Source organism: Beta vulgaris, chromosome 4 (assembly GCF_026745355.1).
Source record: "Beta vulgaris subsp. vulgaris cultivar EL10 chromosome 4, EL10.2, whole genome shotgun sequence".
NCBI classification, from domain to species: Eukaryota; Viridiplantae; Streptophyta; class Magnoliopsida; order Caryophyllales; family Amaranthaceae; genus Beta; species Beta vulgaris.
In genome coordinates, this window is record NC_079205.1 from 53,460,769 (window position 1) to 53,532,857 (window position 72,089).

The 72,089-nt window shown below is 34.3% G+C and overlaps 2 protein-coding genes and 1 pseudogene across 3 annotated transcripts; all 3 read right to left on the minus strand.

The window, feature by feature from the left end:
• Nucleotides 1-3,319: 3,319 nt before the first annotated feature.
• Nucleotides 3,320-6,038, minus strand: LOC104890803 (putative pentatricopeptide repeat-containing protein At1g12700, mitochondrial). 2 transcript variants are annotated; one of them, XM_057394364.1, is made up of 3 exons: nucleotides 5,590-6,038; nucleotides 5,431-5,493; nucleotides 3,320-5,226 (listed from the first exon to the last, which is right to left on the minus strand). In XM_057394364.1, the coding sequence occupies exons 1-3, from the start codon at nucleotides 5,663-5,665 to the stop codon at nucleotides 3,641-3,643; spliced, it is 1,725 nt and encodes a 574-aa protein (XP_057250347.1). In that variant the 5' UTR covers nucleotides 5,666-6,038; the 3' UTR covers nucleotides 3,320-3,640. The 2 variants fall into 2 exon arrangements, with proteins under 2 accessions (XP_057250347.1, XP_048497700.1); XM_048641743.1 differs by having other exon boundaries at nucleotides 3,320-5,493.
• Nucleotides 6,039-6,186: 148 nt separating this feature from the next.
• LOC104890802 (probable aspartyl aminopeptidase) lies at nucleotides 6,187-14,406 on the minus strand. The gene is made up of 12 exons (XM_010676394.4): nucleotides 14,179-14,406; nucleotides 13,530-13,687; nucleotides 13,310-13,445; nucleotides 12,480-12,558; nucleotides 12,191-12,393; nucleotides 11,985-12,054; nucleotides 10,095-10,217; nucleotides 9,830-9,985; nucleotides 8,675-8,848; nucleotides 8,343-8,417; nucleotides 8,100-8,240; nucleotides 6,187-6,944 (listed from the first exon to the last, which is right to left on the minus strand). The coding sequence occupies exons 2-12, from the start codon at nucleotides 13,612-13,614 to the stop codon at nucleotides 6,723-6,725; spliced, it is 1,464 nt and encodes a 487-aa protein (XP_010674696.2). The 5' UTR covers nucleotides 13,615-13,687; nucleotides 14,179-14,406; the 3' UTR covers nucleotides 6,187-6,722.
• A 19,795-nt stretch (nucleotides 14,407-34,201) lies between these two features.
• LOC104890801 (putative pentatricopeptide repeat-containing protein At1g12700, mitochondrial) lies at nucleotides 34,202-39,745 on the minus strand (annotated as a pseudogene).
• Between the last annotated feature and the right edge of the window lie 32,344 nt (nucleotides 39,746-72,089).

Consider the following 72,089-nt stretch of genomic DNA (forward strand, 5'->3'; position numbering starts at 1 on the left):
CAACTTTTAAGGACATTTTTTTAGACTGCAAAATGTGGATGGCGGACAAGAGACCACCTTCCTCTACGTGGTCCTACTCCAAAACGCATGACCTTGAATATCAAACGCAATTTGAAGAAAGGGAAATAAATTTTTAAAAAAGGAAATAATTTTTTTTAAAAAAACAATGAAACTCCCCAAAAAAATCCGGGTGAAATTCCCCAAGAATTGTGATGATCAACTGATAGCGTGGAATTTATAAGAAAAGGAGATAAACAAAAACAAAAAAAAAAAATGGTTAAATTGTGCTGAGAACTACCCACGCAAGAATTGCGGATTGTTCCTGTAAACTTTTTTTTTAAAAGAAAAAAATAAACTACTATTATTTATTAGTTTTTGTTTTTGCAAACATTGATATCTTTTATGGTAAAAAGAACATGTAGTTCATAATTAAATAGCATGTAGATAGTAGAATCTCCGTTCCTAAAAAAAATATGGGTCATATTGAAAAAAAATATATAATGAAAGAATGCACAGTTTGAATTAAAAGAATATACCAATTTCGAACGGTGAGTTATTTCTTGTTAAACAAATTCATGTTCTTTTGCATTTTGGGTTATGTTCTTTTTAATATTAAGTTATGTTATTTTTATATATATATATATGAAAAGAATATATCTTTGAAAATAGAACAACATACCTTTTAAATTAGAACATACCTTTTGAATTAAAAAGAACATACCTTTTGAATTAAAAAGAACATACCTTTTGAATTATTATTAAATGGTAGGCGGTTTGCTGCTACACAAACTAAGTTCATAATTATTTTAAAAAAAACCAAGGTAATAATGCATTAAATGATAATTAGATATTTCTTTTGCACTTTACGTGCTATGTAGCTTAATGTGGGATATGAAGATAGAACTTTTTTTTGTTAACTGTCACATATGACATCTCCATAAATGTCGCTGAGAAGATTTTTTTAGCTTTCTTAATGTAGGATTTTACAGAAATCTCTCCAACAAATTTATTTAACTTAATGCCCATGCGTTTTGTTTCATTTGTTATACGTTTTGAACATGGAGCATGATGCTCTTGGTGTCTCGAGACCACCTACAAAATTACGTTTTGCAAACCCGTGCTAAGATGAATTTCTTCTGGATTGTCTCGCACATAGTCACTGACCCAGAGGCCCAAAAATATTGAAATTTTTGCTTTCACCAAGATTTGAACCTTGATATCTCATGTGGGAGATAGGAAGGCACACCATTAGACTCAAGGGTCCTTGGTACTTTTAAGAGCATCTGACATCAACTTGAAAGCATATGTATCAATTTTAAAAAATTAAATACGAGTCTCAAGTCTTACAATAGAGACGACGACTTTCTCCCTTGAGATAAGGAAAGTTTCTTTTTTCCTTCTTTATATTAAATAGGGATTGTTTGAAAAAAAATTCACATAATATCGACTACTGATTTTGAGTTGTACCACCTTTTAAATTTTACCATATTTTACATTATAGATGGCTAGAGTTACCACCAAATGTACCATTTCCGTTCAAATGGGCCTCAATGATGGTTTTTTAATATACTATCCCTCTTCCACCTTATTGTTTTATGATTTCCTAATTACAAGTTCAATAATCACTCAGATTTGAGGCATAAATCCTAAGTCTAAGAATAGAAATCTAATTCAGGTAAATGGAATTCTATAGAAAAGTATTTGCATTGGAGGAGGGGAAACCACAAGAGTGAATATGAAGATGCCAGAGCAAAAAAGAAAAATAAAACATCCCAAATTGGATTCATATGTCACTCTGATAGGAAACAGAACATGAAGTCATGAATAAAGTCATTACAAATTTACAATCACGGCTAGACGTGTAAAAACACTGACCTGTTTAAAAATAAACACTGATGTCCAAAGGTAATAAAGGATCTAAATCACCCAAATGAGGACTCTGTCATAGTAGACCTATAATGAAATAGTACTTGCAAGTTACAAACTAAGTTTTTCAAACCTGGTAATTAGAACACTGCCGACCTTTAGTTACCACATATGCGAAAAGTTGAACAATCCTGTGTTTTTACTACAAAGGCAGTGTTCCAATTTTTTGTAGTTACCACAAGTGTCAAACTTATTGGAACAATACATATCTGCAGTTACTACATATTTTGCAATACCACATATGTCAAACATAACATTTTTACTAAATATTAGTAAAAGAAATGGTCGGAAGAGGGGTATATAGATAGTGCAAAAGTCAAAGCGGAATAACTATAAAGAAAAATGGAAGGGAGTAACATATAAGATCATTCAGAACTACGGCTCCGTTTGGTAGGGCGTAAAACATTTTCAGTGAAAATGATTTTCATGGAAAACAATTTACAATGGAAAACGCAATTCCAAAATTAGTTTTCCGTTGTTTGGTTCGATGTAAGAAAAATGATGAAATGAAAGGAAAATGAAAGGGAACGTAAAGAGGTAGTGAGAGGAGTGTACAAGAGAGATAAGGAAAATAGTTTTCCCTTCATTTTGAAAGGAAAATGATTTTCCATCATTGGGAGAGTAATTTTATCCCAAGGGAAAATGATTTTACACTCTTTAGCCAACCAAACAATGTAAAACTGAAAATAGAGGAAAACAGTTTTTCGAAAAAACGTTTTACGCCCTACCAAACGGAGCCTACATGAAAAGATTGAAAGCTTTTCCTTCCTGGTTAGATGAACTTTCAGTGATACAACAATATAGTTTTTCTTCAAAAAAAAAAATTCGAATTCAGAAAACACACAAGCATTTGGGTAAAAATAATAACGGAATATGCTGGAAAAGATTCACAGCCTGTTTGAAAAATCTAAACATCAAACAATATGGTGGTAATTAATTTCTCTAGAACTATAAAGAACTACAAATCAATTATAAAAGTACCTGAATTTAGTGTTTAATATTCATTTCGACTTCTTAAACATTTCTATGAGCTTACATATCTCTTAGAATAGTTTGCTTCCAGGTAGGAGTCCATAGGATTTGCATATTTTCACCAATAAGAGTGCTATAGATAACAATATTTGGTGTCATCTGTTTCTGAAAGAAACCTTGGGATGTGCTTATTGTATCTGTCAAAAGCATTACTGGATATTACAGAAATCGAACATTGGTGTCTAGTAAGTAACAAATAGTAACTACCCTAAAATTGTTTAAGTAATCTTTTCACAGTTAACCAACGATATTGCAGCCAATTCATGATTCAATCAGAAGCATTTTTTGGAATTTCCAGCTACGAAATTGAAGGATAAAGATCACAGAACAGCATTCACCCTACTTTCTTCACAAAGTGGTCTACTAATAAAAGTTTGTACATATAGCAAAGGACAATATCAGAAGCCACTTCCATCTCCAAAAACACTGTCATTGCTTCCCCAAGCTGTGCACTTTTGCATAGGACCCAAGCAATGAAGTGAGAGTGAAGATGTCCAAAGTAAATCCTTAAGATGGAGTTTCCTTGAAGTTCTTATTGGGAGACAATTGTTAAACGTGCATATAAAGTGGCAATATATAAAGCAAAGGCATCCTAGTAAAACAAGGAAACTAAAAGGTACAGCAAGATACCACTCCAATGTAATACTAGATTTAATTAGGCCATCAATAAGAGAATTACACGTTACAACTTAGCATCTATTCGATTGATGAACTTCCGCACTTGGTCCTTTGATGAGTCACTTAAGTTATTAGAAGACAAAAGGTGAATAAGTAATGAGAAAGTGTCAGTATCACCTTTGAATCCCTTGCTAACCATAAGATCACAATAATACGATGCATTTGATAAGTCATTTTTGAGAATATATCCTCTGATAATTGTATTATAAGTACGATCATCGGGTGAGCAACTGTCTTCCTCCATTTTCCTCAACACTTGGATAGCCTCATCCATGAGCCCTTTCTTGCATAAACCTTTTATCATAATTGTGTATATTTTAACATCAGGTTCCAGCCTTTTCAATACAAGATCCAAGAAGAATTTTGCAGCATCTTCAAGTTTCCCAGCCTCACACAAGCTGTCCATTAGGATACCGTATATGACAACAGTAGGCTTAACACCATTATTCTCCATTTCTTCAAGTAATGTCACTGCCTCATCAAGTAAAGCATTTTTGCATAAGCTATGAAGCAATGAAGCATATGTGACAACATTAGGAGTAATTCCATGACCTTGCATATCCTTGAACAATTCACGCACATGTGGGAGTCTATTGGCTTTGCATAGTCCATCAATAAGAGTGGTATAGGTAACAACATTAGGTGTCACCCCATTCTGAAGTATTTCTTGGAACAAGTTGAGGGCCTTGTCAATGGTTCTTGCCTTGCAGTATCCATTAATGATAGTGTTGAAACTTACGATATTAGGCTCACAACCATTCTTGGCCATCAAATCAAGTAGTTTTTCCGCATCCTCCATCTGACCACGCAAACAATAACCATCAAGTAGAGCATTGTAAGTTATGACATTTGGAATCTCACCTCTCTCAATCATGTAGTCTAGAATAGCTTGTGCTTCATCAACATTCCCATCTTTGCAAAACATGTCAACAAGCATGTTGAAGGTGGCAACATCTGGCGCTATGTCACACTCCAACATCTGAGCTAGCATATCTTTAGCCTCTACCTTGGAGCCGGAGTTGTAGAGACCTCTAATTAAGGAGGTATAAGTGATAACGTTGGGTATAATGCCCTCACTTTTCATGGTGGTGAACAGGTCAAGGGCTTCTTTCAACAGCCTATCCTTACAAAGACTATCAATAATGGTGTTATATATGACAAGATCAGGCTCACAAGTTCCCGATTGCATTTTCCTAAGCAAGTGAAGGGCTGCAGCATTGTCACCAATCCGACAAAGGCCTTTGAAAATAGCACCATATGTAACAATATCGGGTTGGAAACCTAGCTTAACAATTTGATCTAGCAATTGAAGAGCTTGAGGAAGCTTATCACAGTGGATAAAGCCATTGATTAAGGTAGTAAAAATAACACAATCACGATCAAAGGGGTAACCAAGCTTAAGTCTTTTGGCGAGAAGAGAGAGGCCGAAATCGACACGGCCCAAATGACAGTAAGAATTGGCGAGAATACCAATAGAGTGCATATTGGGTCGAATACCTGACAATTCAAGGTTTCTGAGTAGAGAGATAATGGTAGAGTGAGGTTGAAGGCGTTTCAATTTGGACATGGCAGTGAAGAGCTGATTGAAATCTATAACAGAAGGAAGAGGGCGCAATGAAGTCATTTGATGAAAGAGAGAAAGGGGGAAATTGAGATTTGAAAACCCTAATTTGCAGTGTTCTCTAACTGATTTGAGAAACAATTGACGATCTTGAATAAAAACATCAGATGCAGTGGAATAATAATAGCGTGAATGAAAATGAAAAGAAGGAAAAGGAGTAATAAGAGTAGTACCACCATTAAAGAAGGCAGCAAAAGCTTTAGAAGTAAACTTGAGCTTCATCGTCATCTTCATTCCTGCAAATCCCCAAGTTAAATTCGTGTGTTTGTTTAGTAGAGATTATTGAGGGAAGAAGTGATTTTGTTATTTGGAAAGTGGAGTTATTCACTCACCATCGCAGTGATCGCTTATCATCAAATGGTTTTCGGCTTTAGCCATTTTTGGACACCGATGCTTAATATTAACCATTTTTTTTAAGGGAAATGCTTAACAATCTAGTTGTTACTTGTTAGGAGTCTTTAGGACCTTTAATCTCAATCCAAAACTTATACTCCTCCGTTTTCTTTTAAATGCAACAAAGGGTATTATTTGTGAGATATAAAATATTCATTTATTGTATTTAAAACGAAATGGAGAAAGTATTATATATAAATATATATTTTTCCTTAAGCTTTCCTATTTCCTTATGCTTATAATTAATTTTTTGTAAACTCTTTTTTTATACAACTTTTAAGGACTTTTTTTTGAACCCCCTTTTGAAAACCGTGGTAAGATGATTTTTCTCTGGATTGTCTCGCATAGAATCACTCACCCATAAGCCCAACAATATTGAAATTTTTACTTCCACCAAAATTTGTTTAATACGGAGGAAGTATATAAATTCACTATTTTCATATTTGTTTAGACGACGATGTCATTTCAACTTAGTATTTTTTTTTTTTTGGCGACACCATTCAGTGCCCTTTGGACTTGACACCTACAAACTTCAATTAAAGAGAGAAAAAAAGACGGCTAGACTTCAAATTTCAAGCGCAAGGAGTAACTGTTGGAGGAGCTCCAACCATAACAAGCACACATGACACAACCCAGCCACACAAACTGTTGAAACCCCACATTTGAATCGTCTTACAACGGTGACGACATCGGAAATTTAGTAATAGTTTGTACTCTATGCACTCTAGCTACAGTTCACATGTATTTCTTACTTTCCGATCTGCTAACTTCAGAAGAATGCAATTGATACTAAATTCTGCTGCAATTTTGAGCTTTCTTTGTATCTACTCAGTAGAGGTGTTTTGTAACTTCAGTTCTATCATTTTCAAGCACAAGTTGAGAAAAAGCACACAATGGCAGATTATTTGACAACATCAACTGGTGCTCTCATTGATTCAGAGAGGAAAAGGAAAAACTATAATGATCGTGAAGCAATGACTGTGCTTGCTACCCCATGACAGTGTCGAGGCAACCAAAATTTGACATCCTGGAAGTGGCTGGAGGCTGGAGCAGCATGTTACTAATGTAGACTTTAAGCATCCACTGCTAGCTTTGAGTCCAGATCAGAGAACTCCATATAGAAGACTTTGAAATGCATATATGAATGCATTACATCATCAACTGCACACATTTCCCTTATGCTATGCATTGATAGTTGCGGAGCACCCACATCGACTGTGCGAATTCCTACACCACTAGCCAGAATGGGACCGATTGTGGAGCCACAAGGCATGTCATTTCGCACCACAAATTCCTACAGATACCCAAAAAATAAATCACATTACTTGAAGACTTCAGAACATCAGAATGAACTAGTTGATGTAAGGCAGAAAACTATAAACCTATAAAAGAACGATAGGGACTGTAGGATATGGTAATAACCACATTCAAGACCCAAACAGTTTTTTTTTTTTGCAAATTTTCCAGAAATTGTTTTTTCTTGTCATGTAAAGATTTGCATTTCCAAGACGACTATAGGGAATTGTTTCGTGTACTATTGCAATCCTAAGCTGTGTTTGATTTAACAGAAAACATTTTGAACTCAACTTATTTTTGTTGGATACTTGGATTAACGGCAGATACATGTCGATGGATATAAGGTTTCAAACTTTATTCTCCTTTCTTTAGTTCTTGGATACAGAAATTAGGGTGAAGCAGAAGATAGAAAAGGAAAGACTGGATGGATTGGAAGAGAGACAGAGGAATACAAGAAAATGGGAAAGAACATGTGGCATACATTCCTTACAGAAGGGAGAAGATTTCCGCCTTCGGCAAAACTATTTCCTAACCTTGCGGAAACTATTACGCCTATATAAGCCAAAGGAAAATGGGCAAATCACTCCTGAAAATGATTTCCTTCAACTCGAGATCATTTGAACTTAATGGGCTACCACATCGTCTAAAAATCATCTCTGATTAGTGACTAAAACAGATCGGTTGTGGACAGAAAAGAGAGATTAAGGAAGGAAGGAGGACAGCTGAGGAAGAACAAGCAGAATATGATTGAATTAATGCTAAATAAGGTGACTGCTCACCAATTACAGCCTCACCAATCTTCGAGAGGAATGGCTTTCTCCTGAGCTACAAACTGCTGATCACTTTCCACAATATTCCACATGCCTTTTCTCTCTCTCTATTATGCTCAACATGTAGAGTTTCTCCCCTAACAATATACATATCTTACTCTCCAAGCTACTTGGACACTGATAGTAATCCATTAACCAAATTACCCCTCCTGCTAAAAGTTGATGCTTAGCAAATCGCTTTCATTTGTCTTTTAAAGTTGAGGCACACAGATTAGAGAACAAATACATAACCTTAAAGACTGGCAAAGTACTATGTAGTTTCATACCTAGATTTAGATAATAAAAGCAAGTATGGACTTGAACACATAAAATTGAGCTCAGACCTGGACAGGAAGATTGTGTTTAAGTGCTATTTCCTTGAATATGAAAGAAGTTACAGCATTTGTTGCATAACGTTGATTGGCATTGTGCTTGATAACCAATCCCCCATGCAGCTTGGGCTGATGATTCTCTTCATGTTTGTCCTGATAAATTATATAAATTCATCAATAATGCAGGTGAAGTTTCAAGGGGGATGACACGTAGCAAAATATGTGAAAGCCAAAACAAAGCATACAATAGCCCACCATGTAGTTAGGATGTAACGCATGAGCCATGTCCGCTGATACGAAAAAGCTTTTCTGCACAACTTTTTCAAGCATCTGAACAATCATAGAGAAAAGAGTGAGATGCCTATGCACATGCAGAAGCAAAGAAATGAAAAAAAGAAGTTCCAACATCAACATCTTATCCCGTATCAGTACAATATCCTTTTTAATATAATGTACCACATCTGTTCACTATAATTTTAAGCATGCGCAAGAACTTTCTAGAAACTAATCCACACACACACACACACACAAAAATTTTTTTTAAGAAAGCAACAAAGTACATAGTTATTATGAAGTTCAATTAACACCTTAACATTTGAGCAAAAGGCATTAGTGACTCTGGATATAGCGTCCAACATGACAGGAGATCCAGCTCCTTGGGCTGAATTAGATCCAATTTCTTCATGATCAAAAAGTGCCACCATTCTGACACCAACTTCATCATCAAGACTACCCTCAGTGGATGTAGCATCTATTAATGCCTGAATGAACACCAAAATTTTAGGGAATGAAAGCTAGAAGACCAAGTAATCATCACAAGTTGTTTCATCCCCCAAGGAAAACAAGGGGAATTAAAATATAATAGAAGCATATCTAACAAAATCATGAATAAAAATCAATCATTCTCAGATGATTTTTCGTTTCTTTCAAATTCTCTCTTGGTGACAAAATGTGAACAAAAACTTAGCACATAGGGAATTCAATTAAATTTAAGAAAACCGTACCACATAATAAAGTCAAAAGACAAGGAACCATGGAAATATATGAATGGCCATTGAGTCACTATACCTCATTCATCTAGTTCCATACTTTTCTCTTGCTTTACGAATTGTATTTTACTTCTTGCTGATCTTCTATTTGATTAATTTTATGCTATCTATATTAGGTCTTCGCATAACTATAAAATATCAGCATGTTATTCACGTTCTAATATAATTATGTTTTTTCTATTTAGAAAATCATAGAGATTCCTGTAGAACTGTTGACTTGATCGGGGTAGATGTGGAAAATAATTCCATCTCATTGTCCTCTATCCCCCCCCCCCCCCCCGTTTCATATAAGCCATGTATGATTTGAATTCAAAAAATGCAGTTACTTTATCATAACAGATGACCAGAGCCACTCTCTTTCTTTCTTCATTCTTTCTCCTCTGCTTTCCACATCTCTTGAGCTCTCCTCTCTTCCATTTCTCTTCCCCTCTACAGCTCGCCAATGTGCAATTCGCAAACCTTTGATCAATCATTTATACTTTCTCTGTTCTTTTCAAGTGCAACGTTTTGACTTTTCACGGTTGCCAAAACTTTGATCATTGTATCTTTAATACTTACAATAGTTATAATTATAAAAAGTCAAATAATACGAAAGTATATACATTCAACTAATCCAAAGTTTTAAAGCTAAAGTGTTGTGATTGTACTATTTCTATTGGTAGGAATTAGGATAGAGGTAATCAGAAGCCAAACCTTCAAAGAACAAAATGACATTGAAAGATTATCAAGCCTTCCTGAAAAGACAAACTCCTTGAGTGCACCAGCTATAATGCTCGGTTGAGTATCACATGCTTGCAACTCAAAATCACATATATGATCAGGTTCACAGCCAATCTCCTTCGCTAGAAGCTGGTAAAATATGATAAAGTAGAAGCAAGTCAGCATACATCAAGTTATCCAGAAGATAATCCTGAGAACAATGAGAATAGAGGAATTTTAGAGAAGAAAAGCCCAAAACCTTAAGCAAAAGGGAATGATGTTTCTGATTCTTGGTTTTCAAATCGTCAGTAGATTTCTTTGCCTCAGTCTGATCCCCATTATTAATTGAATCGATTTCATTAACAGTCCTATTGAGCTCTTCCTGAATATTTTGTACAGGAATTTTATAAGAGAAATACCAAGCGAAAGGACAGCTTTGTTCATTGCCAGAGAAAGAATCATATGAAAGTGAAAGGTGCACAAACAAAAGATCTAAAAGAAGAAAGAAAAATAGAGCTGCTCTTGCCAGGTGATGTATAAATCAATAATAATTATAATACTTACTTTGTGCAGATTCAAAAGGATTACATAATCTTTGGTCTCATCTAACAAAGAATTTATTTTATCAAATGATCTAAAAGGAAACAACGTCTAATGAGCACTAGCACTGACAAGATTATGAACACTAGCTGATATGTACGGATACAATCATCACTCAATTAGACAAAACCAAGGAGATTCAAATTTGGAGGATCCATATTGCGTGAATTAGCTTCACTCACTAACACAAATAATCTATCTAAATCAGGTTTTGACTCACCTAACATACAGGTCATTCGTTTGACTTGCACTCACCAAATCAAATAGCTTTAAGTCACACTCACAGCAAAAGAAATATGGAAAACTCCAATTCATAGATCGACATAACATGTGAAGAAACTACAGCCCTAAGATCCAATTAATGATAAAAAAAAATTATGCTGAACTCATAGTTCTATTACATTATATCTTATATCAACTTGTAGTAAAACAACTAAAACATCCAATCAGTCAACAGCTAGCTGTAGGAAAGCAAATCGAAACCAAGTACAATTCATAAAAAAGTGAAACTTATAGAATTTCTAATCTTGCATCAACAACCTTAATTAATCAAGAAGCAAGAGACCCAACTAAACCCCCTATCTTATCTACTTATGCTAGGAGGCGTTCAAGGACAGCAGGTTAAAGAAGATTTTGCTGATGTCAGATAAGTTATGGAGCAAGGGATGAATTGTAATTAGTACTGGAGGCCGCAAGTGGTGAAGGCAGTAGATTGAGGAGCAAGCTAGTTGAGAGTAAAAATAGAAGATTGAAGGAGAGAAATGATCACCAAGATATTTGTAAAAAAAAAAAAGTTTTTGGCCCAGAAAGCACTCACCTCTGGAATGTCAGTAGGCTTGTATCAGTTAGACGATAGGATTTTAATTAAGTACTAGCAAAAGCTACATCTTTGAAAATACATTTGTTTTTTTTTGCTTGCTTGCTCTTGTTTCGTCCAATAGAAATGGGAGGCGAGTAAAAAGTACATTCACGATGTATCAATTGTTGACCACACTGATCTTATTAAATATAAGCATATCCGCATCTCTTTTTTTTATTTTCACCTTAAAATGTAGTTAGTCCCTACTCCTAGCACAATAACTCCATGAAATCGTATTAAGGCCTTTGATTATACATCAGTAGGAGTGAAGAAAAATGTTTATAAGTTTCCCAACAGTAACTATTATTGAGAAATCAACCAAATAAATCACTATATAAAATCCAGGTAGAATGAGAAACTTCAAGACTAATGGACGATTCCTAATGCCTATCCTTAGAAAATGAACTCAAGCCAAACCAGATGTCCCTTTTACATCAAGAAGAGAGACCAGATATATATCGCCTATCATAGGGTTTTATTGAGACATAGCTAATATATATTGATATACATCATCGATTTCTCATATGTCACGTTCTTTTCTACATGAAATATGTCAGCTTGGAGTATCCTTTTCATTTTTATTCCTAAAAAGAACTTCGTAGACCATAGTATAAATTGAGAAAACACGTCATATGTAACTTTATAAGATACACCCAAGGGTCAACAGAGATGATTTGATCACACTACAACCTTTACTGATGTCGCCAAGACAGGAGCAAGATGACTTTGTGTATTTGGCTTGAACCCATCATTAACACCCCTGTTCAAATACAGGTCATTAACATTAGGGACCACTAATTGAATGAGGAAGAAAGAAAGGAACCTCGCGCTGAAAGATCCTTTACGATAAGACATATGGAGAGGTACAAAATGTAGTGCATTCATCAAGACATAACCTGTCTAAGTGAATAGCTAAGGTAGGAATTCGCATTATAGGATCTTGAATCCTGACAAGCCGATGAGAGTATGAAGGCGAACCATCTTGCACTTGTTTGACCACCACACGTCCGGCAACTGCCAAGTCCCGGTCGAACCATGTGTGCCACAATCCACCTCCATATGTTTGGACACCAACCTCTAGATAACCTCCTTTAGTTACCTAGCAAAGAAATAAATGCTTTACTGTGAAAAATATGTTCACATATTTCCTCCCCCTAAATTTACTCCAAATAATAGTGTGATTACCTTGGATACTGGCTTCAGTTTCAAGCAAGGGCTGTCTGTATGAGCACCAACTATATGGAATCCATTACCAGCAACATACCTATTTGAATTTTTCAAACATCAGATTTCCTTTCACAGAAAGATAAATGATTATAATCTGAAGGAAAGGTTACATAATCCTAAAGATATTTAGAAAGCTGAATATACACTATTTAAGAAATATTACATATATATACACATATATAATTTAGATGTTATACTTAATTCATAATCTTTCATTTACATCCTGCAGCCGTGCCACCCTCCCTCCCCCACCAGGTGGATTTGGGTGCAAACCCACCCAATTGGTGGGCCTTGGGATAAGAGTAATGTTGGGACTTGAAAGGGTAGCTACTCAGACAGAAATAATACTCATTCATATATGAAGTTGGGTCCCATGAAATTCAAATTTTGTTGCGGAGATCTCACCACTTCGGCTCCCATCATAAGATCAAGCCATCGCATAATCTCAATCAATCAACCAATGCGAGTACCTAGTTTTTTCTAAGGCCTAATAGATCTAATCTACTTATCAATAGCACTTAATGAGCCCTTCAATTGCAAAGCTTAGTGGAGAGCACAAATTATCATTTGGCCACAAATATAGGAGAAAGACAGAAAGATCCTAATCTAAATCTTCATGTGGCATTAACCACATTTATAAACCCCAATAAGCAAGAGAATCATCCTAATCACAAACTTCAAGTGTCACTACCCGCATTTATAAACCCCTCCAAAAAATAAGGAGAGCAGGTGACAAGTTCATCAAATTCTTTTAACTAAATGGAAACTAGAAAGCCTTAAAAGCATACTTTTTACCAATGGCGAAAGCAACAATTGTGGAGTAATTTCTAGTAAAGAAATATTTCTTTCCAGCTTGTAAACTCCAATCTTCCCTCTCGGAAAGTTGTTCAAATCCAGCGTCCTTCAAACGTCTCTTAGCTTCATCTGAGATTAAGCATCAACGAGTAAGCTGGTATACACACATGTCATAATATAAACTGAAAAATGATCAGAAATTATAAAATTTACCAACGGCATGGAAAGCAGTTGGAGAAGCATTCAGAAAATCTATGAGATCAGAAGCAACTGAATTTGCATCATGCTGCTTTGCCATGTTCTCTACTTCCTTTTCCCGTTTGACAATCGCGCACACACTCCCTTCTAAGGACTCTCCCAATCTATTAAGACTGAATTGACACAAACCATTGTAAAAAAATGAAACAATGTAATGTCATACATCTCATAACCTATATTACAAATTTACAATTCGTTCAATTTTATAAAAAAAACTAACAATTCAATCACTTCATAAGAAAAAAAAAACCTTCATTCGTAGAGATAAAGTTAGCAAAACAATCCAACTATATTCATTACATACTAGTGATATTATTTAAGTTATAATCTACTAATACCAGTCAAAAATTTAGCATATACAGGCATCATTTACTGATTCACCAAAGAGAAGCAAATAACATAAACTAGTGAAATCGAAATCAACATACTTCAATTCGCACAACATAAATATCAGAAACTACTGTCTTTATGTAGTTGAGAAATTAAAGTCACAACTCAAAATATCATGATTCAATTGAACTATTTAACTCACTCAAATGCAATTTACATATAGAAAACTCCGGAATCTAAAATCAAATAATAAATTAAACAATTTCGAAAGTACCTCGTTGATTAATTTAGTTGAATATTACAAAAAATTACAACTTTAGAGATCAAAATGATCAAAGAGACTGAATGATTTGGGGAGGTTCTCGGGTTTCCACCTTCCGGAGAGCGAGGGGGGTAGAGTTGGGGCACTTTTGCTTCAGTGAAGAGGGATGAGGTTTTATACGCATTAGAACTTTAGAAGGGTGTTCAAATTAAAGCAAAATGACTCGCGAGCTACTCGAGATCGATTTGATCGCGATTTAGTTGAGCACGTATTGAAGTCGCGAATCAATATTGGCGAGTCAAGTTGGAAAATTCTAAAAACAGAAATTAAATATAACTTAAAAAAGATGTCGATTTAAGAAATTTAGATTTTAGACAACAGTAAACAATTGGTGTAATCATTTCAAGGAACAGAAAAAATAGTAAGTAGACTAATAAGGAACAACCCAAAAAAGAAAAGTAGGTAAACGGTTAAATATCAAAGAGAGTATATAATACTCCCTCCGTCCCAAAATATAGTTCCCATTTCCATTTTGGGTGTCCCAAAATATAGTTCCCATTTCCATATTTAGTTTCACATTTTTCCGTAATTTGTCTAGAAAAACCGTGTCCCATCATTTATTTTCTTCTTGAAATTTGTTTTTTCCTTTGTTTATTCAACCAAAATGTTACAATTAATGCTCTTCACCAATTATCTCCATTCTCTCTCCTAAAATCATCTTTTCCCATACAACATTTATTTAAATAAACAAAAAATCTTTACTATCCCAACTTGCATAAATTACCGTGAAAAAAAGAAAATGGGAACTATATTTTGGGACGGAGGGAGTACATTTTATCAAATGCAAAATCCTAAAATCTAACATATAATGTACCCTAAAGGTGTTAATGACATAACTTGTGAGATACTCGAGATTGATTCAGTCAAAACTTGATGTAGCCCAAGCTTGGTGAAAGACTTGGTTAGACTCAACTACAAGGGGGCTCGAGTCAGCCTCAGCTCAATTTAAAATGCTAACGTTTTGTGTCAAATCAAAAATTGAACTCGACTCACATTATTTATACCCTTATACGCATCTATCTAGTAGAGTCCAATTTGATTTGATCATTTTCGATTAGGATCATATCAATCATAAAAGCGTCAAAATGGTACTAACCTGACTAATTGATGAGTATACCCTTTACCATATGATTTTAGTCCTATCAAAGAAACGATGTCATGTGACACTCTTCTCAAACTTCTAATACATATGTTCATAATCTCAATCAAAAGTATATATTAACAATTTGTAGTTACTAAGATTTGAGAGTTCAACTACTAATCTGATACAGTTTCAATGCTTAATGTTTCAAAGTAAAACATAATAAAGTCTCATAATTTTATGTAACTATAAATATATGTAGCCAAGCTTTTTGATCTTTAACCCTTTTATTAAGTAATAACATTTGCTTATCCAAATTCCATTGAAATTGTTATTTTTATCCCCAATTTCTTAGGATTTTTAAAAATAACTTATCATGTCATCCATTTTCCAATTTCGTACTAGACATAATATTATGAAAAGCTGATAGAATCAATTATGAAAATTTATGAATAATATATTTGATAATTTTAACTGGCCTGAGGAATCGCCCAAGGTAAATACTAATCTATGTCTATATCTAAAAATCAAGACAAATAAATTCATCTTGCCACATGTACCCCCTCCCTATCAAACAAATAAAACAAAGTAATCAACAAAAATATATATGTGAAGACTCGAAAATACAACACTCCATTGAAATATTATGAACACACTAATTAACCAACTATGTACAATCTCAATTTGGTTTTTAAGGGAAGAAAAAAGTATAACATACATTTAAGAAAAGCATTTAAAAATATGGTAACTTACATCCCACAACATACCCCACAATTATTGAGGAGATCCACCGTAACATCCAATCATCTCGGAAGTGATGACCAACAATACTTGGGTTATATTTACTTGATTTGTATACTCAACTATAATAACTCATAGTCCCTCTTCTTGAATTTATTATTGAGTATAGATATCAAAGTTCCTTAATTAAGTGAGTGTCATTTTCCGTATCAATAGGGTAATCGATGTTTTGATCATATAACTCATTTTTTGTACTACTCTCAAATGTTGATTTAAAACTTCAAAGTTATATTGGTAACTCATTTAGAATATCGCCCGAGCTAACAACTAATTTACATCTATAAAATGAAGTTTTCTCACAATTGATATTAATAGTCCTTGTGTTCTCCAATAGGCTGACAGTTCACTAAAAAAATACTAATGAACATGAAATTGCTAAATGAATTTGCTATAGATCGAAGGAGTTAGAGTGAAGACTTTTTTAAAAAAAAGAAAAAATAATTTAGCGATCTTTTTGTTGCCTCCATTCCTCCAATATAAATGAAGTTTCACGAGAATGAACTGTCTCTAAAATATTGATTTGAAGGTATGACTTGTTAAGTTTGGTGCCTTGAACTCGTCAAAATCGGTTTTTGCAGGCTCGTCCGATCGGGCGTTCGTCGCGAATTGCGACCGGGTGAACGTCTCCCGATCGGGCCCGCGACGTCATAAGCTTGAGGAATTTGATCACCCGACCCGATCGGACGACTTAGCTTTTATGCGATTTTGACTATTTTCGTTTTGGTTTATATTTTAGGGTTTTGTACGAGGTTACTTATGTTATAAAAAGCTTCCTTGATGTTCATTATTAGATAACAACTTATAAACACTTTTAGCCTCTAGAATTTAGGACTCCTTGTATCATTCTCTCTGGTTTTTTTCTCCATTATAGTGAAGAAGCTCTAATCTCCCACCAGTGGACGTAGGTATATTTTGAATGAACCACGTAAATCTAGGGCTGGCAAAAACTGACCCAACCTGATAACCCGACCTGAAAATTCCGGGTTTGGGTTGAGATTTTCGACCTGAAAAAAAAATGGGTCGACCCAACCCGACCTGAAAATATAATGGGTTAGGTTCGGGTTGACCTTTTTAACCTGAAAATAACCCGAAATGACCTGATTTAAAAATAACTTATATTATTTTAGGTTAGCCCTTAGCCGGTTAGGTTATAATATTGGTCCAAGCCCAACTCACTTCAACCTGAAAATTTCGGCTTTGAATGTTGAATCTTAAACATGTTACATGTACATTAGCTTTTTGAATTAAGTTGGCAGTTTTTTTATCATTGGATATTTAGATTTTTATTTCAGGTCATTTTGGGTCGGTTTCGGGTCAACCCGAAAAATATAAGGTCGGGTTTGGTTGGGATTTTCAACCTGAAATATAAATCAGGTCGGGTTTGGGTCAGGGGTAAGTGACCTGAAATACAAATCAGGTCAACCTGAAACTGACCCAACCCGACCTGATTGCCAGCCCTACGTAAATCCTTGTGTTCTTTGTTTGTTCTTTTTTATTGTTTTTCTCATCATTATTATTTCATTGATTTTGTTCTACATTAATCAAATTACAACACCCTGTTTTTTAAAATGACTAAATCATCACAAAGTAATAAGGTATAATTGGAAAAAAACTAAACAATTTAAAGGTATTATGTGGTTTTAAAAAAAAAGTTTGGATACAAAGTAGAAATTGAGGAAAGGTAAGGATATAACGAAAAACCCCAACATCTTTTATTCTTGGAAAAAAACATGGTGTGGAAGTAAGCACGAGGATAAGCGAGGATAAGTGTTGGCGTTGGCAATCTGACAGAATCGAAATCAATATACCAGGAATATGAAGTTATGAAAGGAAACACAAAATTGACACAAACCTAATTTCTCCAAACCATGTCATGGCTCAAAGTTGATGTTGAGTGTTGACAGTACCATTTACTCCAAATTACATAAATAAGGTGCACCATTATCTAAAAAGATATCGTTAATTAACTCAAAAAGCAACTATTTTAGGGCATATATCGATTTTCGAGGCATTGAGAGTATTTTACATTATGAGGAAAACAAGATAGAACGCTGTTATTATTTTTAGTTATCAATTAATAACTTAGTTTCTTATACCAACAATTATTTATAGAAATATACATTCTCTGTTTCCAAATAAGTGCCCTAATTTGACTTTTACGCTGGCAATGTACAACGCAACACTGACCATTAACTTTCGTTTTAATACACATGTAAAAGGATATGTCAAATTAAGATGTGTGAATATAATAATTAATGTAAAAGTCAAAGTATTACACATATATAAAAAAAAGAATTTAATAAGAAAGTATATTCGAGTAGGAAAATGGCAAGTAGTTTACTTCATGAGTAGCTTCACAATCTTGTTCTTTCATTGCTTAGGTCTAGGAAGTATAATGAGAGCAAAGATGGAATGAATGGTGACTACAACGAAGAAACATTCGCAACGACATAGAATTAAAGACAACTATCTCACTAAATCATTCACTGATTCACCAAAGATAAGCAAATTAAATAACAGAAACTATTGAAAAAATGAGATCAACATACTTCGTTTCGAACAAGATAAACATCACAAGCTATAGTTTTTTGTAGTTCACAAATTAAAGTCACATCTCAATAGGTCATGATTTACCTGAACTATTAAACTCATTCAAATACAACTTACATATAGAAAAATCTTGAAACTAAAGGCAAATAAATAAAGTACACAATCAGGAAGTACCTTGTTAAGTAACACCACAATTGACAACTTCAAGTAAATGGGAATTAGTTCACTTCATAATCAGCAACACAAGTTTATTCTTTCATTGCTTAGGAGTTAGGACTAGCTCGGAAGTATAATGGGAGCAAATATGGAATGGTGACTACAACGAATGTGACAACAACGGAAATAAAGACAACTATAGACAAGTACGTGCGTACACATAGAAAGTACTATGTTCATTCAATAATCATATTATACAGATTGAATTTTTTGTTACTTACAATAAGAATGACGGCTTTAACAGTACATTTGAGTGCATATAATTAATAGAAATTGTAAATAACAGCTACTAAAGCAACAGAGGAGAAACAAAGGAACCAATCCATGGAATTACTGTATGATAGCGATTAAGATTTATCGGTAACTGGATAAATTGAGCTTCTTGAAATCTTGACTATGTAAGTCCAGACGACAAAACTTCTCTCGATGACTCCCTAGCACGACAAGAATTTCCCTTCTGTCCTGTGAATAAGCACAAGGCATTATTTGGATATTTTTATAGTGAACCAATATAGTCCATGATTGTTTTACACCGAATTCCTTCATAACCCATATCTCTCCTGTATAGGTTACCAAATGCAAACAACCCCTTAAATCAATTAACCTCAATCCATATGGCACAGGCAGTGGAACTTCATGAAACTTTTCTCTTCCAAGATCAAACATTATTATAGAATTTGACCTAGTTATCCAATTCAATGCATTATTAGAATAAATCATAGTATAATTTTCAGTTAGTGGATGAGGATAATCACACTCACTCACGTTGCTAGTATTAGTTTCCATGAATTGTTCTTCAAGCTGTAAAGTGTTATGGAAGCCTCTTGAGGTAACAAGCATAAAATCTTATAATCATGAGTTGTGCTATCATAGCCAAACCCACTAACAATAAGCCTCGGACTTAAAGGTTGGCATGGAGTTGTGAGTTTGAAGGCGTGTGTGATCGGGTTGTAAACTGAAAACAACACTGTTGTTGCCTTGCTTACTTGAAGATAATCCAAATGTTTGAAGCAAAGTAAGCCATTGCACGAACCAATAAGTTGAGAAGGATAAAAAATTGGATCAAGATGAGAGTCATAATGAATTGGCTTCATCTTTATTTTCTCAGGACACTGAAAATCAACGTATATCATACTATTACCTGAAAGATTGTGGAAAGCTTAACCTTCTCATTAATAATTCAAGTATTTATACAGCATAATGAATAAACGTAATGCTATCTAAAAGATAAGTATACAAGAGATAAGATAAGTATAAAGAGATAAAAACTATCTATAAGGAATCTACTAACAACCTTATACAACAGAATATAAAGATAAGTTAGACTTAGTCTAACTCTTATCTCTAATATGCCCCCTCAAGATGGGCGGTCGATCAACAAGACCAATCTTGGACAGAAGAATATCCAAGCGAGGTCGAGACAGAGGCTTGGTTAGAAAGTCCGCAAGCTGATCACCAGTGGGAACATGGGTAACTCGAAGAGATCGAGCCACCTTGCACTTGCTCACGGATGAAATGAAACGCAATGGCTAAATGTTTCATCTTAGAATGGAAAACCGGATTAGCGCTTAAGTGTGTGGCACTTAAGTTATCACAATAGATGACCGGGGAGGCAGTGAGCTGAACACCAAGTTCTTGTAAAAGATTACGGATGCCCATAACTTCAGCAGTGGTGGAAGCAACAGCACGGTATTCGGCTTCGGTAGAGGAGCGCGCAATAGATTTCTGTTTCTTGGAGCACCAGGTAAGTGGAGTGCGACCAAGAAAGACAACATGACCCATAGTAGAAATGTAATCATCCTTGTCGCCTGCCCAATCTGCGTCAGAGAATGCATGAAGGGAGAGTGGTGAGTCACGGAAAATGGTGATGCCCTTGTCCAAGGTGCCACATAGATACCGCAGGAGTCGTTTGAGTGCAAGCCAATGATCGGAAGTCGGTTTGTGCATGTATTGAGACAAGCGGTTGACAGCGAAAGCAACATCGGGCCGAGTCAGCGTGAGGTACTGTAACCCACCCAAGGCTGCCCTATAATCAGTAGGGGCATCAAGAGCTGGACCGGCAGCTTGAAGGGATTGAGTAACGACCAAAGGAGTGGGAGCGGGCCGAGCTTCAAGCATACCAAACCGAGCAAGGAGATCCAATATATACTTCCGCTGACTTAAAAATAAACCCGACGCGGTAGGAATAACCTCAACACCCAAGAAGTAGGAAAGCGAACCAAGGTCTTTGAGTGCAAACCGGTGAGCAAGGTGGGTGACGAACTGAGTGATGGCGGTGGAGTTGGGACCCGTAATGATGATGTCGTCGACATAAACAATCAAATAAATTGAGTGAGCCGAGAGAATAAATAAGGAGGTGTCCGATACTGCACGTGTGAAGCCAAGACCCAGTAGAAAAGTTGTGAGTTCCGTATACCAAGCCCGGGGGGCCTGTTTCAAGCCATAGATAGCCTTCTTAAGGCGACATACATGCTGAGGGAGATTCGGATCAACATAGCCTGGGGGTTGAGACATGAAAACCTCCTCATGAAGGGTGCCCTGCAAAAACGCATTGTTAATGTCAAGTTGGCGCAGATGCCAACGGTTGGTCACGGCAAGAGCAAGAAGAGTGCGGATGGTAGTGGGGCGCACAACAGGACTGAAAGTTTCAGTATAATCAATCCCGGGGCGTTGTTGAAACCCTTTGGCCACGAGCCGAGCTTTGTACCTGTCAAGAGAGCCATCAGAGTTATACTTAATACGATAAACCCATTTACATTTGACCAAGTTGCGGGAGGGGTTTGGCGGAACAAGTTCCCAAGTGCCAAGTTTCGTTAGAGCCTCGATTTCCGAGTCCATGGCAGACTTCCAGTGAGGGTCACGGGAGGCTTGGGTGACAGTGGTGGGTTCGGTTGGGCGAGAGCTAGTGGTAGTGAGGTTGGCATATTTCGGGTTCGGCTTGTGAATGTTATTTTTGGAGCGAGTGATAATGCCAAGTGGGGGTGAAGACAGAGCCGGGGCTGGGGTGCCAAGGATTGGCAGCGGAAGTGGGCACCAGGCATCCGGGGAAGAAGAGTGCGGAAGCGGAGAGGTAGAAGTGAGAGAGGGATACGGAAATTCGGTTTCAATGAACCGAACATGACGAGAAGTGTAGATGCGGCCAGTGGTGGGATTAAGGCAGTGATAGGCGCTCTGTGTTTTGGAGTAGCCAATAAAGATGCACGGGGTAGATTTTGGGTCAAGTTTGTGTTTGGTGTAGGGTTTGAGCCACGGATAACAGAGACATCCGAAGCAGCGGAGTTTGAGATAATTGGGTGGGGAGCCAAAAAGGCAGTGGTAGGGAGATTTGCCATGTAGGGTGGGTGTGGGGAGCCTATTGATCAAATAGGTGGCGGTGGTAAAGGCGGAAGTCCAGAAGGAGAGGGGAAGGTGGGCATGGGTGAGAAGGGAGAGGCCAGTTTCAACTATGTGGCGGTGACGGCGTTCAGCATATATAGCCGTTATGTTCAGGAGAATGAGGTGGAGAAGTAAGATGTTGAACGCCATTGATAGTAAGAAAATGAAAGAGAGCATCATACTCCCCACCATTGTCAGAGTAGAGTGTTTTTAGTGTTTTGTCAAAATATTTTTCTACTAAGGCCTTGAAGCGAATGAAAACATCCTTAGTGTCAGATTTGCGTTTGAGAGGATAAAGCCAAATATATTTGGTAAAGTGATCGACAAAAATGACATAATATTTGAAGCCATCATGAGAGGGAATGGGGGATGTCCATAAATCAGTGTAAACAACTTCAAGAGGTGATGTAGAAATGATAGTAGATTGACAAAAAGGAAGTTTGTGACTTTTATTACATTGGCAAGCATTGCAAGAAAAATTGGAATAGCTAGTAACATCAAGATTAAACTGAGAAACAAGTTGTTTGAAGATGGCCAAGGATGGGTGCCCTAGACGATGATGCCAGTCAAGAACATGAGTTTTGAGAGAGGAGTAGGCGCGGATGGGAGTTGAGGAAGAAAGCTCATAGACCCCGTGTTTAGCTGGACCCCGGAAGAGAGGTGTGCCCGTTAGTCGATCCTTCAGAAGAAAAGAATTAGAGGAAAACTCAATTAGAAGGTTATTATCAGCACATAATTTGGAAATAGACAACAAATTACGAGACATAGTAGGGGCACACAAGACATTAGAAAGAGTTAATGAGGAGTTAGAGAGAGGGAGAGTGGAGGAGCCGGAATGAGAGATCGAAATACCCATACCATTACCAATAATTATTTCCTCGGAGCTATCATAGGGATGATGAATGGAGAGGTTGGCTAGATCATTGGTGACATGGTGGGAGGCGCCGGAGTCAAGGAGCCACGAAGGTGACGTCGGGGCGGAGGAGAGGGCTGCGGGGTTGGCCTGAGGGGCGGCTAAGGACGGCGGAGGAGGGGGGCGAGCGGTGGGGAATTTCTCTTGGAAGGCGGTACAGCGATAAAGGGAGTGCCCCACGGTATGGCACCACTGACACTTGCCACGGTAGCCAGTGGAGCGTGAGGAAGCTGGGTTTTTGGAGGAAGAGGAAGCAGCAGGTTTATGGGTTGATGGGCGGGGCTGAGGAGAGGGGTGGTCGGGTTGGCGCGGAGAGGGATGGGATGATGGATAGGTGGGGCGAGCCGCAGCATAATGAGCGGTAACCGGGAGAGAGGACGGAGTGGGTGTAAGGCTAGAGGCTGCGGTCAAGGTGCTTTCACGCACAAGGAGTTTTTCATGGAGATCATCAAAGGTGATGAGAGTGTCCCGACTTTCGACGGCATTAATGACACAGGTGTAGTTGGGGTCTTGAAGGCCGTCGAGGACGCGCTCAATGAGGTCCTCTGGGGAGACGGGTTCACCGAGGATGGCTAGGTGATCCGCACAAACACGGATAGCATTCATGTAGGCTGGAATGTCACGAGCACCCTTGGTGATGCTACGGAACTGAGTTTTTAAAAGTTTGGCATGGCCGCGGGAGTTGCGCGCGAAGGTATGGGCTAAAATATCCCAGGCCTCTTTAGAGGTGGAGGCACGTGAGACGAGCGGGACAATAGAGGCATCCAGGGTGCCGATGATGGCGCCAAACAGAAGTTTATCCTGGCGTAGCCAGGTGGTGAAAGCCGGGTTAGGGGCGGAGGCGAGAGTAGGAGGAGGTTGGGGGTGAGAGCCATCGACGAACTTGAATAGGTCGAAGCCTTCGAGGGTGGCTTGGAGTTGGAGCTTCCAGGAGAGATAGTTGGTGTTTGTGAGCTTGAGGATGGTGGTGAGATTGGCGATGACAAAGGGGGAGGAAGGTTGGGTGGCGTTGGGGATAGTGGTCGTTGCCATGGAGTCGGAAAAATTTGGGAGGTGGAGGAACGTTTACTGCTCTGATACCATGAAAGATTGTGGAAAGCTTAACCTTCTCATTAATAATTCAAGTATTTATATAGCATAATGAATAAACGTAATGCTATCTAAAAGATAAGTATACAAGAGATAAGATAAGTATAAAGAGATAAAAACTATCTATAAGGAATCTACTAACAACCTTATACAACAGAATATAAAGATAAGTTAGACTTAGTCTAACTCTTATCTCTAATATTACCATCCTTAGACAAGAGAATAAAGGATGAGCTGATTATCTCATTCTTATTATGATTATTGATTGTTCGTCGAACGTGGGAACTCATCAAGTGTTGGGTGTTGATTTCGTCACGCCAACACTTGCAAACGCACTTGCAGCGGAGAATGTCTTCAACTGGTAGCCTCACTAGAATATCACATACCAACTCCAAAGGAAGGTTGTTTGATATAGAACTACAAGTTATTATTGAATGAAATTTCTGTTTTTTTCGTAGAGTTTCTAGGGTACTTGCAGATCTTTTTAATGGGTTGTGTTTTTCTGGTGGAAATTCTGTATGATCATCGTCGATTATCATATTTTGTAAGCTTTTGTATAATTCTTCCATGGTATTAGAGTAGAGACTAGCTGGTGGTGGACAACGATGCAGCAGAGAGGAAAGCTAAAAGTTATGTTTTTGTTTTTGTTGAATAATACGTGAATGTTCTTGTATACGTACTACTATATGATAGATATATTTATAAAACAAACTTAGTCATCTCCAAGTTGTAGTAGAACTAGTAAATCAACACTATTTCGGACATGGAAACTAGTTATTCGATGGACAAGGTAAGCTAAGTTGTTAATTCTGGAATTGTTAATAGAGGGATATTAGGATATAGTTTATATTCCTAATTGGAATCATTGTGGAACTCTATCACTGTTGGGGAGAAAGAGGGGTAGAGTTGGGGAACTTTTGTTTTTGAAATGAAAACACGTTTCATTCTAACCTATTTTGGAGTACAAAAGTTTAAGAAATTATGAATTTTTGGAGGAAATCAATATCATATAGTATCATATCATATCACATAATAACTGATATATAAAGCAGATTACAAAAGTCAGTTCACGAGGTCGCGACATTTGACATCCTTATTAGGCGCCATATGTCGCGCTTATTAGGTGTCATGTCATTATTTTTGAAAAAGAAATAGAATCCCAAATAAATAAAAATACATATATAAATTTTAGGGAGTTTGTCTCGTAATAGACCGCCTACTTTTAAATTAAATTAGGCAATGGTAAGTCCAATATTAAAAAGAGAATTAACTCAATAGTGATTAAATTAATTTCTTTCGATGACCAGTTTAATCAATTTAGTAACCTTTGACGGTCTTAAAATAAAACCGTTGTAGACGACAATAGCCTGGTCTACCATGAAAAAAATTGGGAAGAAGCGTACAAGATATGATCAACGATGGAGACCACATGAAACTTCCATTGAAAAAGCTCCCTTATGCAAGACTTGATTTTTACCTTGAACCATTACAAATACCTCTAGTTGCACCAAGAAAACCTACAAAAAAGAAGAAACTTGGTTCAATAACTTGTAGTTCTAGATCAGATCGTCTGAAGACCTTCTTCGTTGCAAGTGCATTTGTAAGCATTGGCGTGATGAAATCAACACCCAGCGTTTCAAGAATTTTCACATTAACTATACAATCAATAATAAAAATAATAGCTCCCTTGTTCTGTTTTCTTACAAGCACCATAGTTTTACATCCATTCAGCATAGTTTTACATCCATTCACTTCAACTCTCTTGATAAAATCAGGATCAAGCCAAGTCGTTATTACTCTGATCTAGATTATGATGAGTACTCTCCGGTACTCGTTGGTTCGTTCAATGGCTTGCTATGCTTCATACATTTCAGAATTCAGAGTGACTTACATCGATCAGATATCAGACTATGCGGCTTAGAAATATTTCAGAATGATACTAGGAAATTATGTGGATTTATTAATCAATAATTGTGAGATGGGATGTTAAAAAGTATCTCAGCTACTGTTTTCCGCAAATTAGCATCCTACATCTTGCCCATTTGACTGACTTTTGGCAGTATTTTTGAAAGTGGGCCAGCTCTTTCTCTCTCATCACTCACTCATTCACTCTCTTTCTCTCTTATTTATTTGCTGAAATAATTTTATTAATGTACAAATGCATATGGTTTAATGTACAATAGTAATGACCATCACTGTACATTGTGATTTATTGAATTTCGATATGGGACTGTAATTGTACATATTGAATTTCATTAGTAAACAAACATCAACACACCAATGTACAAAGATTGCAAATTACACACTTGACATCAGCTTCAAGAATTGGGTTATTTTTAACTAGGGGGCTATCATTGTACATTTTGATTTTGTTAATGAACAACCACGAAGCCAAGAATGTACAAGGAGGTTGAGTGTGGAAAAAAGAGAAGTGGTGAACAGTATATGGGGGAAATGATGGCGGTTGACATCAAATCAGTTATTAAATGGTGAACAGTAACTGTCAAATCAGTTACTTTTTGAATTTTCGACATGTACACTAGATTTAATGGGAATGTACATTAGCTGTCAAATCAATTACTTTTTTGCATGTTGAATGGTGCGTTTCATTCTTCTTGCCTTGCGTTTTGGAGCTGGTGTAGGATGCTCATCCTACACCTTGGTCTAGGATCTACTAATTGACTGTTTTATGATAATTAAATTATTATTCTAAAGTAACTAAAAATAGTTACTTGACAGCACATATGTAAGAATGGTGACTTGAAGGTGTTTGATAGAATGCATGAAAAAGGGATGACATAAGGCTGACTTTGAATTCACATATGTCTATAAATGGTTTTGATGTGATTCAAATTCGAGGTGATAGCTTGTTCCCAGAGCTTTCCAACGATAGGTTATGCTCGATTCCGCTGAGAAACGAGAAAGTTATGACTGTTTTACGAAGAACCGACGAAACTGTTTCGTCTTGCGCCTCGCCCGGGAAGATCGAGTGGATCTCACTTGGGCACTTTCAATCAGACGCGCAAGCTGTTTTGGAAAAGCGAAATCACGCCCGGTCGAACGGATTTCGCCCGGGCAGGTCGGGCGGTTTGGTGTTTTGTCCGGAAAACGCGTTTTGGGCACGGGAGTATAAATAGGTCATTAACCTAATTGTTTTATACGACGAATTAGACTTAATTCTCTTTGTAATATGTTTTTTTTCACATAATAAAATATTCTCTCTGCACATGGACGTAGCCAAATTGGTGAACCACGTAAATCTGCTGCCTGATTTTCATTGTTTTGCATTCATTATTTGTTTTTATCTCACGTCTGTCATAAGAACATATAACATTGTGCTCCACGAGCAAGATATCATTTGTCCTACCTTTTAAACAAAAGATATCAGTTGTCCTCACTCGCTCCTCAGTATAACCCACCATTTATTTGTTATACTAGTATTGTAACCCAGGCGATGCTTCAGATCAGGTTTAATAAACAAATATTTTTCTTATTTTTTGTCCATTAAAAATTGAAAAAGTCACATCATGACGTGATAAGTATCTGAAAGGTTTGAGTTTGAAAATAATAGCTTAAAAAGAATTGTCATAAGATATAACATCAATAGTCTCTTGTTAGTTACGTAATTGTTTAAGTCTTTTAAGTTAACTATAATTATTAAAGGACTTTTTCATATTATATTTGAAACATTAGAATTTAAAGCCATAGTGTATTAAGGGTTAAACTCTTACTTTCCATTTCAAAGGTCACGTGTTCGATACATTGCAGTTACACAATATTTATATTTTTTAAATTGAGGGGTACACATAGACATAAATCATCTATACTAATATATTAAAAGGCGTGCATGAATCAGGAACGGTGCCACGTGGCGCTCTCCCTAGGGAGTTTTAGTTCATGTAATCCATGTACAATAAAAAAAAATTAGAAATTGCATAGTATAGGTTTTGATCTCATGACCTCAAGTTCATGTACTAAAGTTTTAACCACTAGACCAAGTTGTATTTAGTGCTATCATATCAAAGTACAATATTAATAAATGAAGTTTTTCTTACCCGTGGCATAGCCCGGGCCTAATAACTAGTTTGTATTAAAAATTTGAGGAATTTATTTTAGGAAAATTGAGACACTTCATAAACATGACATGTGGCGTCCAATGAAGACGTCAAATGTCGCTACCTCGTGAGTTGATTTTTCTTTATAAATTACTTTAATATAAAATTTAAATGTAGTATAAATGGATCTTGTTTTAAAAGTATTTTTAAAATACTTTCTAATGGTGCAAAAATTATAATTTCCAGAACTATATATTAGAAGTTATAATTGATTTACTATACTTAAGTATTTCATTGTGAACCCAACTCTATTTATTTGTATCCTAAACTTTTATATGTATTTTTATCAATTTAAGGCTCTGTTTCTTTTCAAAATAAAATAATAACATGGTGGGACGGTCTTTTTGCGAACCATAACCATAACCGTAACCGTTTAGACCGATTACCGCCTAAGCGGTTAACCGTTTTTCGGTACGGTTTTTCGATTAACCATTAAACGTTGTTTAAGTTATACTATTATGTTTTACTTATTGTACATGTATATTTTCAATTTTTTCGTGCATATATTATAATATCATATATATTCTAATATAAAATGTATTATAAAGTGGATAATAAATCAATTGAAACACATAACTAACACTAAGAATTCACTTCATTTCCTAATTACAATGTTTATATTAATACTGGAGTTTCCAAATAATTACTTACTTCCTCTAATTGTTGTAAATTAGCAACAAATATTAAAATAAATGTAATTGTTTGAAAATGTTTCACAACAATTACATAGAGAAAAAAAATATTTCGGTATTTTGGTTAATCGTTTACTCAAAAATCATAACCGTACCGTACCGTTAACCGCTAATTTTATCGGTTTGGTAACTGTACCGTTCAAAAATTTTTTGTCGGTACGGTAACCACCCATTTAGACCGGTTTTTCGGTATTTCGGTACGATATTTCTATTTCGGTTTTTTATGAACACCCCTACATGGCACCTATAAGGGAGACAAATGGCGTATAATAAGAACGCCAAATGTCAGAGGCCTTGTGAGCTAGTTTTGGTACTCTGTTTTATATAGTAGTTACTAGTATTGGGACTCGGGCAAATGTCCGTTTTCTTCGTGAAAAAGATGTAGACTTTTGAAATTTTCACATACCCTATTTGACCGTATTTTTGATCGACATACAACAACTAAAATTATAATGTAATAACTTTGAATATTTTAATTCTAACACCATATAAGTACTAAAATAGAAACTAAATCATCATGTAAAGTAATTAACAGTACCTAATTTTATACTTTTATTTTAATTACCATTATTATTAATTTGATAAATTACATATTACTATCCTATAATTTACTGTATAAATTAACAACACCTAATTTCATACTCTTATTTAAATTCGCAACTTCACAATATAGGAAATCAATAATGTATTAAAAAACTCGATGCTATGGACTGAAGAACACTGGTGGGTCTACATGTATTGTGAGTGGTGATGGTGCACGTTAGCCGCCAGGGTGTGCCGACATGGACGCTGGGAAGAGCATGGCTCGAGGGTTGTGAAAGACTGAGTGGTTCAAAGTTTTAACGACAATGAGGAGAGAAATTTTTGTGACTATATTTTTTTTTGAGCGAAGAAAATTTGTGAGAAAGTTATTTCGTAGGTTTATAAGTTTAGATTAAATTTTATTAGTTATTGTTAAGCACTTGGGGACCATTTTCAATATAATAAAGCATGGGAGTAGGTCAGACAATTAAAAGTCTAGGAGATACTAGAATTTTTTGCACGCGATGCGTGCTTGAATTTTTTTCGAAACAAAAACTCGATTTTCTACGGCATAAGAGTCAAATTTTGAACAATAGACATACGAAGTATAATTGTTTTTAGTTGCAAACATTAATTGGTTTAGTTTCTGTCACTTAAGTTTCTCACCATTTTTTTTTTTTTTTTTACTTTTCAAAGTTAGATTCTATGAACAAAATAGAAATTTCTTTGAATTTATTTATGATTTTTGATATTATAATTTTTTAGTTGATTTTTGAATTAAGTACAATACTTCATAAATTGTAAAGAAATTAAATTGTACACTTTGATTTCAAGTTAATTTTTTCATAGGTTGTAGTTTGTAAGTGAATTTTTAATTTTTTGTAAAGTTTCCTCATTTTAGTGATTTGCATAACGTAAATTATGCAATTTTATGATTTTAGTTGACTTGTGAGTGATTGTTATATTTTTAGTATTTTTGTTTGAAGCCCCCTTTGATTTGTAAGTGAATTTGTAATTTAGAATGGGAAGGGGGGTAAAATAGGCATTTCAAAAGAGGACACCATTACTCCCCCTTCCCTTATATAATAGAGATCAGACAATGACTTTCCACCTTTCCCATAATCTCATATATCCATGTGCTGACTTTCCATCTTTGCAGTGTTGCACTCTTCTTCAATCCAACATCCAAGCCACAACAATACAATTTTAATTTTTTTTTACAAAAAAACTTATTTTTTTTAAAAAAAATCGAGGGGTCACGTGCACCGCCCTAGCTCCGCCACTGACCATGTAGTGTGAGCTAATCTCAACCGTCTATCTAAATACATAGTTATTAAGTAGCCTTGCAAAACAAGATAATCAATCTATACAAATATATTAAAAGGCGTGCGAAAACAAGAAACTGTGCCACAGTGGCACTAAATTGCGTAGTATAGGATTTGATCCCGAGACCTCAAGTATATATACTAAAGTTTTAACCACTAGGCTAATTTGTATTTAGTATTATTATCATAAAGTATTATATTAATAAATGAAATTTTTTCTTACCCGGGGCATAGCTCGGGCCTAATAACTAGTTTATATATATAAAAAGGATAAACTTTTCGGGAGCATAGAGCGCGCGACATAGGATTGTCATATCATCAAATTTTATTTTTCTTTTTTTTATAAAAATAGAGTTCTTCATAGATTTAAATACATATAACGAGCTCTGGATAAGCGAAAATTAGAGTTTCGTGTTGAATGAACAACTTAATTTATAATATGTGTATAACTTTTGCTACGTGATTCGGAATACTATAATTTTTGTACAATTGTATAGTGATCAAAATATGCTTCGAAATAAGATCCAAATACAATATAGTTCTACAACTTATGACTAGAGTGCGCCACGTAGGATTGTCATGTAATTATTTTTTTTTCTTTTTACAAAAATTTCTACGTAGATTTAAATATATATAAGGAGCTTTGGATAAGCGAAATAGAGTTTCGTGTTGAATGAACAACTTAATTTTTTATATCATATAATTTGTGTATAACTTTTGCTACGTAATTCAGAATATTATAATTTTTGTACCATTGGATTGTGCTTGAAATATGTTCCGAAATAAGATCTATATACCATATATTCTACAACTTATGAATAGAGAGTACCACGTAGGATTGTCATGTCATTAATTTTTATTTTAAATATAATAAAAAATAGAGTTCTACACATATTTAAATATATAAAAGGAGTTTTGAATAGGGAGAAATTTACATTTAGTTTTGAATATACAACCTAAGTTATTATATTATGTAAATTTAATATAGCTTTTGTTACCTTATTCAAAATATTATCATTTTTTACAATTGGAGATTGCTTGAAATATGCTTCAAAATGAGAACCATCTACAATATAGTTTTACAACTCATGAAAATATATTTAATTAGATGAATGATAAGACATTTTTTAGTCTTTTTTTTTATAAATATAATAATAATTAAGCTATAAGTATAGTGTACAACATGTGATTATAGCATTCTATAATAGGTACAATTTACAAAGTTAGACATATTATCTTTCAAAACCTCAGTCTTAATTGCTCCACTGAATCAAAACAATTTAGTATTGCAACAAAATATATTAAGTAAAATTTATTATTACAACAAAAACTAAAATCTATAGCGATAAAGTTACATATATATTAGAATAGAATATTATAGAGAGCTCCATCTAAGCATGTCATGTAATTATTAATAATTAAATGACATGATTTTAAAAAATAGTGTTCACTATAAATATAAATACATATAAGGTGGTTTGAATAAGTGAACATTACATTCTGATTTCAGATAAATAACCTAAATGATTATACTATGCAAATTGAATATAACTTTTGTTACAAATTCGCAATATTATAATTTTTTTTTACCATTGAAGAGTACTCGAAATATGTTTCAAAATAAGTTCCATATACAATATAGTTTTACATCTTATGAAAATTTATCTACTTGGATGAAAAATAACGTATTATTTATTCTTTATTTTAATTAAATATGTTAGTTTTCTAAAGCATACTGGCTAATAATAACTAGAAATAGTTTTCTTCATATGCTTGAAACTGCACGAATAATCGAGTATGCAGGACAATCAATATTGCTCCTTGAAAATCAAATAATTTAAGAGGTGTACTCCCTATGTATTTTTTTATATTTCTCACTTAGAATTTTGACATTATTTACAACTAGAAAAAATCTTTTAGATTTTTCTCAATATATAAGAAAAAATATAATCATGTAGGATCTTGTTTGATTCGTCTAAATGAGTTCTTTATTTATATTCAATTATTATAATTTTTACTATAATGAAAAATATTCAATGTAGAATAAGTGCATGACAAACGTGCAAAGTCAAAGTAAGAAAGATAAAAAGATACACATGGAGTATAGCATATCCATATGCTTTGAAGCCCTGTTAGTTCGATGAACTCCTTTTTATTTTTATTTATTTTTATTATAAATGGTTGTGTCAGTACTAAACTACTAATGATGTTATAGATGTAAAGTATATGTTCTTAACTTCTTATGTAATTCAATGCTTTTGTGAAAATTATATAGACCGCTGACAGTTTTAAAGAAATGAATAGGGTTCCTTCTTTAAAAAATATGGGTTTTTTTATCAATCAAATGCGGATTTAACACATTGTAAATGAGAACCCATAGTTAACGATGATCTATACAAATATATTAAAAGGCGACGAAATAAAGTCTATGTGCCACGTGACACTCTCCCTAGAAAGTTTTAGTTCATGTAATTCATGTACCATAAAAAAAATTAGAAATTGCATAGTATATGATTTGATCCCAAGACCTCAAGTACATATACTAAAGTCTTAACCACTAGACTAAGTTGTATTTAGTGTTATTATCATAAAGTGTTATATTAATAAATGAAATTTTTTCTTACCCGGGACATAGCCCAAGCCTAATAACTAGTGTAAATGAAAATCTTGTCTTATTTGCATAATACCTCATCATAGTAATATTAGGATTACCTAATTGGCCCCTACCCCCAGCAAATCATGTTTTGGTTCGCTCGTTCTGAAACGCGATTTGTTTGCAGACCAAGTCGACGGGGGAAAGCGACCTAAATCGGCAAAATTGGCGTTCCGGAGCAAGAGGAAGGAAGTAGAGCAATTGTTAGGGTTTAACGTAGTGCCCCTGTATTTTACGAAACTCTACATTGTATCCGGCCTTTTAACTTTCTACATTGTACCCCTAAACATTCTAAACGTCACACAAAATCTCAAGGGAATATCCTATACGTATCAAGGTACTAGATGATTCTCGAACTCCGTTATAATGTTAAAAGATTAAGAATCCGCTTAGTTATAATGAGTAATTACGCAATTGAGATACTCTTTACTACCCCAGAAGAATGTCCCCACTTAAGTTGTTCCTTCCCTAATTATGTACCTTAATACCCTAACTCTCCAACCATGTAAAATTTGTGAGCTTATAAAGCTCAAGGTCTGAAACAGGGAGATTTGTTTCTACTCCAAGAAGACCTCCTGCACTCCTCTTGTGAGAGTAAACACTCAACACTATGCTCTTACATCATGGAGCACAAAAACGACAGTTTGAGAGTGCAACAAGGATTCCCCATGAAAAATGTTGACATATATGAAAGGAGATAACCTTTCAGGAGAAGTACATACAAGGAAGAAATGCCTATACTCAGAACTCAAAGGAAACTTTTTTGACTGCCTTCAAAGAAAGGAACTCCCAATGGAGAACTGTTGTAACGACCAGCATCCCGGGGCCATTCCCTCCCCGATGAGGTCTTCCTTCCAGGCAAGCAGCTATCCTCAGATCCTTCATCCTGCAATAACACTACCTAGGTGAAAATTCTACTCTATGCTAGAGAAGAAGCCATTCTAATGTACTCTGTAAACTGTAATAAGCAAGTTTTGGAAGTTTAAAGTGACCTACATATACTCATCATAGCACTGGAATTCACCAATTCCAGCAAATCTCCATCCACCACCAGCATATGGTTGAGAAGGATACCTGCATGCAGCCTCGTGTAAGCTAAGTGAATCAGAAGACTGATAGTGATACTCATGGACAAAAAGCCATAATAATTACCTAAGTTCGCCAGAGGGACCGAGACCAACACTTATTTCTTCTATTACATGACCAATTAACAATTCAAATATGTCCAGGAAACTGAAGATGAAACATCTTCGTAACATTGGAGGGCAGTACGGCCACAAATAAAGGAAGTTCATCCACTCCAAGTGAAAGGTAATCGTCACAGAACTTCCCATACTGATCTCGGTAGTAAATGTCCCTGTCGATAGCTCCAATCTGCAGAAGACAAAGAATGAGGTTCATTAATATAATCTGACATGTGAGGAAAATAAAACACAGGGCAAAAGAATCAAATTCCAGCTGTCTCCCCATGCTCTTTGACACCAGGGAAAAATTATCAAAATATTAGTGCATTGCTTCACCGACATGTATTACTTATAAATACAAGATGACTTGATGTAAACAATATAAATGAATAAAAATCAACTACTTTCCAACATTGCTCTCCTATACTCCCATCAATTATCAAAAAAAATTTCAATTACAAAGCTCATTTAACACTTCCAACACGAAGCTTACAACAAACTATACTAATAAACTAGGAAGCGAAATTTGAATATCCACAGATAGATTAAAAAATGATTAGTAAATTTTGTCAATCCTCTTACCACCTTCCTTTGACGAACAATATGAAAGCTCCTTGAAAGTGGGATCATCCATCAAATTCAAGTGATCTGCTATATTGCTTGCGCATGACACAAACAGTTGTAGTGCTTTATGAGCGTCTAGGCCTTGTTTCACATTAGGGCTAAGCTCGTCAAAATCCCTTCCGTTTGCAGCGGGAAAGATTATGGTCTTCACGCCACTCCTCTTAGCTGCTATCTTCTTTCCCTTTAAGTTTACCTGGTTTATACTTTTACATAACCAACAAACTTAGAACTTTGGATAACTGATGATTATAAAACTCAAAGAAATAAGAAGAAAAGGAACACAAGACAGCAGCAAAGCAAACTAATAAGTTCCAGTAAACTTCAAACGAGCAAGAAGACGGATCCTGAAAGCCAATTACAGGTCCAAACCTCTCTTACTATGGCTCTACATTTTCACTGAACCCATTTTCTTTTCATCTGAGCACCCCTGTACTTAAATTTGAACCAATGATCCCAACTGATTACATTGTCTGAACTAATGAACTTTTTTAAACTCATCAGAAATTATTAGACTTCATTTGAACTTATTATTATTACACCTTATTTCAACTTATTCGAGTTGATCCTGTTTTCTAAGGTGAACAGAACAGAGCTTCTAATGTTAATGCAAAAAACCCAATACCCTAATGGCAAAAAATCATTGTGCTGTATTCAGCACACAGCTGTCATTTTAAGTCTGCCTTCTTAAGATCATCAAGGTTCCATGTTAAGAGTCTACGCTTTAAAATGTTAGTGAACATCAGAATATCTAGCCCAGTATCCTCCAAGACTAGAGAGGCCACATTAGTAAAGGGTCCAGAGATTCACAAGATTTTTGATACAAAGGCCAGTAAAAACCGAGCAGGCAAGCACCTGATAGTGAAAGATACTGAATTAGATGACATATATGCACCCTCGATGGAAACATCCATATTATCAGAGCAGACGTAAATGAACAAAGATGGCAAATTGGCAAGACCCACACCAAACTAGTTTTGGATGATAAAGCTGGCTTCTTTGGTAATGTTGTTGTACATTGGAAAAAAATTAACCATAAAACCTTCTATGAAGAAAGGATCAAACTTCCATTATTGGAAACTTTTCCATTATCAGAGTCTCCAGCCTGTAGTACTGGATTTTTTTACTCCATTTTTTATGGATAATTCCTTCCATTTGGGAATTGATATCTGCTCTTAGAGTTCCAAAAGTTCAAAAATCTTTCTAACATAAAACTGTAAATGACAGAGTTTGATGTACCAATGCAAAATCACAAAATTTTGCTACTCTTACCTATTCGAGATAAAAACAATAGAATTTCTGGGTTCAGGGCTGTCACAAGTCACAACTGTAACTGGAAAGTTATAGCTTTAGGAGATTTCGTTTCTTATAGAAGGAGAGGAAGCCAGAACGGTGAACATGAAGATGCATAAACATGTCCCTGGTTAGAAAAGAAAAAGAAACATCCCAACTCATTCATATAGATCGTCACTCTGATAGGCAAAGAAACATGAAGACATGATTAAAGTCATTACAGTCACGGTTAGACATATAAACACTGACCTGTCTACAATTTAACACTCATCTGCAAAGGTAACAAAGGATTTCAAGCAGAAAGATGAGCAAAACCAATAATAATCACCCAAGTGTGGTCTAGTAGACCTATAACGAAATAGTACTTGCAAGCTTACAAAACTGAACACGAGTCTTGTAAACTAAGTTTCTCAAACCTGGTAATTAGAACACTACCTAAGCTATCTTTATTTACCACATATGCGAAATGCTGAAGAATCTTTTGTTTTTACTACAGAGGTAGTGGTCCAATTTTTTGTAGTTACCACATATATCAAACTAATTGGAACACTACCTATATCTAGTTACTACATATTCTGCAATACCACATATATCAAACATAAGATTTTTATTAAATATTAGTAAAAAGAATATGGTCGGGACTCGGGAGAGAGATATATGGATAGTGCAAAAGTCAAAGCGGAATAACTATAAGTAAATAACGAAGGGAGTAATATACTAAGATAATTCAAAAATACATGAAAAGATCAAAAGCTTTTCCTTCCTGATTAGATGAACTTTCAGTGATGCACCAACATAGTTTTTCCTTCTAAAAAAATTCAAATTCAGAAAACAAATAAGCATTTGGGTAAAAATAATAACGGAATATTGTGGAAAAAGAAATACAATCTGTTTGAAAAATATAAACACCAATCAACATGAAGATGGTAATTTATTTCTCTAGAACTGATATAGAACTACAGATCAACTGTAGAAATACCTGCATGTAGTGTTAAATATTCATTTCGACTTCATAACAAATTCTATTAGCTCGCGTATATCTAGAATAGCTTGCGTGCAGGTAGGAGTCTATAGGATTCAGCTGCGATGTTTGATGCCTAACTCCTCAAATAGAGTGCTAACTTGAATACTTGAAGCAGATGACAATAGGCAACCCAGTAATGATAAAGTATCAACGGTAGTTGCAATTTCCAATCATCTTAGAAGAACTTTCTAAGAAGATCCCTAGATGAATCACTCAAGTTACCAGACGACAATAGGCCAACCAGTAACGAGAAAGTGTCAGCATCGCCTTTAAATCGCTTGCTAACCATAAGATCACAATAATACAATGCATTTGTCAAGTCATTTTTGAGAATATATCCTCTAATGATTGTATTATAGGTTAATTCATCAGGAGCAACCATCATTCTCCATTTTCCTCAACAGTTGATTAGCTTCATCCATAAGGCCTTTCTTGCACAAGCCTTTCATCAAAATTGTGTATATTTTAACATTAGGTTCTAGCCTTCTCAATACAAGATCCGAGAAAATTTTTGCTGCATCTTCAAGTTTCCCAACCGCACACAAGCTGTCCATTAGGATACCATATATGACAACAGTAGGCTTAACACCATTATTCTCCATTTCTTCAAGTAATGCCACTGCCTCATCAAGTAAAGCATTTTTGCATAAGCTATCAAGCAATGAACCATATGTGACAACATCAGGAGTAACTCCATGGCCTTGCATATCCTTGAACAGTTTACGTGCAAGTGGGAGTCTATTGACTTTGCATAGTCCATCAATAAGAGTGTTATAGGTAACAACATTAGGTGTCACCCTTTCTGAAGTATTTCTTGAACAAGTTGAGGGCCTTGTCCATGTTTCTAGCCTTGCAATATCCATTAATGATAGTGCTAAAACTAACAATACCAGGCTCACAACCATTCTTGGCCATCAAATCAAGTAGTTTTTCCGCATCCTCCATCTGACCACGCAAACAATAACCATCAAGTAAAGCACTGTAAGTTATGACATTTGGAATCTCACCTCTCTCAATCATGTAGTCTATAATAGCTTGTGCTTCATCAACATTCCCTCTGTTTGCAAAACATGTCAACCAGCATGCTGAAGGTGATAACACTTGGTGCTATGTTACACACCAACATCTGAGCTAGCATATCTTTAGCCTCGACCTTGAAGCCGGAGTTGTAAAGACCTCTAATCAAGGAGGTATAAGTGACAACATTAGGTATAATGCCCTCACTTTTCATGGCAGTGAACAGGTCGAGGGCCTCTCTCAACAGCCTATCCTTACAAAGACTATCAATAATGGTGCTATATATAACAAGGTTGGTTTGCAACAACCAGAATGCATCCTCTTAAGCAAGTGAAGGGCTGCAGCATTGTCACCAATCTGACAAAGGCCTTTGAAAATAGCACCATAGGTAACAATATCGGGTTGGAAACCTAGCTTAACAATTTGATCGAGCAATTGAAGAGCTTGAGGAAGCTTATCACAGTGGATAAAGCCATTGATTAAGATGTTAAAGATAACACAATCACCATCAAAGGGGTAACCAAGCTTAAGTCTTTTGGCGAGAAGAGAGAAGCCGAAATCAACACGGCCCAAATGGCAGTAACAATTGTGAGAATACCCAATGTATGCATATCGGGTGGAATACCTGACAATTCAAGGTCCCTGAGGAGAGAGATGATGGTAGAGTGAGGTTGAAGGTGTTTCAATTTGGAAATGGCAGTGAAGAGTTGAGTGAAAACGATGATAGAAGGAAGAGGGCGCAAAGAGAGCATTTGATGGAAGAGAGAAAGGGGGAAATTGAGATTTGAAAACCCTAATTTGCAGTGTTCTCTAACTGATTGAAGAAACAACCTATGATCTTGAATAACAGCATCATTTACAATGGAGTAATTGCGTGAATGAAAATGAAAAGATAAAGAAGGAAAAGGAGTAATACCAGTAGTACCACCATGAAAGAAGGCAGCAAAAGCTTTAGGAGTAAGCTTCATCGTAGTGGTGTTAGTTATGAATGCTATAGAAATTTTACGAGTTCTTCTTTTTAATATATGAGTATTGAGTATTGACAGGTAGGATACATTTTTATTTTTTTTGACAGGAGGATACATTTTTATTACCATTAGATTAATGAGTATTAGTATATATATTTGTAGGTAATTATTTAAAAAGAAAAATATTATTTTGTTTTTAAATAATGTTTTTGCGCAAAAACAAATATAAGATCATGGATTTGATAAATACATGTGTACTTTAAATAAGAGGTTATGAATTCGAGTCTTAATACACGGGAAGTACATATGGCATGTTTTTCCCTCCATATGATTATGACTTAGGAGTCAGACCATTAATTTCAATCCAAAATTGAGATATGAATCTTTTTTGTAGTTGATTTTTTGCACTCTTTTTTTTTAAAATAAAATTCAAGAGCATTTGGTGTCAATTTGATGTGTTAGATATAGTTTCACGTCTCACATACTCACAGTAGAGGCGATGTTTTTTCGTCCTAGAGATCAAGAAACATCTAGTTCTTTCCTTGTTTATGTTAAAAAGATGACCCTTTTTTTTTTACTTCTACCATTTTTTATTATTGACTTTGAGTTTTGCCACTTTTTGGAATTTTTTAAAATTTTATCACCATTTACGTCAGAGATTTGCCAAAGTTACCATCAGATAACAAATTTTATCCAGATTTCTGTCTAAGTGAGCCCCATCAAAAGGTTTTTTTTATATAATATCACTTTTCTACCTTTTGTTCTTCGATCTCCTAATTACAAATTTAATAATCGCTCAAATTTGAGGCATAAATCCTAATTCTACAAATATAAATCAAAATTATGTAAGGAACTCTTGTATGGGCTAAAATTTTTCTATTAGCAATAATCCAAACAAAAGAAATCTAGTAAACAGAGAGCAAAACGACTTAAATGGATTTGGTAGTGTGGATCGGGAAAAAGGGGGGAAATGATATATTTGATATCACACCTATGGACAAGATTTCACACGCCCCACTACCTTCTTCGATATTAACCATTATCCCCGCTCTGAAATATTTTCTCTTTCTAAACCTATTATTCTCTCTCCATACCAACTTTTCATCTTCTCCGACTAAAAATTTATGTATCTGAACTGCGATGAGAATGAGAAACAGTTAACCATTTTTGGATAGCAAGAATTTGCACAAATTCATTGGGTTGTTTTTTAATATCGAGAACTAAAATTCAAGCATTTGATATCCTTTGTATATGATGCCTTTGATTATTTTTCAGGTTATGTTCAATTTGATGTTTATGCATTAAAATCAAATTTTAAGGATTTGATATTTGATTTTGCTATTTTATGCCTTTAAATCGATTTTTAGGGTTTATAATTGGATTTAGAACGATTTTTGTAGATTACCTGAGTAATGTTGTCTGAAATAGGATTTTTAATTTGTTGGAACAACAAATTTGTTAGCACCGTTTTAGTTTGTGACCAAATTGTGTGAATATTACAAACTTTTTATGGCCTTTTAGCATGAATGTACTTCATGATTATACAATATATTAAACAACCCCCCCCACCCCACCAAAAAAAAGGAAGGCAAATGTTTGTAGTGGCATATTAGCACAAGTAGCACTCAGATTCAATAAGATCCACATCAATGCATGTAGTAAAAATGGCCCTCTTTTCTCGATCTATGTCGACATTGCAGAAAAAGCTTTTACAGGGTCTTGTAGAGAACAACACGATATTGCATACAACGCGCTTAGCCACCTTTTTTTTAAGATGCAACATATTACTATTTTAATCCACTCACCAAAAAAACAAATGTTACAAGAAAAATTGACGTAATATGTCACCCTAGTACCCAAATCACATAAAAGCCATTCACTCATCCCTCATCCCTCATCCCTCATCCCTTATCCCTCATCACTCATCACTTAGCTAAGTTGACTTCTAAAGTGATTTGGGGTAATATCTATGAAATTGGGATGACGAAGCCCATTAGATACATAAACTTCCATTGGCATACAAGATTTACAAAAGCTTTCATACTACATACCAATTACCAACTCATTGGCTAAAAACCAAACATTGAAATTTGAGAATCCAGGTTCAGAAATATTACTACACCTCAAACCTCCATCTTTTAGAAGCTATATTTGTATCCTTGCTTGCACAAATGGCCTACCATAAACTGACTTGAAAATATCTGAATTAGGAAGTTAGAAAACAAACATTACCATAAAAGCAGAGGGAGTTTCAGCGACAAAACATCAGATGCTTTGAGAACATGGGGTATCCCAAAGCTCTCTATACTCAAGTTATAGCCATGGATCATATGGAAAACCTCGCAAGCGCTCTTCCATAGAAAGAATATAGCAAATGACATCTACAACATGCCCTTTCTTGTTCCTCTTTGCCAGGACACAGGACATCTCCAGTATCTACTTTAAAAACATCTGGAACAGATTACAGAACTACGAGACACTACATGAACAACCTCTTCCATTTTGACTCCGTATTTAGATCTTGTATAGTAGGAAAACCAGATTTTGCTGACCTCTTCAAGATAAACTTCAACTTTCTCCTTGGTCTTAGGGATATCTACAATTACTTTACCGGAGGGCAGAAGGATTTCATCAACAACTCTAACAACTGAAAAAGCTGGCTGAACAAAGCTGTAGCTCTTCATATAACCATCTCTAGATTGCCCTTGCAAAACGTCCTCTTTAGCTTTTAAAATATAACTACCTTTTCTCGCAAAAAAGAACCTTTTTTCTTCCTGTTCAGAAGTTGTATTGGACACAGGTCTATAAGATTTTTGAATCAGACGATTCTCTTGTAAGGCTTCACCAGATCCTTCAGCGCTTGTAAGATGTTCCGCCTCTGCACAGGGTTTGGCAGTATCTGAACCAAATAAGTCACCAGATTAAGAAAATCAGAGTCTAAATGACCAGAATATCCTGAGATGATGAAATCTTTTTTGTTTTGTTTCCATCATGTACTACATCCTTCAACCTACAATTCTCATAGACCCCATATCACTTTTTGGTGGATACAAGTCAGTCATGGAGTCCAATGTCGAAATATTGCACTTAAGATATTGAACAATACAGAACAATAAATTATCGCTATAGAAGAATAACCAGGTATTAATTATTGATTTTTAGTTGTACCATCTTTTGAATATCATCGTGTTTTACATTATAGATGGCCAGAGATACCACCAAATGACATATTCCGTCCAAATTTGCATCTGTATGGGCCTCATTGATGGACTTTTTTTTCTATAATATCCCTCTTCCACCTTATTGTTCTACTATTGCCTAATTACAAATTTACAAAAATTATTAAAAGAGACGGTCTAATTTTAATATAAAAGTAGACCTAGTAACTAAATGAATTAAACTAGTGACCGAAATAAATTAACCTAGTCACTATTGGGCTTTAATATTGGGCTTAGCTTTGCCTAATTTTAATTTAAAAGTAGGCGGTCTCTTACAAGACAAACTCACAAATTTAATAATCATTCAGGTTTGAGACATAAATCCTAAGTCTACGAATAAAAATCAAAGTGCATAAATAGATCTCTTGTATGGGCTACATTTCTCTATTCATCGATAATCCAAACAAAAGAAATCTACTAAATATAGAGATTATGAGTTCATTCATCATACACCGAGTGTACCATGTGCATGGTACACCCCAAGACTATTTTTTGCTCATTTACTCATTTGAAACTTTCTTTTATTTTTTGTACTTTTTGCTCATTTGGATGATTTCAAATTAACAATGAGCAAAAAGAGGCTTTGGGTGTACCATACTCACGGTACATCCAGGTGTATAATAGTTTTTTTTGGAGAATCATATGTTAATGTTATTCAATTTTTAGGTTTTCCATTGAAACTAGAGTTTTTTGGTCATATGAAGTTAATTTATGTTCAATTACGGTTGAAATTTAAATTATTGGTCGAAATTGATATGTTGGGGTGAAGTTAGGCTTTTAATATGCAACTTGATTCAAATTAATTTTAAAAATTATAGGTTACAATCATATATTCATATGAAGTTAATGAATATACTTTGTTTCATAATACATGTGGCAAAAGGCTAGTATATTTTATAATAACAAAAGTAGTATTGTAACCCCTCGTAAAATTTATACCTTAATTAAACACATTTGCTCCTACTTAGCAACGAAAATGAAACTTAAGCTTTGGAATATGGTCCACTAATACAACGCAGCCTTACATAGTCCTTGATAATTGATACACAAATGTTCAGGTCAAATAATAATGATTTCCTAATACGAGATACCATATAATTTCCCTTGAACCTATTCCTTATTAAGAACGCCCTTGCAATGGTTATGCTCATATCTAAAATGGAGAAACAAAACGTCATGAGCTGAGAGGCTCAGTAACGTACTACTCTAACATTGTAAATTCATTTCATTTTATTTGCAAAAAGGGAGAAGATAATATAGTAAAACCATTCCATAAACATACTCTTCGAAACAGGAATTTAAAAGTCATTTACATAGTCATTCATTAATATAATTTCTGTTATCACATTTCATTATCAGAAAACTTTCTTTGGTTACATGGCGAGTACAACATAAGGCATAGCCACCGAGGACTTAAGTCTCCCATTAGAAGGTGGCATATAATGCCATAACAAAATTTAAAGCCATCGAGGATCTTCATCCCGCATCAGAAGGTGGCATATAATGTTGTAGATCGTAATAGAAGGCAAAGCCACCGAAGATATTCATATCTCATAAGAAATTGGAAGACAAAGCCACCGAGGATATTCATCCCCAATTAGAATTTGGCATATAATGCCAGACAATCATCAAGGACATTGACCCCTATCAGAAGGTAGCATATAATGTCATCATGCAGGTGCCACCGAGAACATTGTCCCCATCAGAAGGTGGTGTTGCTGCCAAATAACAGAATGACACGTGCACGACCTAGAGAACATAGTACTGCCATTCACCATTTTTCACTTTCATTTATCATATTTAGTTTCTTTTAAGTAGTTTTCAGATGTCATAGCAAAGTCATTGCATAACGTCATCAAATCATCGTACATCTCATAGTATCAAATCATTTACATAGCAAACATTTCATATCCCATACACCATAAATAGCATAGCGTAAAATATATATATATAAAAGCATTATAAAACATAGTTGGAAGGGAGTGCGGATGTTAGCAGTAAACGTTACCTGGAATCCTGCTTAACAACCTTGATAGCCGGGGGAAGCTCGTAATTTCTCTTCTAATCTAATCAATTCAGGGATTAATAAAAGACTTATTAATATTTTATTCTAAACTTTCTTGATCCATTTCCATCACATGCCCATTTTAGGAGGCTTTAGTAGTTCTATATATTTAGGTCTTTGGTGGTCGATGAAAAGTCATAGGCAAAAATATCATGATAAAGACTTTTTATTGGATGATCATGATTCATGATACTTTTCAAAAATAAAAATTCTTGATCAATGGAAAAAAATATTACCATTTTTGTTCCATCCTAGAAATAATCACAGAAAGAGACAAGTAATTGAAGCAGATATAGCTCTCGGACGAGCTAGCATACTGGTGTAGAGCAAGCAATATGCATGATTTCTTCGTGATCATTTAGTGCGTCCAAATAATCATAACGAAAAGAAAAATATATTTAATTTTTTATACACATTTTATCTATGGAATCTGTATGTGAAATGAATAAAATAATCAACAAAGTGTTGGGTGTTGATTTCGTCACGCCAACGCTTGCAAACGCACTTGCAACGGAGAATGTCTTCAACTGGTAGCCTCACTAGAATATCACATAATAGTATAGATTTTATACAAATAATCTAAACAGTAGAATATTAGCAAAACCTTTAGAACTAGGAACATCATAATCTACGAAGAATAACTCAAACAATGCTAAAGAACACAAAATAGATAAACTGATCAAATTTGTAATCTATATTTCTTTACTTTTGCAAGAATTGAAAAACAACTATTACATCAACAAAAAGAGAAGAATTTTAATTCACTTCTAATAAAATGAAAAAAAAAAACAATCACCCTAAAGATATACGTGCCCTAAAAAAACATTAACTAGAAAGAAAAGATACATCAATCTATATCCTCCTCTACTAATAGAACAATAACATAAAAAGTGTAAATCTTTACTTCTATTAATTCTTCTGATCTAGGACGTATTGTTGGCTTGTTGCGCAAGTAATCTTTACATATTGTTGCATTGCTTGCTAAACTAATTACTGGTACTACGAGTTACTACTCCGTAATTGATCCTAGGTGTCCTTGGCTTTGTTCTTCCCCAATTAACTAATGGAAACTTAAGCTTGTTTACAAGAAAATAGATATGGCCATTGGATCGAAACGACACGAGTCGAATGGTATCTCTTAATCCTAGTTCATTCTCTGATCTAAGGGACTTATATGCACTACCATTGAGTACATACCTAAATCCAACACCACCTTCGAAATCCCAACGACATAATGTCATGTTATACTCTTTTAGAGATTTCCACCCTATCACCTTCACATCAATACTTTCCTTTTTATTTATCTCGTTCTTCTTGGATTTGGATTTATGAAGATGTAACTTCTCAGCATCTGTTAGAAACTCCGATAATGTACTTTGGCTCTCTGGAATCGATAATCGGTTTTGTTGATGAGTTACATCAGATGCTTCAAGTTTTTTCCTTAAAATTAGTTTCATGTCAGTCACGTTTTCATACTTGTTCTTTGTCATAATGTCATTGAGCAACCATCTACATATACGATCCTCGTGAGTTGATGATGATGACGCCGCTTGATTAGATGATGAAGATGCTTGATTATTATCATCCATTATTGTTGATTCTGGGTTCGAGGGAGGCATCAGTTTCTTGCTCATCATACTAGTCTCTATTATCAAAGCTTCTCTCTTTTCTACATTATTTAACGAGACTACTTTATTGCTATTATCCTCTATTAAGAGATCACAATGCATATCGATGGGTGGTTCATCTAAATCAAAAGTCTCTCGAGTTTCATTATCATTCTGGTATGGAGGTTCCATGTGTATTGATTATAAGAGAGAAAGATAAAGAGAAGCTTAATCTATATTTTGTTGAATAATACGTACGTGAATAATGTTCTTGTATACTACTATATGCTGGTAGATGTATTTATAAGACAAACTTAGTCATCTCCAAGTTGTAGTAGAACTAGTAAATCAACACTATTTCGGACTTGGAAACTAGTTATTCCATGGATAAAAAAAGCTAACTAAGTTGTTAATTTTAGAATTATTAATAGAGGGATATTAATTAGGATATAGTTTATATTATTATTATTTTTTTGAAAGAGATATAGTTTATATTTCTAATTAGAGTCATTGTGGGACTCTAGCACTGTTGGGTACTTGGATTTGGAGAGAGAGAGGGTAAGAGTTGGGGAACTTTTGTTTTTCAAAGAAAAACACGTTTATCTAAAGTTAATTCTAACCTACTTTGGAGTACAAAAAGTTTAAGAAATTGTGAATTTTTGGAGAAAATCAATATCATATTGTATCATATGATATTATATCACATAACTAATATATAAAACAGATTATAAAAGTCCCCTCAAAAAAAAAAAAAAACAGATTACAAAAGTCAGTTCACGAGGTCGCGACATTTGACATTCTTATTAGACGCCATATATCACGCTTATTAGGTGTCATGTCATTATTTTTGAAAAGAAATAGAGTCTCAAATTAATAAAAATACATATATAAAGTTTAGGAAACAAAAAATAGATTTGGGTTCACACTGAAATACTTTAATAATATCTCTATTACATAAGGGAAGGGGGGAGCAATGGTGTCCTCTTTTGAAATGCCTATTTTACCCCCTTTCCTTTCTAAATTACAAAAGGAATGTCAATATTAAAATGGAGGTTCTAACAAAGCTACCGAAAATAAAATTTCAATTTCACTTAGAAATCACTTATATCAGGAAACTTTACAAATCACTCATAGAATTGAGAAAATCACAAAAAATCACAAAAATCACTCAAATGATCGGAAAACTTGCAAAAACGAAAAATTAACTTACAAACTAAAACTAATATACTAGAACATCAATACATACAAAAACATTCACAAAATTCACTTATAAATCATTGTTCTCAAAAATCCTCATATGTATTATCTCTATTATATAACGGAAGGGGAGCTATGGTGTCCCCGAATAAAGAGACTATTGTGCCCCTTTTCCTTTCTAAATTAAAAATTCACTTACAAACCAAAGGGAGATTCAAAAAAAATACTGGAAATAAAATTATAACAATTCACTCAAGTCAACTAAAATCATAGAATTTCATAATTTACATTATACAAATTACTCAAATGAGTAAACTTTACAAAAACCAAAAAATTAAATTACAAACTACAACCAATACACTACAACGTTAATACATACTCAAAAATTTGACTTGAAATTCAAGTGTCCACTTTTTTCACAATATGGGAAGTAGTGTACTTAATTCAAAAATCAACTAAAAAATTATAACATTAGAAATCATAGATAAAGTCAATAAAATTTATATTTTGTTCATAGAATTTAATTTTGAAAACTAAAAAAAAAGACTGATGAGTTAAGCGACAGAGACTAAACCAATTAAATTTTGTAACTAAAAACAATTATACATTGTATGTCTAATGTTCAAATTCTGACTTTTACATACGTCGAAAAAAATCGAGTTTTTGTCTTGAAAAAAATTCAAGCACGCATCGCGTGCAAAAAAATGCTAGTAGTAAATCAATTAAACTCTTAATATATAGTTTCAAAAAATATGATTTTTGCACAATTGGAAAGTATTTAAAAAATACTTTAAATATAATATTTAATATTTTTTTGTCCCCAATTCCAAACTTGATGTGTTGAATTTCCTTAAATATAATAATTAGATTTACAAAGTTATAATACAACAAGGATTGCAAAAGCTATAAGTGTTAGTTCAACAACAATTAATTGTCATCTTTTATCTTAGATAACTCGCGCGGTGTTCAGTCAATTAAGTACTGTACACCAACATCAAATGGGTCAATTAATATTATACCACAAAAGAGAGGGATTGAGCGAGAATAAGGAATTCAGGAGCAAAAATGGTTGCATGAAGGAGTGCCAGAAGTAGTGCAGATTGTCATTTTATCTGAAACCTCTGAATGAAGTAATGGGTGAAGCGAATACTTTTTCATTAGATATATAGCTTGAACTATAGTGTTAGAGAATCTAATAAATGGTTCTTCAAAATTAAATAAAAGATTAACCAAAGTGATACACTATACAATAGGGTACCATTCTGTTTATTTTGTATTCCTTATTAAAAAAAAATAAGTTCAATAAATTCAGTCATATTCATATAAGTTCACATAAAATCTAATATAAGGGCCTGTTCTCTTCGGCATAAAACAACTGAACTGAACTGAACTGAACTTATTGGAGCTGAACTGAACGGAACTGAACTTATTGGAGCTGAACTGAACTGAACTGAAATGAAATGAATTGAATTGAATTGAATTGAATTGAATTGAATTAAATTGAATTAAATTGAATTGAATTAAATTAAATTGAATTAAACTGAATGTTATAAATATATAAATAATATTTTAAACAATAATAATATAAATATTAAATAATAATTATAATGATAAGTAATAATAATGAATAATAATAATAGTATTTTGGATAGTTTTTTAAATGATAGTTAAATAAAATAATATTAATAATCATAAATTAATAATAATAATAATAATTAATGATAATTAATAATAATTATTTTATATTATTTGTATTAATATATTAATACTTGATGTTGATATATAATAACAATAATATCTAAGAAGTAAATGAATATTACTATTTTAATAATTAGATTTAATAATATAAAAATATTTAGTAATAAAAATAATGATTGGGTTGGACCGCGAAAATTACATCATAAACCGTCTTGATGCGATTTGATTAGTTTATGGGCTAAAAAAAGTGGATTTATTTGTGTTTTGACCTAAACCATGATCCTCCTAATAATAATAGTAATAATAATGAGTAAAGCTATAATTAATAAAATAATATATAGAAACAACAATAATAATAATACTACTTAATAGTAATGATATATATTTAAATAATAATAATAATAATAATAATAATGATAATAATAATAATGATGATAATAATAATAATAATAATAATAATAATAATAATAATAATAATAAAATAATAATAATAATAATAAGAGTAATTAGTAAAATAAATTATACCAACATAATAATAATATTTAACAAAATGGTTATAAAAAAATGGAGCTCAACTGAACTGAACTGAACTGATCTGATCTGAACTGAACTGAACTTATTGGAGCTGAACTGAACTGAACTTATTGGAGCTGAACTGAACTGAACTGAAAATAAGCTGGGGAGAACAGGCCCTAAATTAATAAGCTCAGGTGAGTTCAGACAAAATTAGTTCAGCAAAAATAAAAAGAAAATAAAGTTCGACGTACTCATAAGATAAGGTCTAATAAATTTAGATTTGTTCAAATAAATTCAGTTAAGGTTTAATAATGACTAATAAGTTCAAAGAGTTAGGTCTATTTCCAAATGTAAGAAAACAAATTGATTATTTTATTGAGACATTTACGCAATTCTATTAATCATACTCTATAAGTTAAAACAATCATAAATCCAAACTTGCATGTGTTGAATTTTCTTAAATGTAATATTTAGATTTACAAAGTTATAACACATGCAACAACTCAACAAGGATAGCGATTACAAAAGCTATAATTGTTAGATAAACAACAATCAATTGTTAAGAATATTTTTATATTAGATAACACGTGTGGTGTTCAGTCAATGAAGTGTACACCAACATCCGACATTGATACTATATCACAAAATAGAGCGGTTGAACGAGACAACGGAATTCGGGAGCGGTAATGGTTGCATGTGAAAGACTGATAGTAATAGTGCAAATTGTCATTTTATCTGAACCTCTGAATGAAGTAATGGGTTAAGTGAATACTTTTTCATTAGATAGGTTGAACTATAGTGTTAGAGAATCTAATAAATGGATCTACAAGCTTAAATAAAAGAACAACCAAAGTGGTGTACTATACGATACAATACCATTTTGTTTTTATTTTAGTCCTTACTAAAAACAAAACAAAAATTCATTAAATCCAGCCAAATTCATATTTCACATAAAATCTAATAAAAATTGATATGTCTGGATAGCTTCAAACAAAGTCAGTTCAGCAAAAAGAAGAAAAAAAATAAAATTTAACGTACTCATAAATTACGGTATAATATAAACTCATATTTAATTTGTTCAAATAAATTTGGTTAAGATCTAATAATGACTAATATATTCAAAAGGGTAGGTTTATTTCCAAATTTAAGAAAATCAGTTGATTATATTATTGAGACATTTACGCAATCCTATTAATCATATTATATAAGTTTAAATAGTCATAAGAGCAAACTTGATGTATTGAATTTCCTTAAACATAATATTTAAATAGCAACAGTAGTAATACTCCCTCCAATTCTTTTTGTTCAACACACTTTTCTTTTTGATATGTTTCTTTTTATTCTAACTTTTTTGCATTTTCTACTCTTGATAACATTTTCCAGCTACTTTTTCCTCTTTTTCCACACATGTCATCTACTTTTTAATATTTTAACCCATTTTTAGTTTCCCTCTCTCACTTTTCAGGATCTTCCTACACCTTTTTAGTTTGATTTTTTCTGTTTCTCACTTTATTTGTTTATATGCATATGTTAAAATTCAAATTTCTATATAAATAGGTATATTAGGAAAAATTTGCTCAGCAAAAGGTGAAGTCGATACACATGTACGGTATGGGGTACCTCTATCAATCATTAACAATGTCAAATGCAATTTGTACAATGATTCAGTTATGAATGTTAAATACATGTTAGTATCTAGACAAGTACTCTCTCCGATCTTTATTAGTTTACCCCCTTTCTTTTGCACAGAGTTTTAGGAGAAATAATGTTGTGGGTCATAGAAAGAAAGAGAAAATATTATTTATATAAAGTTGAATGTATGTGTGATGAAAAATTAGTAGTCCCATTCCAAAAATAGAAATAAAAGGGTAAACTAATAAGGAACATCCCAAAAAAAATACGAGTAAACTAATAAAGACTGGAGGGAGTATATTACTACTTGATCACATGAATTCTAGGCGCTCAATACATCTATGTACATTTTTAATAGTTTTTATTGTACGCACAACATTATATAATGTTCAAAAAATGGGTTGATATTGGTGTTGATAGTTTTAGATTATATGATGCATTCCAATAATAAAGTAGATTTTTGCTCTTTTTGTTAAGGTGGTGATGGTGTGGGGACTGCAAGGGTAGGGTAGGGTGGGGGTTGTGGTGGGATTGCAACGGGGGTTATCGTAAGAGTGGGGTGAAGGTGCTGGCAGGGGTAGTAATAGTGGTGGCTAGGTGGTAGTGGTTATGGAGGAAAATAAAAGAACTAGGGAAGGGGAAAAAAATAGAAAAAAGTACGATATAAATACGAGCAGCAAATAGCATGTAGGCTTATATTATAAGAATTTGGTTAATCGTCAAAAAAAAAATTGATTGAAACAAAATAGATGCAATAATGAACAAATGACAACAAAAAATAGTAAGAAAAAGAAAAAGGAATTTAGTAAAACGAAGTATAATGAAATTTTTAATAAAGGGATAAGTAATAACTTGGGTGACACTAAATATAGGGCAATATGAATTAATCCCATAAATCTTTGGTGCTGTAAATGAAGAATTGAAAAACAAGAAATCTTTTCAAACTTGGTCTTAATTGTTTTCGTCCTTCTTCTCTTGAATCACCTTCAGTTCCATCACCAACTAAAGAAAAGCGACATGTAAGTTGGGGGATTGCACTTCGAAATTCACTAACATCTAATAAGATAGTGAAGGTTGTTTGGTTTGCCTAAACTATCGAAAATTGATATTTTCCTATTTAAATTCAAGGAAGAAAGATCAGGATCAAGAATTTTGTTGGATGTTTTTCTTTTTTAAGGGATGGGGAAATGCAAAGGAATAGATGATATGTGAGTCGTGAAGTTAGCGTTTAGAGATAAGGGGGTAAATCTTACCTATATTTGTGTTGAAATCTGTAACACCCCGATAATTCTCTCTTTTCAGAAATACATTAATAATATAAAACTCAAAAAATTACCCAGACATTATCGCCCGTGCGATAACGTATCGGCTTATTCAGAATTTTGCAGCGGAAAACAATTAACTAAAACCAACTTCATTAAAACTCACTAAGTAAATGACAAATGTTGAGGATCTAAACAAACCAACTTAAATACTCAAACAACTGAAATAGAACATGTTCCTACGAAAACATAAATTAAACTACGCTAGATACACAGTCTCTCCACTCCAGATTCCCAATGAGATGCACATCTTCGAACATGTAATGTCAATGATATATCGACTCTACTCACCAAAAGGATCATCACAGGATCAATAAGGCAATGCCATGATCACACACACAAATAAAGCACGTAATCAGCAAAGCTGAGTACTACATATCAGACATAAACAATCCTAAACATTGATACTAAATAGTAACATGTAGGACTAAATAATAAATAATCATATAATAATCTGCCGGCAACTTTTACTGAACTAAACTCAAAACATGCATTCTTTTTATTACTTTATGGAATAGTTATTGGACTATGAGTTGTCCTACCAACCAGCCTTCATTACGAAGACGAAATACGTGAGCAACTACGTATTCCCGAGTGACTAAAATATCAAGGAACCTTTGACTAAAAAGAGGAATGGAGATCAACCATCCTCGAAAAGCTATGGCATGCTCACTATAGCCCCAACTCCCAACGTCCAGTTCTGATCTAGACGTGCACAAGTCTAGAATCTACAACTATTCTCGTTTCACTTTATGTTAATTACCAATTATTACTTGTCATGGCACACACATACAAGCAACACTTAAATAATCAAATCACCACACATAGCTTCTTTTATCTTAAGATTTATCAAGTGATCATAACACCATTCAAGAATACTTTCTTTTCAATCCAATCTATTTTAATTGTTGAACCTAGCCAACAAACCAACTTACCTTTATATAGGTATACTTCCAATCTTACCAAATAAGGTCCACAGTCCTCATAAGATAATAAAATAATACTCATCCAAGAATACATGTACAACATGATTCAATTCTCAATAACATGTAACAATTCATCATATATGAATTAATAAATAACTTTCTTTCATGCTTGCATCAATTAATCCATACAAACATGCAACCCAATACTTCAAAAATAATCTCAATTCACATGCACTACACACAGGCATAAAACATGTAATAATCAAATATACTAGCAATCAGATATATGAACATAAAGGTTCCTATACATGATACTACAAATCACTTAAACATGATACTAGTCACATAGCACGTAATTATGTACGTACCTCGTGTAAACGAGCCTGTAGGCCATTTTTAAATCTCTAAAACTTCCATACGAAGTATTCTCCGCCTAGAAAACAACAAAATCGAAATTAACAACTTTAAATAAAAATTACAGCAACTTTAAATAATTTACGCCCTTAAAACACGTTTAGAAATCGATTTTACTATCAAACTTGCAGTATTTTTAATTCATAGTATAGTACTACTATTTTAGCAATTAAAAACTCTTAAAAACTCAATAATTAAACACTTTCTGAAAATACAACAACTTTAATATTTAAGAAACCTCCTTAAAACATGTATAACATACTTAAAATCATATTTTAAGTTAATCTCATAGCACATAATAAATTACTATGGTTTTCTAGCAATTTAAAACCCTAAAAATACATGTTTTCATTATTAAAGCTAAAATATAATCATAATAACAAATCTGAAAATTTTCTTATAATATATAAACTATAGATAACTGAAATTACTTATTAAAAATAGTAATTTAAACTAATAAACATAATTAACAATAATAGAAAACACAAAAATCTAATCTTTAATGGAATCTTAAGAAGGAAGAAAGAAAACAACCAACAAAAGGAGGAAGAAGGCAAGCGACGGTCACAACCACCACCACCACCAGCACGGCAGCAGCAAATTTGGGATTTTAGGAAGGCTTGTGACGTTTCTTATTGAACAAGAAACGTTACTTGAAGACAATAAGAAACGTTACTTGAAGAAGAAGAAAAGTGCTTTGAGAGAGAAAACAAGGAACGACCGAAGAGGAGAGAGGGAAACCGAGAGGAGGAAAAGAATAACGTGTATGGCGTGTGAAAGAGAGGAAAATAATTTGTGTGGGATAAAATAATTGGGTATTAGGATATTTATATAAAAGGCTTCCTTTTTGGGCTTAGGAAAAAGAGATAGGGTCTAATGAAATTTGATGATCATCAAGATAAATAACTTAAGACTTTAATCATCAATATAACTCTTTTTCCTTTTTATCCTTTTAGGATTTTTTTTCCATTAGACTTATTTTTCAATATACTTTAATATTTAAAACTTTTATTAAAACATGCTTAATTAAAATATTTTCGATTTTATTAAGCCATGAAAAATAATTTCATTTGACTTTTAAAGTAGTCAACCTTTTTAAATAGTCAAATCATTTTCCAAACTCATTTGGTTTAAATATAACTATATAAATACTTAAATATATTTATAAAATCCTTTAAAATTATGGGGGATTACAGAATTGGGTATGATTTAGGGAAATAACATGTGGGAGCGGCTTAATGAAAAAAAATATTTATCAACGAATTGCTCGATTATCTAAAAAAAACTATACTTATTGAAGATAGATAAAGATAATGTAATTGCCAATAAAACTATACTTATTGAACGGGCCTTACAGGATCTATAAGGAATCTGTTGTTGATGAATTATGCGAATTCTTAGATTGGATACTAAGCGTCAGAGACAGAAAAGTTGGGTGTCCTAACGATGGTGAAGCTATAATCAAAGTAGCAAAAGATATCCTTATAGTTCTTGGGCAGATCCAATTTCATCAATTGTTGATAGCGCATACCTAGCTAGAACTACAAGAGTATATTTGGGAAGCTAAATACTTCCAAGAAAGAGCTATTTTGACGTCAACAAATGAGATGGTGGAGATAGTCAATGATCATGTTCTATCTACCATTCTTGGAGAAGAGAATGTATTTGAGTTTGGATGCTATAATCAAAGAAGAAGGCAATTTTGGAGTACATGAAATATACTCCACTGGATTCCTCAAGATGCTCAGGGCTCCCAAATCATAGTTCACGATTAAAGGTTGGTGCGCCACTTATGTTTCTAAGTAATATTGATCAAATATTTGGATTATGTAATGAAACGAGGTTAGTTGTTAATCATTTAGGAATCATGTTATTGAAGCTACTATTATTTTCGGAAGCAATAATGTAATGTCGGAGAAAGAGTATTTATGCTAAGAATGACAGTAACCGTGTTTGACTCCACCAATTTTCCTATCAGATTTCAGAGAAGGTAGTTTTTTTTAATGATTTATCTTGCTATGACTATAAATAGAAGTCAATGACAATCTCTGTCTTATGTAGGCATGTATCTCCCGAGATCTGTTTTCAGCGATGAACAATTTTATGTTGTCTTTTCCAGAGTTACGAGCAAAAAAATTCTCAAGATCCTTCCCTTTGATAAAGAACATTGTGTGCGTTGGTACAAGTACAACAAATATTTACAAGGAAGTGTTTGCAAACATATAAATTGATTTAGACATTTATATTTGTAATTTGTGTTCTTCACCCCTCTTGCATTATGATCTTATGTTTTTGTAAATTTGTGTCATTGTTATTATGTGACTGCAATTAAATATATTAATAAAATAATAAATACTCCAGTGCATTATATATGGGTCCTAAAAATAGTTAATATCTATTACACTAAAAATATACATGATAATGAAAGTGGTGGTACTAGTAATATTATTTGCAAATAAAAGTGAATACCATTTCCTTATTTAATTTATTGTTAATATTTTTGTGAAACTGAACTATTTTTCTCAAACTGAACTTATTTTTACTTAACTTATGTTGCTGAAACTTATTTTAATAAGTTGAGAAGAACAAAGTCATTCCTTACATCTCCAAAAATTATTCATCAATCTTAAAACTTCATCGCTCAACTTATTTCATTCAAGCTCTTATACTTATACGTACCTCATCAGTTCTTTGTATCTACGCATACATAAACCTTAAATAGACAGATGAAGAGAATGAAAATTTAAAATTATTATATTATTTTTCAATTATAATTTTGATTTTTTTTTTCCCACAAAACTTAATTCATAATCATCTTCTAATCCAAGGTATAATTTCTAATTCAGAGAATTTTATTGAATAGCAATAATTCGATGTTGGACTGATGAAGTAATTTAAATTAGCTTGCTAAATGTTGGTTAGCCATTTTTAGTGTTAAATTTTTTTTATTAAAAATTAGTGGAAACTACTTTTTCAATATAATATAATTTTGATAAAATTATACTTAGACTAGCTACAAGCAAACAAAATCTCAAGGTACACATAATATTTTTATATGTAACTGGATTTAATAACAAAACTCAATATCAAATTACATGCAATGACCTAGGACATCATCCTGTTGAAATAATCTAAAAAAAATCTAATAGAGATAATAATGGAAAATTCTAAAGTGTAGCCTAGTATGAAGCCTAGTGTTATCTAGATTGTTAGAGCATCTACAATGGGGTTGTTCTTTTTTAAATATGCATGTGAAGTTGTTCTTGGATGTAGAAGGAAATACAACAAGTTGCATACAAACCCAAGTGTACCACTAATTCTGTCTCCTCCTTTTCCAAATAAAACATCCTACATTCCTACTCCTAATACACCAAATAGTCCAAACCATCAGCCAAAATACTAAGAAGCCAAGTTTCCATAAAGCCTAATTTCCATCGGTGGTATCAAGAGCCAATATCATCCAAAACCTTCAACAATTAAACAGATTCATCCCTCAACTTCAAACCCCACATATTCAATTCTTTTTTTAACAAAATCAAACCACATAAATTAAAATGACTTTCTCAAACACATTTAGTTACCCCCAAGTAAATTGGGTACCCACATTTAAAGGTGAAAAATATCAACAATGGTCTATCCAAATGAAATTCATATTTATCTCACAAGATTTGTGGGAGTTAGTGTAAAATGGTTACGAACAACCAAACGATTTAATCCAAGAAGTTACTTGGGATGAAGCACGCCGCAAGCAATATAAACAAAATCGGATAAGGGATAATTATGCCCTATCCTTGATCTATCGGGGAGTAGATGAGACTATTCTCCCTACCATCATGGCTGCTACAACGGCCAAGGAGGCTTGGAGTATCCTGGAGACAAAATATAGGGGCTCCGAAAAGGTAATACTCTTCAAACTTCAATCTTTATGGAGAGACTTTGATAATTTATTAATGGTGGAAAATGAAACAATTCAAGAGTTCTTTAGTCGAGTAACAAATATTATAAATCAAATTCTAACTAATGGAGATAAAATTGAACTTGTCCAAGTTGTTCGAAAAATATTAAAAGGTTCTCCCAAAAATTATGATCATATAGTGGCTTCTATAGAAGAGTCTAATAAAGATTTATCTAAATTAAGTTTAACTGAATTTATGGGCTCCCTTCTAGCACATGAAGATAGAATGCGTAGATTTATAGATCAGCCACTAGAACAAGCTTTTCAAGCAAAATTAAAATTCTCTAATAATGGAGAAAATAAAAGTAAAAATGGCTACGGTAAAGGAGGTACTTCATATCACCGTAGCAGGGGGAAAGGAAGTTATAAAAATCAAGGAACTCGAGAAAATAAACAATTTAGCTCCTATTGCAATTTATGTAAGAAAAATGGTCATAATACACAAGGTTGCCGGTATAAGTGTAAAAAATGCAAAAAACACACTCATGTTGAAAAAGATTGTTGGTTCCGGCAAAAAGAAGAGGCCAATTTTACGGAAAATAAGGAGCCTAGAGATCAATTATTTTATACATGTTTAAATGCTCACCAAGAGTCAAATGATATATGGTATATTGATAGTGGTTGTTCAAACCACATGACTGGCAATAAAAATTCATTTGTCAATCTGGACGAAAACATAAAAACACAAATTACTCTTGGTGATGGAAGCAACCAAGAGGTTGCGGGCAAGGGGACAATAGCCGTTAGAACAAAAAATGGCTCGTCTAAATTTATTTCCGATGTTTTCCATGTCCCTGGGCTTGCACAAAATTTGTTAAGTATAGGCCAACTAATCCAAAGAGGCTATATGGTGAAATTTGATGCTAATAAATGCCTCATATTTTGATAAGAGAAAAGGGCAATTAATTACTACTACTCAAATGACTCCTAATAAAATATTTCTATTAAAAATGTAATTGGAGAATAATGTTGCCCTAAGTTATATGGTGGATGATTCCACATTGTGGCATTTAAGATTTGGGCATCTAAATTTTAACAGTTTAAAACTGTTAAAACAAAAAGAAGTGGTGATTGAGCTTCCACCTATAACTAATGAAAGAAAAATATGTGAGGGTTGTATATATGGAAAAATGCATAGATTGCCATTCCTTACGTCATCCTGAAGGGCCAAAGCTCCAATAGAGCTTGTTCATGCAGATATATGGGGCCCTACCAGAAATCTGTCTCTTGGTGGAAAAAGATATTTTCTATTATTTGTCGATGATTTCACTCGCATGATGTGGGTTTATATCTTGGAGCAAAAATTAGAAGCATTTTTCCACTTCATGCAATTTAAAGCCCTCACAGAAAAACAAAGTGGGCATTCAATAAAAATTCTTAGAACATATCGTGGGAAGAATTTACAAGTAAAGAATTCCATCATACGAGCTCAATGGACGTGGATGAAGAATGAATCTCAGCCATGTGAAGGAGATTTTCTTCCACCAAGCCCAAGTAAAGATGAAGGCCCAAATCATCCAGCAACACAGTCATCCTCCAGTCCATCATCACCGAGATCTCCAACAACATCCTCGAGATCTGTGAGTCCAACATCGGGATCAAGCTCTCAAAGCTTAGCTCCAGTTGTGCGACGTTCACAAAGAGATCGGCGGCCACCAAGCTACTTGGAGGATTTCCAGTGCGATCAAGCTATCATGGCTCTCTTCACTAGCGAACCACAAAGCTTTCAAGAAGCCTCATGAGAAGAGAATTGGATCGAGGCCATGAATGAAGAAATCAAGATGATCGAGAAAAACAATACATGGGAGCTTGCTGAGAAAACCTGAAGACAAAGAAGTCATCGGTCTCAAATGGGTCTACAAGGTCAAGTATAACGAAGATGGCTCCATCCAGAAATACAAGGCTCGTCTCGTCGCAAAAGGTTATCCCAACAACCAGGGATTGACTTTAACGAGACATATGCCCCCTTTGTCCGCATGGAGACTATCATGTCAGTCCTTGCTCTTGCTGCTCAACTTAAATTACCAGTCTTTCAATTAGATGTCAAGTCATCATTTCTAAATGGGGAGCTTGAAGAAGAAGTATATGTTGAGAAATGTTATTTCCCTAGGAACACTACAAGAGGGGGGGTGAATTGTAGGTGTAGAAATAAACGTAACTTTTTGCGGAAATTAAAACTTAAACGAATAAACAAGCTAAAGGAACACAAGGGATTTTTACGAGGAAAAACTTCTTGGGCCCAACAAGAAGAAACAACCTCGACCACTAGGGATTTTAAACTCAACACTTTCACTAATTAGGCCAAACAACTTGTTACAACCTAATTCTAACTCGAGCACCACCTTGAGTTCCTAAACTCAAGTTCCTGAACCACTGTTCCCTTAACAGCAGTTCCTCTCAACTTCACTCGAAGTTTTCTCACACATACAAGCTTCACTCAAAGCCTTTCTCTTACAGAACTTCACTCAAAGTTCCCTTACCCCAAAAACCAAAATACAATTGATCGAAATAAGCTTAGTGGAATTAGAGTAAGAAGGCAAAGAACAAATGGCTATTATGAGAGAATGAAGGCACTGACACTTAATAAGTTAAACTCACTTAATTACTTAGTCAGACACATTTGGAACTTATCTAGACTTCTATATTTATAGTGTTAATCATGAAGAACGTGGGATTAATTGAGTACATTTTAATCCATTACCCATGATGTTCCTTCCCCTAAGGAACACGTTTTACATCATGTCCCATGATCCCATGAACTATAAATGAACGTGGATAATTCAGCCATTACTCCTAAAAATAGGAGTTCCTTGAGCTTATCCGAAAATCATTTTTATAAAACTCTTTTTATCTTTAAATCTGAATTTTAATCTTTAAGAAAATAATATCTTTAAATAAAATCTTTTAACAACCGGATATTTATTTTCTTATTTTCCGAAAAATAAAATCTTTTAAAACAGATTTTCTTTTTAAAACTGATTTTATCATTTGAAATTAGAATAACTAATTTCCTATAATTAGGCATGACTTACTCATTATTTTTAACCTTATAATACAGCCTAAGTCTAGTTCCTTTTATTCAGTTCCTTTAACATATTGTTTAAGTGCCACTTAGTTTGTTCCTTACAAAGGAACAAACTCTCATTCTCAAATAACTGCCACAGTTCCTTACCATTCTTTCTTTGTTCCTTTACATTGGAACTAGAAAATAAAACGCCTAGCTTCTATTTTCTTGATCCAATGCTTGCTCCAGTATCAACATAGAAACTTCTTTACTTAGCCTTTGAAATCCTCTCTTGACTTCTTCATTGACTTGTATTCTCCCAGTTCCTTGCATTGATACCTTAACACCATACACTTAAATAATTCATTAGTTCACTACTTAGTTTGTTCCTTTGTTTCTTTGTCATTATCAAAACTAGGGTTCAACAATTTCCCCCTTTTTGATGATGACAACAAAGGTACAAACTAAGGAAAATAACAAATAATATAAGTGAATGAAAATAAAAACATAAAGAAGAAAATGAAAAATAAAACAAAATAAACACAATTATGTAGTAACTGAATTTTGATTTTTCATTTACCTTAACCTATTTTTGATTTTTCATTTACCTTATCCATTTTTATTTTTCAATTTTTTCAGTTTATGTACAGTTTGTTCCTTAAATCCTTTTCCCCCTTTGTCATCCTAAAAAAGAATAGACTCTGCATGAATTGATGAAATGATTTAACACCTTAAGACCAATATGCAAGCACCATTAGTGGTTAAGTTAGAAAATCAAAGAGTAAACTTGCTCAAACATCAATCACATAATACTAGCCATTCCAAGGAAGAAATTATGCAAAACATTTAGAAACATAGACAATATAGCAAAAGTCATTGATTATATAGCACTTGTTCCATAACAAAACAAAGAAAGAAAAGAAAAAAGGAAAACAAAATTGTGTTCCTTGATAAAGAAACAGGAACAACAAAACAAAAAAAAAACTAAGAAAGGGAAGGGGAATGGTGTTCCTCTACAACTTCTTCTTCAACCACATCCTCCAATTTTTCATACCACCCCATGATTGATTCAACCTGTTCCTTCAGCTCCTCCAAGGTACGAGCCATAGTCCATCTTCTTTTGCTGCGCAACCACGTATCACTCAATTCTTCATAAGACTTATCATAGTATCAGTTTTGGCATCCAAAGTCCAATGAAGATGATTGTAAAATTTTATCATATGTTGTGCAGGAAGGCAGACTTCATTAACCCAGTTGATCATCCGGATTTCCTGTTCCTTACCCTTGGAACTAGGGCAGATGGGGGTTTGTGAAGGAACTGAGGGAGGTTTGAGTGGAAGGCTCATCTGTTCCAGGAATGGAAACAGAAGGTGAAGGGTGATAAATGGGAGGAAGGAATGTGGTGAGTTGTGAGGTGGAAGCAAAAGGATTTGGCCTTTTATTTCATCCTTCAACTGCTCAAAATGAAGGAACAGAGAAGAGAAGGTGAAATGGAGGGTATTTTGTGAAAGGAACAGAGAGTTTGGGAGATGGTGTGGAGTAGGTTCCTTGAGAGTGAGGGTCCTGTTCCTCATTATCCGAAAGGACTAAAGGAGAGTCCTCGTTGGAAGGAACAAAGGAGCAATTTTTACGAGTGCTCTTCTCACTCTCAAGGAACAGAGGGTTTAGGCTTATGGCAATGTGTTTGCGCCTCTTAGGTTTGGTTCCTCCGGTTAGGAACAGGTTATCCAAGATAACTCATATCTTCTTCTAAGTCAGTTTGGGCAGTTTTTTTTTCCTGAGGAACTGGAAGCCATTCTTCCTTGAATGAGAACACCTTCTTGGACAGACAAGCCAAGTCCATTTAGGGTCTTCTCATTCAAGATGTTCCCTTGTTTGACTCCTATGTGGTCCAACCGTAAGTCTTACTTCAAAGTGATGAAGTAAGAAGTTATCAAGGCACCGTACCAATACACAATGTTCTTCAATACAGTGGGTAAATGTTGAATGAAGAGGGAAGGGAAATTGATTTGTATGTGGTGGTCCAAGCAAAACATGTAACACATATCCAAGAGACCCACTTCATTCCTCTTTTCAGTTCGAGGAATGAGTGCTCTCCAAACCAAGTTAAAAGCTACTTTGTGAAGGGGAGAGAGTAGGTTATGGTTAAGTTTTTTTGGCCAGCTGTTCCTCCAAAATATTCTAAGATTTTGTCTTGAGGAAAATTCGGAAAGAGAAACATTTCCTTTCCTTTTAAAATACAAATCAGTTCCTTTGCAAGGAACTTCCCATACTTTGCTTAAAGTGCTTGATTAAACCTTATTTTCTTCCTCTAACTCAGTTGTGCAAGTTCCATTAGTATTAACAAATTTGCACAAAACTCATCCATAGCTAGAGGAACAAGAGCATTATTAAAGGCGAATTCAAACAAGAATTCCATGCCTTGTTCCTTTAGAATGGAGTTAATTCTAGAAATTCAATTTTATTTGCCCATTCTAAATCGACACAAAACCCAAACATACCTAGATTCACTTCGTTCGACCCTTTTCTTGGAAGACGAAGAAACAGTTCCTTTGGAAGGAACAGGTGCATTTCTTCTTCTTCCCCCTGAGATTGTTCCGGGGTTTCTTCTTCATCATCTTCCCCAATCAATTTTCTTCTCGCATGCTCCTTCTAGGAGATTCTAATTGCTGTTCCTCTATGGGGTTTTCTTGAATTATGTCGGTTTCAAGGGTTTTGTTGGAGATGAAGAAATTTCCATTTTTGAAGTGTGGTTGTTTTTGTGTGGAAAAGGGAGTTTCTTGAAGTTTTTGCCATGATTTTGAAGGTTTGGAGGTTTTTATGGAGTATCAAAGGGTGTGATGAGGTTTCGGTTTGGTGAAGATGAAGCGTTTGAGAGGAACACGGTTTCTTAGATGAATTAAGAAGGAAGTTTTGCATGTAATAGTAATTATGACACGCGGGAAAGAAATAAAGCAAAAATAAAAAAAAATTAAAAAAAAGGAAGAAAACGAAAAGATAATAAGAACCAAGATTTAATAAAAACTGGTTCCCCGTATTTTTGTGATTTTTCGGATTTTTATGAATTTTAATTTTTGAAAGAAAATAATTGCTAAGGAACTTGTGCTATAGGAACAAACTAATGCTACATATCAATGTCCTTCATACATGCATGTTTCTTGACCTTAGGAACAGTAAGGGGAGTATTATGTGACATTTGTGAGTTGTTTAATTTCTTTGATTTCATGTTTATGTTTTGCAACATTCCAATTTGCAATGGTCTTAGGCAATTAAACACAATTATTTTTAGCACACAAAGTCACTCAAATTGATTCAAACATGGGGGAATTGACATAGGAACAATCACTTAATTTTTATTAACCTAACTCAAGCCTTAATTTTCATATCTATCTCTTTGCAAAGGCTTAGTTAGGATATCAGCAATCTGATAATCAGTTTGACAAAACTCAAGTTTATCAAACCTTTTTCACATTTTCTCTTAAAAAGTGATGTCTATATGTATATGCTTTACTCTAGAATGATGCACTGGATCTTTAGATATACTTATAGCACTTGTATTGTCACAATAAATAGGAACACATTCAAAGTTTATTCCATAGTCACTAAGTTGTTGTTTTATCCAAAGCATTTGAGAGCAACATGCAGCAACAGCTACATATTCTGCTTCAGCAGTGGATAAAGCAACTGTGTTTTGTTTCTTGGTACTCCAAGAAACTAAACTATGACCAAGAAATTGTGCCATACCTGATGTGTTTTTTCCTATTTACAAGATCTCCAGCATAATCTGCATCTGCATATCCTTTTAGTTCGAATGTATCACTTATTGGATAGTAGAGTCCAAGATCATCTGTTCCTTTAAGTATCTAAGAATTCTCTTCACAGCAGTGAGGTGAGACTCCTTTGGATTTGCTTGAAATCTAGCACACAAACCAACACTGAAAGCTATGTCTGGACGACTAGCAGTTAGATACAAAAGTGAACCAATCATTCCTCTATATTTTGTTTGATCAACACTTGTTCCTATGGAGTCTTCATCTAATCTAGTTGAAGTTCCCATAGGAGTGTGATTTATCTTTGAATTTTCGAGGCCATATTTCTTTAATAGTTCCTTTATGTATTTTTGTTGGTGAACAATTATACCTTTTTCAGTTTGTTTGATTTGTAGTCCAAGAAAGAAATTTAACTCACCCATCATACTCATTTCAAATTCATTGCTCATGAGACTTGAGAATTCTTTGCACAATGTTTCATTAGTAGCTCCGAATATGATGTCATCAACATATATTTGAACAAGCAAAATATCAGTTCCTTTAGATTTTAGGAACAAGGTTTTATCAACCTTTCCTCTTTTAAAGTTGTTTTCTAAAAGGAACTTGGATAATCTCTCATACCATGATCTAGGTGCTTGTTTTAACCCATAAAGAGCTTTATCAAGCTTGTAGACATGATTTGGGAGATTATTATTTTCAAACCAGGGGGTTGTTCAACATATACATCTTCGTTTAGATAGCCATTTAAAAATGCACACTTAACATCCATTTGATAAATTTAAATCCCATGTAAGCAGCAAATGCAATTAAATTCTAATGGCTTCTAATCTAGCTACAGGAGCAAAGGTTTCTTCATAATCAATTCCTTCTTGTTGGTTATAACCTTTTACTACAAGTCTAGCTTTGTTTCTTACAATGGTTCCATATTCATCTAGTTTGTTTCTAAACACCCATTTTAAGCCAATTACTTTTTGTTGTTTAGATGAAGGAACTAGATGCCATACCTTGTTTCTTTCAAACTCATTTAATTCAGCTTGCATTGCATAATCCAATCAGAGTCAGTTAAGGCTTCTTCATGATTTCTTGGTTCCATCATTGATAGGAACGCATGAAATGCACAAAAGTTCCTTAACTGAGATCTAGTTTGCGTACCTTTGGATATGTCGCTGATTATGAGTTCCACAGGATGTGATTTTGTAATCTCCAAGGTTTTGGTTGAAACTCTCTTATAGGAACATGTTGTTCCTCATGAGTTCCTTGAGTGATGAGGAACTCTGCTCAGTTGTTCCTCTGTTAGCCTCGGTGGACTCAGTTCCTTCATTTGAGGAACAGGAGCATCTTCTCCTCCTTGAGGAACAGGATCATTGATTCATTATTTTCAATTCCTCGTTCCTTTCCTCTTTCACTTCTTCTTCTTCTTGTGAATCTGTTCCATACGCTAACCCTATCTCATAGTCATCAACCTGTATGCTTGGATTATGTTTGTCAGATTCATCAAAGATTACATGAATGCTTTCTTCAACACACATAGTTCTCTTGTTATATACTCTATAAGCTTTACTATGTGAGGAGTATCCTAAAAATGTTGCTTCATCACTCCTTGCATCAAATTTTCCAAGATTATCTTTTCCATTATTATGCACATAACATTTGCATCCAAATGTTCTAAAATAGGTGATGTTTGGTTTCTTTCCAAAGTAAAGTTCATAAGGAGTTTTATTAATGATAGGTCTCATCATGGCACGATTAATTATGTGACAAGCAGTATTAACAGCTTCAGCCCAAAAGTTCCTTGGAAGTTCACTAGCAATTAACATGGTTCTAGACATTTCCTCCAAAGTTCTATTTTTCCTTTCTACAACACCATTTTGTTGTGGTGTTCTAGGGGCAGAAAAATTATGATCTAGGCCATTATCTCTGCTTAGGTCATCAAATTTATTTTTCGAATTCCTTGCCATGATCTGATCTAATGTGCATTATTTTATGTCCACTTAGGTTTTGAACTCTTTTAGCAAAGACAAGGAACTCATCATAAGTTTCATCTTTACTAGAGAGAAAAATAACCCAAGTGTACCTAGAGTAGTCATCTACAATCACAAGTACATACCTCTTTCCACTTCTGCTTTGAATTCTCATGGGTCCACATAAGTCCATATGAATTAACTCTAATGGTTTAGTGGTACTTACAATCGTTTTAGATTTGAAAGAGGATCTTACTTGTTTACCTCGTGCACATGCATCACAAACTTGATCAATATGAAATTTTATGGATGGTAATCCTAAAACAAGGTCTTTTGATCTAAGTTTCTCAAGTAATGAAAAGCTAGCATGTCCTAGACGCTTGTGCCATGAAGTGAATCATCTTCAATAACACTAAGACAAGTTAAATTGATTTGAGGAACAAGGTCTAGATCCACAATGTATGTGTTCCCTTTCCTTGTTCCTTCCAAATAACCTTCTTAGTTTTAATGTTGATGATAAGCATTTTTCTTATCAAATTTTACAGTATTTCCTTTGTCACAGAATTGAGAAATGCTTAATAGATTATGTTTTAGACCTTCAACTAAAAATACATTTTCAATGGAGTGTAATGGTGACTTACCGACCTTACCCATAGCAACAATGTTACCTTTCTTATTATCACCAAATGTTACACTCCACCTTCATAGGTTGTGAGTGAGAGAAACTTCGTTTTGTCTCCTGTCATGTGCTTGGAACAACCACTATCGAGATACCAAGTGTTGTTCCCCCTCACTCCAACCTGCAAAAATCAACTAGTTGTTAGTTGAAGGAACCCCATCTTTCGTGGGTTCCTGTTCTTGACTAGGATTTGTTTTGACAACCCATTTTTTCTTACTTATTGTCACATTTTTCCCAATCATCTCAGATTTTATTGACATTGATTTATGTAATGACCTACCTTGCCACAATACATACAGAACTTATCACTAGGTAGATCAACATATTTCTTTGTCTTGTTCCTTTTCTTGTAGTTTTCAAAACCAAGACCTTCCTTCCTTTTGGTCTGTGGTTTCTCAATCCACTTAGGAACTTTCATGATTTTGCCTCTGTTCCTTGCGACAACCAGTTCCTTTTTAAGATTACAGATCTGTTCCTTTAAAATATTTTTCTCTTTATTTATTTTTTCAATCTCAGATCTGTATCCTTTCAAAGGGGTTGATCTTATATCAAAGGAACTCAGAACAGGGACAAATTCCTTCAAGTGTGAAATCTCTAAATTAATTAGATAATTTTCATTTTTCAAACTCTCATAACATTCTTTGATTTTTAAGTTTTTATCAAAAAATCAAAAATCTAGTTTCGACATCAGTTCTCATTTTCTTAAGCCATTCTATGTGTTCCTTGCAAACCTTTAAGGCTTGTTCCGTTTGTTCACGTTTTTCACGTTCATCTCTACATTCAAGAATTGCATCATAAAGAAGATCATATATTTCAGTCCTAGTTTTACCATCTAGTTCTGACTCAAGTCCATGTTGACTTACCTCAATTTTTCTTCATCTTCTTTTTCGTCAGTGTTTGCCATGAGGCAAAGGTTTGCTGTTTCTTCAGTTGGTTGTTCCTCTTCTTCTTCCGTCTCTGAATCTCCCCAAGCAGCTATCATAGCTTTGCGCACATTTGCCTTAGAGAAAGGTGCTTTTGATTCTTTGTTCCTTTCAGCAAAGCGTTCCTTGTTCCTTTCTTTGGTTTTGTCGTTTTCCCAAAGAGGACATTCTTGATGAAGTGATCTGTACTTCCACATTTATGACAAGCAGCTTTGTTAGAAAATTTCTTAGTTTTACCTTTGAAGTTTCCATTCTTCATGTTCCTGTACATCTTTCGAAATTTTCGAACCATGAGGGCTGCTTCTTCTTCTTCAGAGTCCGAATCATCTTCATCATCTGCTTTGAGAGCAATTGATTTTGATTTGGAGCTTTCACCATATTCAGTATCAAGGTGAAGCTCATGAGTCATAAGTGACCCTGCCAGCTGTTCTAAGTTGAACTTAGTGAAGTCTTTTGTTTCTTGAAGAGCGTGACTTTAGCCATCCATCTGTCCTTAGGAAGACTCCTAAGAACCTTTCGAACCTGTTCCTCAGATGAAATAAACTTTCCAAGAGAAGCCAACTCATTTATAATGTTAGTAAAACGAGTAAACATGTCTCGGATGCTTTCTTTGGATTTCATGCAGAACAGTTCATATTGATTCATAAGTAAATCAATTTTCGATCTTTTAACTTCATTAGTTCCTTCTTGGGTTACTTCTAGTAAATCCCATATTTGCTTTGCGGATTTGCATCCCATGATCCTATTATGTTCATGGGGTCCAAGTCCACAATGCAAAGTTTAATAGCCATGGCATTTACTTCCATTTTTTCAAAATCAGATTTGTCATAATCAGAGAGGGGTTTAAGAGTTACCTCATTTTTGTCATTTGTAGTTGTGACTTCGAAATCACCAACTTCAATGACTCTCCATACCTGATAGTTTTCAGCCTTGATGAATATCTCCATGCGGTTCTTCCAATAGTTGTAGTACTTCCCATTGAACATAGGAGGCCTTTGAGTGGAATAACCTTCTTCAAGTTTCTCGGTGGTATTCATTGTTCCTTGGATCTTTTCTCAATAGGGTCTTCTTACGTATCTGCTCTGATACCAATTGTTATTTCCCTAGGAACACTACAAGAGGGGGGTGAATTGTAGGTGTAGAAATAAACGTAACTTTTTGCGGAAATTAAAACTTAAACGAATAAACAAGCTAAAGGAACACAAGGGATTTTTACGAGGAAAAACTTCTTGGGCCCAACAAGAAGAAACAACCTCGACCACTAGGGATTTTAAACTCAACACTTTCACTAATTAGGCCAAACAACTCTGTTACAACCTAATTCTAACTCGAGCCACACCTTGAGTTCCTAAACTCAAGTTCCTGAACCACTGTTCCCTTAACAGCAGTTCCTCTCAACTTCACTCGAAGTTTTCTCACACATACAAGCTTCACTCAAAGCCTTTCTCTTACAGAACTTCACTCAAAGTTCCCTTACCCCAAAAACCAAAATACAATTGATCGAAATAAGCTTAGTGGAATTAGAGTAAGAAGGCAAAGAACAAATGGCTATTATGAGAGAATGAAGGCACTGACACTTAATAAGTTAAACTCACTTAATTACTTAGTCAGACACATTTGGAACTTATCTAGACTTCTATATTTATAGTGTAATCATGAAGAACGTGGGATTAATGAGTACATTTTAATCCATTAACCCATGATGTTCCTTCCCCTAAGGAACACGTTTTACATCATGTCCCATGATCCCATGAACTATAAATGAACGTGGATAAATGCAGCCATTACTCCTAATAATAGGAGTTCCTTGAGCATTATCCGAAAATCAGTTTTTATAAACTCTTTTTATCTTTAAATCTGAATTTTAATCTTTAAGAAAATAATATCTTTAAATAAAATCTTTCTAAAACCGGATATTTATTTTCTTATTTTCCGAAAAATAAAATCTTTTCCAAAACAGATTTTCTTTTTAAAACTGATTTTATCATTTGAAATTAGATAATAACTAATTTCCTATAATTAGGCATGACTTACTCATATCTTTTAACCGTTATAATACACGCCTAAGTCTAGTTCCTTTATTATCAGTTCCTTTAACATATTGCTAAGTGCCACTAGTTTGTTCCTTACAAAGGAACAAACTCTCATTCTCAAATAACTGCCACAGTTCCTTACCATTCTTTCTTTGTTCCTTTACATTGGAACTAGAAAATAAAACGCCTAGCTTCTATTTTCTTGATCCAATGCTTGCTCCAGTATCAACATAGAAACTTCTTTACTTAGCCTTTGAAATCCTCTCTTGACTTCTTCATTGACTTGTATTCTCCCAGTTCCTTGCATTGATACCTTAAACACCATACACTTAAATAATTCATTAGTTCACTACTTAGTTTGTTCCTTTGTTTCTTTGTCATTATCAAAACTAGGGTTCAACAAGAAACCGCAAGGATATCTCATCAAAGGCAAAGAAGACAAAGTATACCGCCTTCGTAAAGCCCTTTATGGGTTTAAGCAAGCACCCCAGACCTGGAATAGCAAAATAGATGGCTACCTACTTCAAAATGGGTTTATAAAAAGCCCAAGTGAGCCATCACTATATATCAAGGCCCAAGGATCACAAGATTTTCTCATATTGTGCCTCTATGTAGATGATCTAATCTACACAGGCACTGGTTCGAAAATTATCAAAGAATTCAAGAAAGCAATGATGTCAGAGTATGAGATGACCGACCTTGGAGCCATGAAGTATTTCCTTGCCATACAAGTCAAGCAAAGCCCGGGAAAAATATTTCTCTTACAGGAAAAATATGCAGACAACTTACTTAAGAAGTTCAACATAAGTGAATGCAAGCCATTGGCTACACCAATGTCACTTAAGGAAAGGCTATCTAAGAACGATGGCAAAGAGAAGGTCGATGCATCAATATATCGAAGTTTGGTCGGCTCTCTCATCTATCTTACACATACAAGGCCCGACATAGTACATGCTGTCAGCATCATATCCAGGTTCATGAGTGAGTCGAGTAAAGCTCACTTGGCAGCAGCAAAAAAAGATTCTTAGGTATGTCAGGGGAACAAAAGGCTATGGTATTATGTACGAGACAGAGGAGAATCACAAGCTTACGGGATACACAGACAGCGATTGGCCCGGAATTATTGACGATCGAAATACGAGCGGCTACGTATTCCAATTGGGAACCAAGGCCATATCTTGGTCATCAAAGAAACAAGCAACAGTATCTCTTTCATCAGCAGAAGCAAAGCACGTAGCAGCAACAAGTGCAGCATGTGAAGCAGTATGGCTTAGAATAATTCTCGATGATCTACAACAGACATCAGAAGAACCAACAACTATCTACTGCGACAACATGTCTGCAATAGCCATGACAAAGAATCCAGTCTTTCACAGTCGCACGAAGCACATCGAGTTACGACATCATTTCATAGGAGAGTTGGTCGACAAACAAGAGATCGAGCTTCAATTCTGCAAGACATGGGAGCAGCTCGTGGACATATTCACTAAAGCAATTCCAACAG

Bases quoted from the DNA above. Each gene is read 5' to 3' on its own strand.
- LOC104890802 (XM_010676394.4), bottom strand. From the start codon at position 13,614: ATGGCAAAGCAGCATGATGCAAATTCAGTTGCTTCTGATCTCATAGAT. The intron at 8,849-9,829 runs GTTTGGCTTCTG...GTGTTCATTCAG, and splicing joins TGTCATTTTGTTCTTTGAAG to GCATTAATAGATGCTACATC. The intron at 6,945-8,099 runs GTCTGAGCTCAA...GGGTATCTGTAG, and splicing joins AACACAATCTTCCTGTCCAG to GAATTTGTGGTGCGAAATGA.
- LOC104890803 (XM_048641743.1), bottom strand. From the start codon at position 5,665: ATGGTTAATATTAAGCATCGGTGTCCAAAAATGGCTAAAGCCGAAAAC. The intron at 5,494-5,589 runs GTGAGTGAATAA...GGGGATTTGCAG, and splicing joins GATAAGCGATCACTGCGATG to GAATGAAGATGACGATGAAG.